The sequence below is a fragment of the Drosophila virilis genome, unplaced genomic scaffold, assembly GCF_030788295.1.
Source record: "Drosophila virilis strain 15010-1051.87 unplaced genomic scaffold, Dvir_AGI_RSII-ME tig00002356, whole genome shotgun sequence".
NCBI lineage: Eukaryota > Metazoa > Arthropoda > Insecta > Diptera > Drosophilidae > Drosophila > Drosophila virilis.
This window is the reverse complement of record NW_027212917.1, coordinates 1-72,089: the sequence shown is the minus strand read 5'-3', so window position 1 is coordinate 72,089 and position 72,089 is coordinate 1. Positions and strand designations below refer to the sequence as shown.

Here is a 72,089-nt window from a genome sequence, read left to right as displayed (position 1 = left end):
GGTATATTAAAATTGGGTCGGATGTTATGAGTACTTTTAGCTTTTCAAACGCTAGTTCGTAGTCTCTGTCTTTTATATTGATTTTTGCTCCCTTTTTTAATTTAAGTGTTAATGGTTTTACTATATTAGCGAAATTTGGTATAAATTTCCTATAGAAACCACATAATCCTAGAAATGATTTAATTTCTTTTGGGGTTTTTGGAATTGGGAATTTGACAATTGCTTGTATCTTGTTGGGATTTGGTTTTATACCCTCAGTTGTGATGATGTGACCGAGAAATTCAGTTTCTTTTCTCATAAACTCGCATTTATCCAACTGTAGTTTTAAGTTAGCTTCTCTAAGCTTCTTAAATACCTTTTGTAGCGACAAAATGTGTTCCTCCAATGAAGTGGAAAAAATAATAATGTCGTCTAAGTAGACCAGACAATCTTTAAAAATTAAATCTTCTAAGAGATTGTTCATACAACGTTGGAACGTTGCAGGTGCATTCTTAAGACCAAATGGCATGCGAGTGTACTCGTAATGGCCATGTTTAGTCGAAAATGCGGTCTTGGGTATTGAACCAGGATCCATTTGGATTTGGTGGAAGCCTTTGGCTAGATCAATGGTTGTGAAATATTGACATTTTCCAAGTTTGTCTAATATTTCATCCATGATCGGGATAGGGTATTTATCATTAATAGTTAGTTCATTGAGATTGCGGTAATCTATGACTAACCGGAATTTTTGCTTTCCAGATGCATCGTTTTTCTTTGGAACGATTATTACTGGTGAGCAGTAAGGGGATTTGGATTTACGTATGATATTTTGTTTTATCATATCGCTTATTTGTTTATTTACTTCCTCATCGTATATTTGAGGATATTTGTATGGACGCTTGTAAATTGGGTCCTCATGTTTTGTTAGAATTTTGTGTTTAATTGTACTAGTGAAAGTCAAATTGTCACCTTCCTGGTACTGGATATCACGAAATTCATGTAAAACTTTCTTTATTTTTTCTTTTTCTTCTGAGTTTAGGTGCTCTAGCCTAAACTCATTGTTTTCTATTAATTCATTATTAATAGCGAAGTTAAATGGTCTGTCCTCTGTTGAGGGTGGATCAAGGCACTCTTGTGCGGTCATGTCCTCTTCGACCTCTTCGTCATTATATCTAAAACAAAAGTTAAATTCTCCTAAGGTTACGGATCCTTGTGCATAGTCTATTTTTGCTTGACATGCCTCAAGGTATTCTCTCCCAATCAGAACATCATAATGCTCTGAGAAGTCGTGAATATAGAATTTTTGTTTGCTCGGACAAATTTTGCTTGCTCCTAATCGTATACTTTGTTTTAATTCAATAACACCATTTATGGTGTGAACCTTTAATGTTTCGTTGTAAACTGGAAAATTTAAGCGGTTTGTTTTCATTAGATTTATGGTTGAACCTGTGTCGATGACACATTTTAGAACTTCGTCATTCATAATCAATTTTATGAATGGATTTCTTCTGTTTGTTCCGAGGCTTGCTGATGAAAATTTTCGGATGTATCCATTTTCATCTGCCCACTGTTACTATCTCTTTGACGTTTAGTCGGAGGGTTTGGTGCATTCAAGCGTGAATGGGACTGATTTTGGTAGTTTAAGGGATTTTGGTATCTACCTTGACTTAATTTCTGTTGGAACTCGTGGTGAGCTTTCTGATTGTCTTCGGACTTATTGTGCTGTTTATTTTGTGCGTGATAACTCTGATTCGTGTTGGAATAACCACTTGAAATGGTGGTTGGGTTAGCATTTTGCTGATAATTTCCCATGTTCCTACGATTGTTATTTGGATTTCGCTGAACATTATTATTTTTAGTTTTTTCAGTAACGCTATTTTCATATAATCCCTCTCTTTGAGCTACTTGCTTTAGTTTTTGTGTCGACGTAATGTCGTGTCTGGCTAACATCATGAAAAGCCTATCTGGTAATTTTTTTGTAATAACATCTTTGATTGTGTTATTCATAGCATTTGTATAAAGGGTTGTATTGCTAGGTATATTTTCTAGTGCTAACTTATTTAATATAACAAAAGATTTATTCTCGAGCTCCTCGATGAACTTACGGACGTTTCCTTGGTAATTCGTGTTGTATAAGCGTCGAAGGAGTTCTTCAAATGGTGTCTGCACTTTGTATTCTTCAATCAATGCGTTTCTCAGCTCCTGCCAAGTGTTGGCTGCTGTCCTTTGTGATATTCTCTGAGCATCTCCTGTGACTTGCAATTCGATGGCTCCGTATAAGATGCTATGTTGTCTAACATCTCGGGTTGGATACAGGTGTAGGATGTAATCTATCCTTTTAATGAAGGCGTTTAGTTGATCCGTTGATCCGTCAAAGCTTGGCACCTGTCTAAGTTGTGAAAGGGCCTGGTTGAGGTGTTGTTCTGATAATTCCATTGTCATCTTGGTGTAATACACTTTTTTTTTGAATAGTTTTGAGTTTGTAGGTTTGAACTTTATTGTTCTTTGATTTTGCACTTTTATTTTAGGTTAAAGTTTGTGATGGATTATTGGTTAAATGTTTTTTTTTTTTTTGTGTGTGTGTGTCTTAAAAAGACTCAGTAATAACGTATTGCAGGGATCAAACGATATGCAAATCCAGTCGTTATTAACTGTAGTAGCTTTATTGCCCAAAGGGTCAATATTATTAAGCTACTAGTGACCCGAAGGTTCTTGTGCGGATACGTATTCGAGAAAATTTTTATTACACTCCGACAACACTTTCGGTCGCGATTGTGCGTTAGATCTGGGAATTAATTATCCTTTAGCGATCTTAACTTTTTCCCGACGTATCCTACCGGCTGCGCCAATTAAGTTTTACACGTTAGGTTACTATAAAAAAATATATTTCAATTTATTATTTTCACTTAACGGCTACTTTTGTTGAGTACATTCAGATTTGCTTCCCGAATATGAACTGATTTATCTAACTGTTGCGGTCGCTTAGCAAACTTCGCTTTGAGAGAGTTTGAGTCAAAATTGAGTGAAGTTTGAGCTGCGTCAGCAATTATGCGTGGGATAGTACTCTGATGGGAACATTGACAGTGGCGTGATATTTAGGGTGAATTGTTTATGTCTACCAAAGGGGGACAGTTTGATCCTGACCAATGTCGATGTTATCACCAGGCTCTTTGTTTACAATATTAGAAATGTTTATAATTGTGCTTATGCTTATGTGCTAAGTTATGTTAAAGGGTGGGTGCGACTATGGATATGTCACTATATATATATAATGTTCCCTCAGGATATCTTCTATTGCCCTTTGGAATATGCTGCTTGCATTGCGCAGGCCGAATGGTAGGCGACAGAACTCGTACTTGCCGCTGCTTACTGAAAATGAAGTCTTTTCGCGGTCATGCTCCGCAAGGTAAATTTGATGGTACCCCGACTTTAGGTCGAAGGTAGTGAAGTATTTCGCCTTTCCTAGATTTGCTAAGATCATGGGGATGCTCGGCATGGGGTAGCGGTCCGGCATGGTTTTTTCGTTCAGTTTCCTGAAGTCGATTACCAACCTTTTTTTTGGGTTACCGTATGAGTCAGTGCCTTTTTTATCAACCACCCATGTTGGGCTGTTGTAAGGCGATCTGGAGGGCCTGATTATGCCATCGTCCAGTAATTGTTTGACTTCTTTGTTTATGAAGTCAGAAACACCCATGAGACTCGGGTATCTTGAATACACAGGCTCGCTGTCTACTGTTCGGATTGTAGCGATAACAGCAGTATTAAAAGGGAGAGCTTCGTCTGCATTTGAGAAGGCTCTTTTGTTTCTGAGTATCATGTCCCTGAACTCTTTCTTTACGGAAGGGGGGACTACGATGTCGTTGACATCGGTGAAGTTCACATCAGCACATTGATAGTACTGGAGTTTTTCGGATGTATTCTGGTATTCCAGAGTGTTTTTTGCCAAGTTCAATTTGACTCCGGCTTGTGTTAGCAAGTCGAAGCCTATGATGGCGTCGAAAGAACTTAGGGTATCGAGGAGAAAAAACGGGGAGGTATGTTGGAAAATATTCATCAAGCATTTGCGCTTGATTTCGGTAGACCCGTGGATCGAGTTTACCGAGAATGACTTGGCGACCGGCGTTATGGTCTTTAGCTCTGTTAAGGGCTTCACATAATTTTTTGCCGCGCCAGTGTCAATCAACATCTTCAGAGTTCTCCCAGCCAACCGTCGTTCAATGTACGGAAGCCGGGAGTGTTCCCTAAAAAATTGATCGAGTCGTCACCAGGTGCGTACTCGTTCTCACTCTCTAGTTCTTCAACTGCCTCTTTGGCCGCCTTCTCGAATTCAGATACGGCTTCTTTGGAATCTGATTGTACGACATTGTCGTCTTTGACCTGTTGAACGGTCTGACGAATTCTTGCGTTTTGGTGCGTTGGACTCATTAGCCTGACGCTTGCTGTAGTCGGTTTTTTTGTCTAAATCTGGAGGAAGAGTCAATTTCCATGGGCTGTGGAGCCTCAGTTTGATTATCTTTAGGGGCCGGGGGTTGGGAAGCGCCCTTTTGGCGTTTCAAAAAATGGGGATTTCTCTCCTGATTTTGCTCATCTTTGTTAAATCTGGTTTGTTTGCCTTGGGCACGGTTTTTGTTACTTTCAGCAATTTGCGCTCGGTCTTGCAAGGCTTTAGCGTAAGAGTTCGCGAACATGCTTCTCTCAGTGCTAGCTTCTGCCTCTCTGGCAAGGCCCAGAGCGGATGGTAGATCTTTTGGCTGTGCAGGGAACACAACCGCTCTCAACGGCTTCCTAAGACCGGAGATAAAGGCGTGCAGGGCGTCGTCTCTGACCTCCCGATTGAGCAAATCCGCGCCTTCTTGGTCGTGAGACATTACAATTTTGTTAGTTACGAGCGTGAGTTTTCGACGTCATCGTAGTATTGCATCAGGGACATTTCGCCCTGCGTAACTAACTCCAAACATTGTCTCAGCAAGCGCAAGGATGTTTTGTCCGAGTATGTGCAATCTAGCCTAGCTAGTATTGCATCGAAATTTAGGACAGTGTTGTGAGACACTAGTAAGGCTCCAGCTGGGCCTTTGATTTTGTTCCTAATGATCGCTACCGCTTGGTAGTTTGCAGTGCTCTTTGGATAGTTCTTGAATAGTTCGTACGCGTAGATGGATGCTTGCCTCCACGCTACATACTCATCCTGTACGCCGGAGAAATCCGGCACAGATTTAATAATGTCCAAGGGAATATCGCATTTGGCGTTAGGATCGACGGATATTTTCTCATATGTGACGATTTGCGGCGCCTCCACCTGCAAACTCTGTACTTGTGAAGCTAAAGCGGTTATTTGTGCTTGAAACTGATTTTGTTGTTGCGCTAAAGCTTGCCTGATGGCACCCTCAATGAGATTCTGAACTTGAGCCGGCTCAATTTTTTCAGTTACAACGGTATCTGCAGGAGTAGGATCTACTGAGCAATTGATTTCCCCCTCCCAGCTATCGTCACTATTATATTCGACTTTTATCTCCCTATAATTCCAACTCATTGGCTTATGGTTGGCACTTTTTAAACTTAGGCCGATCGAGAAAGATCGGCAGGTAACGCTGTTGGCAATAGTGGAAACTGGTGAATCTTGGGGTATGCAATATTTATTATAAAAAATTGTTAGGGGTATGCAGCAAAAAATATAATGCTGCCGAAAGTATACAATAATTATTCGTTTTAAAAAAAAAAAAAAAAAAAAAAAAAAAAAAAATCACACGTATCGGTACGTGGCGTTCGTGAATAATTTCTTCAAACTGAAATCACTTATGAACTTACATGGTATGAGTTCCTATTTATTGGTTGGGCGCCAGTTATAAATTGATGTATGTTCTGCCCTTGATCCAAATATAGTTATCCTTGATCCAGTAATATTACTGAAGATTATGTTTTGAAGTTGGCTTCTATTGCTGGCCTTGGGCTCAGACAATAACGAAAGATATGTTTTATCGGCAATGCCGGAGCTGTATATTTATTTCAGCGACTTATGTGTTGTGCGCCTCATATAAAACTGAAACTAGGGGACAAGCAAATTATACAAATACCCTAAGCCTCAATGCATCACGCCATCAAAGCATGGTCGGCAAGCCGACTCAGCATTCCATGCAGTGTCAGCTAACCGCTGCTGGCCGTTCTTAGCGCAGAGCGCTGAACTCAGTTCTGGCGCATCAGCATTGTTAATACGAAGCTACTTAGTTGCTAGGGCAATATATTTATGCTTAGTTGTTAACTTGTATATTCACACGCATACAAACATAATTTCTTGCATGGCCCTCATAGAGCCGAAGCTGAGAGCAAATTCTATTTTTAGCTTTTTCGTTCTCTCGGCCGTGAGAGCGCAATGCTATTGATTTCGTTTTCGTTCTCAATTTTCAAAAAATCAAGTAAAGTCTTAATTAAAACAATATGTTAGATTATACTCGAAGAAGCAATGATGTTATAAGATTAGAATCCGTTTGTTTGTACAAACAAAAGAAATTATAAATGAACACACAAATTTCAACAATGTATTCCAGATAATTACAATAACCATATTTGTAATCATTTTAATAAGTTTAACACTGTATTTACAATATAAGTTCAAAAGCATACCTAAGAAATTTATTATAAAATATAAAAAACTTAAAGTAGAAGAAACACGTACAATAATAGAAGATACAAAAATTGTAAAAGAAGAAAATATTACACTATACCCAATATTACTGTCCCCCTTTGGTAGACATAAGCAATTCACCCTAAATATCACGCTAAATATCACTGTCAATGTTCCCATTAGAGCATTATCCGACGCATAATTGCTAACGCAGATCAAACTTCACCCAATTTTGACTCAAGCTCTCTCAAAGCGTAGTTTGCTAAACGACCGCAAGAGTTAGATAAATTAGTACATATTCGGCGGGCAAATCTGAATGTACTTAAGAGAAGTAGCCGTTAGTGAAAAAAAAATTGAAATATGTTTTTTTAAAGTAACTAAACGTGTAAAACTTAATTATATATATATACAATACTTAAGGCAATATATGCATAAACTGATTGTCTATTCTCCTTTAGTCTGTAAGCATAAAGCGGACTCGGAGTCAGTCGCGATCGTACAGTCGAATAAAGAAGATATATCGAAATAATTGTGTGTTTTATTTTGCATTTACATTTGTCTTATACATATGTTATGTTTTATCTTCAATAATAATTTAATGTTTTTTTCATATATTCCAACCGACAATTCCATATTTTCATATATATATGTATATATTATTTGGATATGTCTTTTATGCATGTATAAGCGAGACAAGGAGTGATTAAACTTGTCGAACTCTTACATGAACTAGAGTAAAACAGGAATGCTAGAGTTAAGCGAACTTAAGACAACCGGGAGATTGTTGCGTAGATGGCCTCGACTATGTGCTGTCTATATGTACCTCTGTACGTACATGTATTTATCCTACTACAACTCGGCCATGCTAACGATTAAGAACCCCTGATCTTAGTTGCTTTTTTTTATTCACATTTTGTGGTTCTTATAGCTAAAATAATATTACAATGTTTCTTAGTTTATTTCTTATTTCCTATACATGGTCTTATGTTTTGAGCACTCCATACACCCTTGTTACTCCATACACTCCATACACCCTTGTTAACCTCGACATCCCTCAACAGAAACCCGTCAATTCGGAATATATTTTCTATTACATATAGTCCTTTATTTTTAGGAATTAGTTATCTGGCAGCTCCTACAGTACTATCTAAGGTTTTTACCATGTCCTTTCTGATAAACTGTTGCCTTTCTCTTCTTTTTATTATAATATGATTCACTGTAATATTGCGGTTATAATTGGTTTTCCTTGACTGATTTTCTAATTTCCTTTAAATTTTCTTTCGTCCTAGGTGCTTCATTGACTTCTTCCTGTTTTTCCCTTAGTTCATCTATAACTTCGCCCTTTTGCTCCACTCCAAAAAGAATTTTACTTGGTATCTTTTTGATAATACGTTGTAAAGTATTGTTCAAAGAATGTTCTACTTGTTCGATAACCGAATCCCAATAGATCCCAACTTGTCAGTTTCCTTGTGGAGAGCCTGTGGCTATTTTCATGAGTTTTATGTTGGAATCTGACAAAAATTATTTGAACTCCCTGGGCGTAAAACAACTGGCGCTGTCTGAAACTATGCATTTTGGCCTACTGTATGATTGTGAACCCTTCGACTATCACCAATATATGTTTGTTTGCTCTTCCTATAGCTACTGGCCCATAATGATCTACATGTATTGACTCAAACGGTTTATCTGCTTTGGGTATACTATGTAACAATCCTTCCGCTTTGCAGTTTTTTGGTGAAAGCGCAACACATTTAAGACATTTTTCAATGTAGCTAGTGCATTTCTCCTTGGCATTCGTAAAAGTGTAAGTTTTCCCGTTTCTTATTTCACACATCTTGTGTTCATTTCTCTAAAAGATTTCGGTAACATTTGTAGTTTTAAATATTTTAGCTGGCAAATGATTAGATTGTCCTCCAAACTATTTGCTTCTACTATAAAGACATTTATGCATCTACTTAGGCATCTACATGCTGCATTTTGTCCCCAGCTCTGTGGACTAATTCGTAACCAAGGTTTTGTAACTCCATCGCCCACCTAACAATTCTAGGCGTTAAAGAGTTGCAATCTGTGACTATTTTAAAACGTTTCCCTTGCAAGTAAATTCGAAATCTTGGGAGTGTATAAATGATTGCCAACGTTTCGTGTTCAATACTGTGGTACCTTAACTCAACTGCAGTCGTTCGTTTAAAAAATAAAATATCGGATGCGACTTGCCATCCTCTTTCTTTTGCATTAGCACGGCTCCAAAGCCAAGACAACTAGCATCGCAACGTAATGCAATCAAGTCTTTATAATCAAAAATTGCTAAATTGTATAAGTTGTTCTTTAAGAGTGACGAAGCATTCCAATTCTTTTTCATTAAATGCGAATTGTTTCTTTTTCTTCAAAAGGTTATACAATGGCTTAGCTATTGTTGAAAAATCTTTAATGAAACGCCTAAAATATGAGCACAAACCTAAAAAACTTTGTGCCGTCTGCATTTTATCTGGTCCTGGGAAATTTTTGATTGCTTCTATTCCCTTGTCGTCTGCCCTAATGCCTTCACTTGTTATGAGAAATCTCAAATATTTTATCTTCGATTGGAAAAATTCGCATATGTCTAAACGTAACTCGAGCTTATTTTGAACCAATCTTTCGAAGAATTCCCTCAGTGTGTCTAAGTGTTCCTCAATAAATCTGCTTGTAACCTTTATCCATGTATACAATAACCTTGTTCTCTCTGATCAAATCTGCAAAAAATTTGTTAAAGAACCGTTGAAATACAGCAGAAGCATTTTTTTATACCCATCGGCATTCTTAAAAACTCATATTGACGTGGACGTACATTTTACAGAATCTTTGTAAACAAACACGATGAAGTATCCGTTTTTTAGATCCAACTTCGAGAATACTACTTTATTGACCAGCTTGTCTAACAGATCATCAATCAAAGGCAACGGATAGTTGCCTTTTATTAACACTTGGTTCAATTTCCGGAACTCAATACATAATCGCAAATCACGTTTTCTTTTTAACCAATACTATCGTTAAGGTATACTCTGAATCGCTTATATATGATTCCGGCTTCTAGGTATTCGTCTAACATTTTTTGGAGCTTGTCTTTTTCCGTGTATGCGGGCCGTGTTGGTGACAACTAAAAAGCTTATAGTTTTCTAACGATATTTTCATTTCGCTTTTAACGATTGGATCATTTGGCTTCTTTGTGTTCACATACGTTTTCTCAAATATTTCTATCAATCGACATTTCAGTTCATAGCTTAAATCTTGCCCACAGCTGTAATCTGGAAACTGATCATCCACTACATTTATGCAAAACATAAATGTGTGAAAATTCTCTTTCGTAACTTCATTTAAAATCTGGTCGTTCTTAGTTTTTCTTCTTAAGTTGACATTAAAATATTTGCGTTTGTCGGTCACATTATTCGATGACTTATTTGTACTAACTGTTTCGTTGTGCATTTGCTTCATAATTTTATGATCGCTTAACAGTCACTCACTAACAGCTGCATCCCTTACTAATTACTCGCTAACAGTTCGATCTCTTAATAGTTGTTCAACAGTCTTCTGGTCTTCTAACAGTTGCTCACTTACAGTTTCGCCTCTTAACTGTTGCTCACTAACAGTCTGGTCTCTTAACAGTTGCTGGTGTTTGCATTGTATTTTATTATCCATTTTTTCGGTTTCCTTCGCCTCAACCAGGTTTAGGGTGTCTAGATTTATGGTCAGACCACATGCACTCATGAAATCTCTGCCCAATACTATAGTGACATATATACCACACTCACAATATATACTTTAAGTAGACATACACTCATGTATGCTAATACAGCATATATAACATATGTTCATAGCACCTAATGCCAACCCCTTAAACATAAGCCCTAGCAACTAAGCGCCCCACATATGTAACATGAGACACCCCAATTTGTAAACAATAAGCTCCAGAGCCCCAATATTATAAATTCCTGGTGACAATAACCCTTATGGCGTGGGACCGGTCAAGAAATCGAAAGCCATTAGACATAAACATCCGCAACAATCGTTATTCCCACCAAAAGCCCAATTTGCCAACGCAGGTTAAATTCAGGCTCTTAGAATATTCTAGAAACTCATTAAAAGAATGAGAGTATTGTTGAAAGAGAGCGAGCTCATGAACTTGATCCCTCAGCCGAGGTTTGCTAAGCGTTGACAAAATTATAGCTGTTGAGTTTTACTGAGGACGTTAGACCATCAAGTTGCATCGTGCATAAATCTTAATAAGCCACGCTGGTCTAAATCATGGACATGTCGTCGGCGTCTAAGCCTGGGGCACTGCCACGTGCACTCGGTGGGAACGTGTTTAGACGAGAAATCAATTCCGCCTTGCTTCCTGTTGTCGGTGCTCCTAAGGCAGGAATGTTAGAGTTGAGCGAACTTAAGACAACCGGGAGATTGTTGCGAAGATGGCCTTGACTATGTGTCTGTCTGTATGTATGTCTGTACATATATGTACTTATCCTACTACACATAGAATATATGCAATATATGCAATACTTAAGGGGCAGTATTAAGACACATACAATAATTTTAAATTTTTGGATGAACAAAAATACATAAAATTGTTTCCAGTATTAAAACTTCAATTATTGGAAGATAAGGACCGGTGCAAAAGGGCATTTGCATAATTCGTAAGCCATTCGGTCAAGTCCACTCGTAGACACAATGTGTCCCATACATATTTTGCATTTTGATGTGGCCTCCTCGTGGTGTCCTCCGGACAGACCGGACGGTCCTATGGGGTAACTTTCCCCTTGGACCGTCACTCTGATGGTACAAATTTACAAACAGTGCCTAGGATAGCTAATAATTAAATGAATACTCCTACGCTTATTCGCCTAGGAGACCCTCAGGAACGGAACGTAGATGCTAATGTGCAAAACATGTTTCTGTAAATCCGCCCACCACCTCGCAATGGGAAATCACGTAGAAGGCAGAAGTACGATAGGGTTCAGCGTAACTGAGATAAACATAAAGGTCGTTGTATAAAATTATATATGCCCCAAATGGGACATATGCTTGGGGGGGTATGGTAACGTCGCGGGACCAACAAATGCATAAAGAGCCATAAGATTCGCCCGTACTCTTCCAAGTGCGGTATTCAACACCCTAACCACGTATGGTGCTTCTAAAAGCTTTGTCGAGGGATGAACGTAGGATGAACGTGGGAGGTGGCACCTACTTCAAAAGGGGAGATTGGAGATTGGTCAGAGGAATTAGTCCCTGCTAGAGGCGTAAAACAGGGTGACCCTCTGTCCCCCGTACTGTTCAATTTGATCATGGATCGGCTGCTCAGATCTCTTCCCGGCGACATCGATGTCAATGTGGAAAATGCTAAAACAAATGCAGCAGCCTTCGCAAATGATTTGATGTTATTTGCTTCCACTCCAAAAGGCCTTCAAACACTATTGGATACCACGGTTGACTTTCTGTCTTTAAGCAAATGCTTTACAATCAGTATTAAGGGGCAACCGAAACAAAAGTGTAACGTGCTCAAACCACGTCCAAGTCTGAAATGCACGAAAGAGTATAAATATCTTCGCATTCATTTCACTGCAGATGGGAGGGCTCGTTACAATCCTTCGGAGGATATTCTTCCAAAGTTGGAGAGATAACAGATATTACACAGATATTATTCACCCTCAGAACTGTCCTGATACCACAAATAAATCACAAGCTATCACAACTAAATGGTACGGTCGGTCGTCAGGAATTGCTTAGATCTTTCGTTGGTCGTATCAGTTGCGTTCTTCCATGCCCCTCACACTTGTGGGGTTCTCGGGATTCCTTTAGTACGCTGGACAGCTCCTATGCTGCGCTCAAAGATATTAGCGATTATCAACTGGCCCACCTCGAGCAATCAGAGGTGCCCAGTAGCTTTCTCAGTGTCGAGCTCCGTAAGGCCCTGGATAGAGCTAAGGCTGGGGTTAACGTACTGCTGTCACGTTCAAAGATCGATTCGTACTGGGCGGATAGATTGCATGCATTTGTTGTGTATGTCAACGCGTCTAATGAGAGGTAAGGCTTATTTGATAAGGATTAAATGCAGGATGTGATTCTCCTGAGTCATTAAATCACATCCTGCACCGTTGCCGTAGTCGAGTGTCAAGACGCAATGGTGTAGTTTCCTATCTCAAAGGGGGACTTGAAGAAAAGAGGCTACACCGTCCATGCCGAACCAAGCCTACACGCCGAAAATCTAGTCTACAAACCCGATTTAATTGCATTCCGACATGATCGCACAATAATGCTCGACGCGCAGGTTGTGACAGATGGACTCGATTTAGACAGAGCTCATCAGAGCAAAGTTGAGATCCACAACAGACAGATCTTACTGACGACATTGCGAAGGGACTATCGCCTGCATGGGAATATCGAAGTCATCTCCGCTACAATAAACTGGCGGGATATTTAAAGCTATCAATCCGTAACACGTATCCTGAATACTGCTATCAGCAATGTCATCAGCTCCAGAGTAGTTTCCGGTGGAGTATTCTGCTATAAGACATTTTTGTTTTATGCCGGATATCGTCGTGGCGTGCATTAAAATCTATTAACAAAGAAATCCGGACCGGTCCGGACGCATGCTGTCCTCCTAACCTAACAGAAATATCCTGCTAGGTGGGGCGTAGGTGCTGGGAGGAACAGACATTTGCGACAGCCCGGTAAAAATAAAAATACCCAAATGCCTTGTCATCTAATTACTGACGCAGATGAATGGATTAACGAGATTCCTACTGTCCCTATCTGCTATATAGCGAAACCACAGCGAAGGGAACGGGATTGGAATAATTAGCGGGGAAAGAAGACCCTTTTGAGCTTGACTCTAATCTGGCAGTATAAGGAGACATAAGAGGTGTAGAATAAGTGGGAGATATTAGACTTCGGCTTGGTATCGACAATGAAATACCACTACTCTTATTGTTTCCTTACTTACTTGATTAAATGGAATGTGTATCATTTCCTAGCCATTATACGGATATAATTATTGTCTTATGGTATTGGGGCTTGATGCACGATTCTTGATCAATGTATCACGAGTTTGTTATATAATCGCAAGCAAATTCTTTAATGAGAGAATGCATTTATGTATTATTGATTCAACGATTTGGTATAACTCCAATTACTCAGGTATGATCCAATTCAAGGACATTGCCAGGAAAGGAGTTTGACTGGGCGGTACATCTCTCAAATAATAACGGAGGTGTCTTAAGGCCAGCTCAGTGCGGACAGAAATCACACATAGAGCAAAAGGGCAAATGCTGATTTGATGTCGGTGTTCAGTACAGAGTTTTTAACAAGAGGTGTCAGAAAAGTTACCAAAGGGATAACTGGTTTGTGGCGGCCAAGCGTTCATAGCGACTTCCTTTTTTGATCCTTCGACGTCGGCTCTTCCTATCATTGTGAAGCAAAATTCACCAAGCGTTGGATTGTTCACCCATGCAAGGAAACCTGAGCTGGGTTTAGACCGTCGTGAGACAGGTTAGTTTTACCCTTCTAATGACAAAACGTTGTTTCGACAGCATTCCTGTGTAGTACCGCAGGTACGGACCAAGGGCGCAATACTTGTTCGAGCGAACAGTGGTATGACGCTACGTCCGTTGGGTTATGCCTGATTATGCCGTGCTGGACTGCAATGATAAGCAAGGTGTAAATTGCATTGTATTGCTTCTAAACCATTAAAAAATTTTAATTTATTTTATTACAACGGTTGCGATGCCAATGTTATTTATAATATAGTAAATTGGGAGGATATTCGATTACTTGATGCCGCGCGTTATATTTTAAAACATTATTTAATATAATGACAAAGCCTAGAATCAATTGTAACCGACTTTTGTAACAGGCCAGGTACTGGAAGTAGTTGCGCAGCTGCCATACTGCGATCCACTTAAGCTTTCCAAAACATAAACACAAACATAATTCGTATAATTGGGGTATACATTCGCTTAAAATATATTATCAATTTATACTTGTTATATATTTATTAATGTTTGTATGTCTACTGTATGAAAATTGTTAATCTACGTTGCTCTCAAATATTTTATATTTTACATTGAACAATATATATATAATTAAGTTTTACACGTTAGGTTACTATCAAAAAATATATTTTAATTTATTATTTTCACTTAACGGCTACTTTTGTTATGTACATTCAGATTTGCTTCCCGAATATGAACTAATTTATCTAACTGTTGCGGTCGCTTAGCAAACTTCGCTTTGAGAGAGTTTGAGTCAAAATTGAGTGAAGTTTGAGCTGCGTCAGCAATTATGCGTGGGATAGTGCTCTGATGGGAACATTGACAGTGGCGTGATATTTAGGGTGAATTGTTTATGTCTACCAAAGGGGGACAGTTTGATCTTGACCAATGTCGATGTTATCACCAGGCTCTTTGTTTACAATATTAGAAATGTTTATAATTGTGCTTATGCTTATGTGCTAAGTTATGTTAAAGGGTGGGTGCTACTATGGATATGTCACTATATATATACAATACTTAAAGCAATATTGATATATATATATATATATGAATATATGGAATTGACGGATGTTATATATGAAAAATATATATACAGAAGACCTATATTAAAACTTCAATTATTATTGGAGAAAGCATATTACATACAACAATAATTATATATACAATACTTAAATCAATATTGATATATATATATATATAGGAAATTTGGAATTGAAGGATGGAATATATAACATATATAGATACACATACCTGAATTAAAACTTTAATTATTATTGAGGAAAGCATTGAACAATATATTGAATATATATAAATAATTAAGTTTTACACGTTAAGTTACTATAAAAAAATATATTTCAATTTATTATTTTCACTTAACGGCTACTTTAGTTGAGTACAATTGGTGTATCTCCTATTATTGTAGGTGTTTCTTCTACTTTGGGTTTTTTATATTTTATAATTAATTTCTTAGGTATGCTTTTGAACTTATATGTCAAATACAGTGTTAAACTTATTAATATGATTACAAATATGGTTATTGCAATTATCTGGAATACATTGTTAAATTTTGTATGTTCATTTATAATTTGTTTCGTTTGTACAAACGAAAGTGGTTCTAATTTTATAACATCATTGCTTACGTAAATGCTTTGAGTATAATCTAACATATTGTTTGAAATTGAAATTTCATTAATTTGCAGGGAACAATTAAAGTTTTTTATTATATTGTTTCCTTTTATTGTTATTTCGTTATTTATACAATTATGATTTAATATAGTTTTTGGTAAATTCCAAGTTAAAACTATATTTGGTTCTACGTAGTTGATTTGAAAATTTTGCTGGTGTTATTTGGCTTAAAAATCCTGTCAAACATTCATTATTAATTAATTTTTTTGTTTCTTTGCTATAAACTTTTTTGTCTTGGGTAAAATATTTTTCATGAGCTATTTCTGTCAAAATGTTATTATTATCATCCGGGTATGGAATTATTTCGAATACCGGGCTTTTTATTATTTCTCGAGGAATATGGGATATTATCAGTATTTCGTTTGTATCTGATTTAAGCCAAGTGGAAGTTTTTGTATTCAACAATTTCTCAGAATTAACATGCAACAAATAGTCATGTTTTCGTAATTTTGGTTTAAAAATGCCTAATCTTGTGAGCTGCATTCCCATCTCAATGTCTCCTATATATTCTGTAAAGTGTTGTAAGTTAAATATAAGGATATCTAATTTATTTCCATTTTGTTTCTCTTGATCTAGTTCGTTCATGATTTCTATTCCTTTGTTTATAGCTTCTATTATGTAATTTAATTCGTTAACCTGAACGCTGTTTTCTGCTAAGTTGTTTATATTTTGTTCAATTTCTGTTTTGTCTTCTCGACAAAATTAATGTTCCAAATAAGTATTTATATACTGTTCCTACTATGTTAACTAAACCTCCTTTGCTGCGTTTGGCTATTTTATAGCCGTTTATTTATCTGTTTAATTTTTCTACTAGGTATTCGATTTGTATAAGGTTATTGAATTCTTTACTTTGTTCAATTAAATTGTTAAAAGTTTCTTCGGGTTTTTTTATATTAACCTTTAAACAGTGGAATTCGTAATCTGTCGGAATGTCTATGGTTCCTGTTTTAAATATGAGATAGCCGTTATGGGCTTTAATAGGATTAATTTCAATACTTTGTGCATTTATATGGTTTACAGTTATTGATAGTAATATTATAATAATTAGTTTAAGCTGGTGCTTGTATGTTTTGATCGCTGTCTGTTGTTGACCAGTAATTTCCGGAAATCAATACATAAATGCAAATCATGTTTTCTTTTTAACCAATACTATCGGTGAGGTATACTCTGAATCGCTTGGATATATGATTCCGGCTTCTAGGTATTCGTGTAACATTTTTTGGAGCTTGGCTTTTTCCGTGTATGCGGGCCGTGTTGGTGACAACTATAAGGCTTATAGTTTTCTAACGATATTTTCATTTCGCATTTAACGATTGGATCATTTGGCTTCTTTGTGTTCACATACGTTTTCTCAAATATTTCTATCAATCGACATTTCAGTTCATAGCTTAAATCTTGCCCACAGCTGTAATCTGGAAACTGATCATCCACTACATTTATGCAAAACATAAATGTGTGAAAATTCTCTTTCGTAACTTCATTTAAAATCTGGTCGTTCTTAGTTTTTCTTCTTAAATTGACATTAAAATAAAAATTGCGTTTGTCGGTCACATTATTCGATGACTTATTTGTACTAACTGTTTCGTTGTGCATTTGCTTCATAATTTTATGATCGCTTAACAGTCACTCACTAACAGCTGCATCCCTTACTAATTACTCGCTAACAGTTCGATCTCTTAACAGTTGTTCAACAGTCTTCTGGTCTTCTAACAGTTGCTCACTTACAGTTTCGCCTCTTAACAGTTGCTCACTAACAGTCTGGTTTCTTAACAGTTGCTGGTTATTCCATTGTACTTTATTATTCATTTTTTCGGTTTCCTTCGCATCAACCAGGCTTAGGAAATCGAAATGTCTAATGCATAAACATCCGCCACAATCGTTATTCCCACCAAATGCCCAATTTGCCAACGCAGGTTAAATTCAGGCTCTTAGAATATTCTAGAAACTCATTAAAAGAATGAGAGTATTGTTGAAAGAGAGCGAGCTCATGAACTTGAGCCCTCAGCCGAGGTTTGCTAAGCGTTGACAAAATTATAGCTGTTGAGTTTTACTGAGGGCGTTAGACCGTCAAGTTGCATCGTGCATAAATCTTAATAAGCCACGCTGGTCTAAATCATGGACATGTCGTCGGCGTCTAAGCCTGGGGCACTGCCACGTGCACTCGGTGGGAACGTGTTTAGACGAGAAATCAATTCCGCCTTGCTTCCTGTTGTCGGTGCTCCTAAGGCAGATAGCCAATTTTTTAAGGAGTGATTAGACTTGTCGAGCTTTTCATACATGAACTAGAGTAAAACAGGAATGTTAGAGTTGAGCGAACTTAAGACAACCGGGAGATTGTTTAAATTTTTGGATGAACAAAAATACATAAAATTGTTACCAGTATTAAAACTTCAATTATTGGAGGATAAGGACCGGTGCAGAAGGGCATTTGCATAATTCGTAAGCCATTCGGTCAAGTCCACTCGTAGACACAATGTGTCCCATAAATATTTTGCATTTTGATGTGGCCTCCTCGTGGTGTCCTCCGGGTGCTAGTCCAGTGGATGCTTGGGCTAGTAGCTAAAACGAGCGGCGATTGGGTCCTATGGGGTTACCTTCCCCTTGGACCGTCACTCTGATGGTACAAATTTACAAACAGTGCCTCGGATAGCTAATAATTAAATGAATACTCCTACGCTTATTCGCCTAGGAGACCCTCAGGAACGGAACGTAGATGCTAATGTGCAAAACATGTTTCTGTGCATTGAATGTGGGCGATCTTTTAGTTCGAAGATTGCCCTAGGTGTTCACATGCGACATTGACACAAAGACAGGCAAGATGAGCTTCGTCTGCGTGTTTGTGTAAAAGCTAGATGGAGTGAGGAAGAGGTGTTTATGATGGGGAGGAAGGAAATCGAGCTCACAACAAATGGTGAAAGGTTCATTAATAAAAAGCTAGCGGAAATATTCACAAGCCGCAGTGTCGATTCTATTCTATCGGGCAAGGAAGCAACTCTTCAGTGTTTATCCTCCTGGGACGGCCACTCCGTTCCGGCGAGATAAATCCGCCCACCACCATGCAATGGGAAATCACGTAGAAGGCAGCAGTACGATAGGGTTCAGCGTAACTGAGATAAACATAAAGGTCGTTGTATAAAATTGTATATGCCCCAAATGAGACATATGCTTGGGGGGGTATGGTAACGTCACGGGACCTACAAGTGCATAAAGAGCCATTAGCTTCGCCCGTACTCTTCCAAGTGCGGTATTCAACACCCTAACCACGTATGGTGCTTCTAAAAGCTTTGTCGAGGGATGAACGTAGGATGAACGTGGGAGGTGGCACCTACTTCAAAAGGGGAGATTGGTCAGAGGAATTCGTCCCTGCTAGAGGCGTAAAACAGGGTGACCCTCTGTCCCCCGTACTGTTCAATTTGATCATGGATCGGCTGCTCAGATCTCTTCCCAGCGACATCGATGTCAATGTGGGAAATGCAAAAACAAATGCAGCAGCCTTCGCAAATGATTTGATGTTATTTGCTTCCACTCCAAAAGGCCTTCAAACACTATTGGATACCACGGTTGACTTTCTGTCTTTAAGCAAATGCTTTACAATCAGTATTAAGGGGCAACCGAAACAAAAGTGTAACGTGCTCAAACCACGTCCAAGTCTGAAATGCACGAAAGAGTATAAATATCTTCGCATTCATTTCACTGCAGATGGGAGGGCTCGTTACAATCCTTCGGAGGATATTCTTCCAAAGTTGGAGAGATAACAGATATTACACAGATATTATTCACCCTCAGAACTGTCCTGATACCACAAATAAATCACAAGCTATCACAACTAAATGGTAAGGTCGGTCGTCAGGAAGTGCTTAGATCTTTCGTTGGTCGTATCAGTTGCATTCTTCCATGCCCCTCACACTTGTGGGGGTCTCGGGATTCCTTTAGTACGCTGGACAGCTCCTATGCTGCGCTCAAAGATATTAGCGATTATCAACTGGCCCCACCTCGAGCAATCAGAGGTGCCCAGTAGCTTTCTCAGTGTCGAGCTCCGTAAGGCCCTGGATAGAGCTAAGGCTGGGGTACTGTTGCCACGTTCAAAGATCGATTCATACTGGGCGGATAGATTGCATGCATTTGTTGTGTATGTCAACGCGTCTAATGAGAGATAAAGCTTTGATAAGGATTAAATGCAGGATATGATTCTCCTGAGTCATTAAATCACACCCTGCACCGTTGCTGTAGTCGAGTGTCAAGACGCAATGGTGTAGTTTCCTATCTCAAAGGGGGACTTGAAGAAAAGAGGCTACACCGTCCATGCCGAACCAAGCCTACACGGCGAAAATCGAGTCTACAAACTCGATTTAATTGCATTCCGACATGATCGCACAATAATGCTCGACGCGCAGGTTGTGACAGATGGACTCGGTTTAGACAGAGCTCATCAGAGCAAAGTTGAGATCCACAACAGACAGGTCTTACTGACGACATTGCGAAGGGACTATCGCCTGCATGGGAATATCGAAGTCATCTCCGCTACAATAAACTGGCGGGATATTTAAAGCTATCAATCCGTAACACGTATCCTGAATACTGCTATCAGCAATGTCATCAGCTCCAGAGTAGTTTCCGGTGGAGTATTCTGCTATAAAACATTTTTGTTTTATGCCGGATATCATCGTGGCGTGCATTAAAATCTATTAACAAAGAGATCCGGACCGGTCCGGACGCATGCTGTCCTCTTAACCTAACAGAAATATCCTGCTAGGTGGGTCGTAGGTGCTGGGAGGAACAGACATTTGCGACAGCCAGGTAAAAAAAAAATACCCAAATGCCATATCATCTAATTACTGAGGCAGATGAATGGATTAACGAGATTCCTACTGTCCCTATCTGCTATATAGCGAAACCATAGCGAAGGGAACGGGATTGGAATAATTAGCGGGGAAAGAAGACCCTTTTGAGCTTGATTCTAATCTAGCAGTATAAGGAGACATAAGAGGTGTAGAATAAGAATAAAATAGAATAACACAAACATAATTCGTATAATTGGGGTATACATTCGCTTAAAATATATTATCAATTTATACATGTTATATATTTATTATTGTTTGTATGTCTACTGTACGAAAATTGTTCATCTACGTTATATATATACATGCAATACTTAAGGCAATATTAATATATATATATATGAATATATGGAATTGACGGATGTAATATATGAAAAATATATATACAGAATACCTATGTTAAAACTTCAATTATTATTGGAGAAAACGTATTACATACAACAATATTTATATATACAATACTTAAATCAATATTGATATATATATATAGGAATTTGGAATTGAAGGATGGAATATATAACATATATAGATACACATACCTGAATTAAAACTTTAATTATTATTGAGGAAAGCATTGAACAATATATTGAATATATATATATATAATTAAGTTTTACACGTTAAGTTACTATAAAAAAAAATATTTCAATTTATTATTTTCACTTAACGGCTACTTTAGTTGAGTACAATTGGTGTATCTCCTATTATTGTAGGTGTTTCTTCTACTTTGGGTTTTTTATATTTTATAATTAATTTCTTAGGTACGCCTTTGAACTTATATGTCAAATACAGTGTTAAACTTTTTTAATATGATTACAAATATGGTTGTTGTAATTATCTGGAATACATTGTTATATTTTGTATGTTCATTTATAATTTGTTTCGTTTGTACAAACGAAAGTGGTTCTAATTTTATAACATCATTGCTTACGTAAATGCTTTGAGTAGAATCTTACATATTGTTTGAAATTTCATTAATTTGCAGTGAACAATTAAAGATTTTTATTATATTGTTTCCTTTTATTGTTATTTGGTTACTTATACAATTATGATTTAATATAGTTTTTGGTAAATTCCAAGTTAAAATTATATTTGGTTCTACGTAGTTGATTTGAAAATTATGCAAAATTTTAGTATAACTACATTCTGATGTTATTTGGTTTAAAATTCCTGTCAAACATTCATTATTAATTAATATTTTTGTTTCTTTGCTATAAACTTTTTTGTCTTGGGTAATATATTTTTTATGAGCTATTTCTGTCAAAATGTTATTATAATCATCCGGGTATGGAATTATTTCGAATACCGGGCTTTTTATTATTTCTCGAGGAATATGGGATATTATCAGTATTTCGTTTGTATCTGATTTAAACCAAGTGGAAGTTTTTATGTTTAACAATTTCTCAGAATTAACATGCAACAAATAGTCATGTTTTAGTAATTTTGGGTTAAAAATGCCTAATCTTGTGAGCTGCATTCCCATCTCAATGTCTTCTATATATTCTGTAAAGTGTTGTAAGTTAAATATAAGGATATCTAATTTATTTCCTTTTTGTTTCTCTTGATCTAGTTCGTTCATGATTTCTATTCCTTTGTTTATAGCTTCTATTATGTAATTTAATTCGTTAACCTGAACGCTGTTTTCTGCTAAGTTGCTTATTTTTTGTTCAATTTCTGTTTTGTCTTCTCGATCTAATGTTCCAAATAAGTTTTTATATACTGTTCCTACTATGTTAACCAAACCTCCTTTGCTGCGTTTGGTTATTTTTAAGCTGTTTATTTATCTGTTTAATTTTTCTACTAGGTATTCGATTTGTATAAGGTTATTGAATTCTTAACTTTGTTCAATTAAATTGTTAAAAGTTTCTTCGGGTTTTGTTATATTAACCGTTAAACAGTGGAATTCGTAATCTGTCGAATGTCTATGGTTCCTGTTTTAAATATGAGATAGCCGTTATGGGCTTTGATAGGATTAATTTCAATACTTTGTGCATTTATATATATATATATATATATATATATATATATATATATATAAAGTTATTGATAGTAATATTATAATAATTAGTATAAGCTGGTGCTTGTATGTTTTGATCGCTGTCTGTTGTTGACCTGTAATTGTTATATTTGCTTTGATAAGTCTTGTTTTTTTTTTTGAATTTGGTTTTGTAATGTGTTATTTTCCTGCCTCTGTTAGTTTCCTCAAAAGGTTTGTCGTCGATTTGTCTTAGTTCTCCTGTTTTCTGTATTTGTCTAACATTTTTTGGAGCTTGTCTTTTTCCGTGTATGCGGGCCGTGTTGGTGACAACTAAAAGGTTTATAGTTTTCCAACGATATTTTCATTTCGCATTTAACGATTGGATCATTTGGCTTCTTTGTGTTCACATACGTTTTCTCAAATATTTCTATCAATCGACATTTCAGTTCATAGCTTAAATCATGCCCACAGCTGTAATCTGGAAACTGATCATCCACTACATTTATGCAAAACATAAATGTGTGCAAATTCTCTTTTGTAACTTCATTTAAAATCTGCTCGTTCTTAGTTTTTCTTCTTAAGTTGACATTAAAATATTTGCGTTTGTCGGTCACATTATTCGATGACTTATTTGTACTAACTGTTTCGTTGTGCATTTGCTTCATAATTTTATGATCGCTTAACAGTCACTCACTAACAGCTGCATCCCTTACTAATTACTCGCTAACAGTTCGATCTCTTAACAGTTGTTCAACAGTCTTCTGGTCTTCTAACAGTTGCTCACTTACAGTTTCGCCTCTTAACAGTTGCTCACTAACTGTCTGGTTTCTTAACAGTTGCTGGTTATTCCATTGTACTTTATTATCCATTTTTTCGGTTTCCTTCGCATCAACCAGGCTTAGGAAATCGAAATGTCTAATGCATAAACATCCGCGACAATCGTTATTCCCACCAAATGCCCAATTTGCCAACGCAGGTTAAATTCAGGCTCTTAGAATATTCTAGAAACTCATTAAAAGAATGAGAGTATTGTTGAAAGAGAGCGAGCTCATGAACTTGAGCCCTCAGCCGAGGTTTGCTAAGCGTTGACAAAATTATAGCTGTTGAGTTTTACTGAGGGCGTTAGACCGTTGCATCGTGCATAAATCTTAATAAGCCACGCTGGTCTAAATCATGGACATGTCGTCGTCGTCTAAGCCTGGGGCACTGCCACGTGCACTCGGTGGGAACGTGTTTAGACGAGAAATCAATTCCGCCTTGCTTCCTGTTGTCGGTGCTCCTAAGGCAGATAGCCAATTTTTTAAGGAGTGATTAGACTTGTCGAGCTTTTCATACATGAACTAGAGTAAAACAGGAATGTTAGAGTTGAGCGAACTTAAGACAACCGGGAGATTGTTTAAATTTTTGGATGAACAAAAATACATAAAATTGTTACCAGTATTAAGACTTCAATTATTGGAGGATAAGGACCGGTGCAGAAGGGCATTTGCATAATTCGTAAGCCATTCGGTCAAGTCCACTCGTAGACACAATGTGTCCCATAAATATTTTGCATTTTGATGTGGCCTCCTCGTGGTGTCCTCCGGGTGCTAGTCCAGTGGATGCTTGGGCTAGTAGCTAAAACGAGCGGCGATTGGGTCCTATGGGGTTACCTTCCCCTTGGACCGTCACTCTGATGGTACAAATTTACAAACAGTGCCTCGGATAGCTAATAATTAAATGAATACTCCTACGCTTATTCGCCTAGGAGACCCTCAGGAACGGAACGTAGATGCTAATGTGCAAAACATGTTTCTGTGCATTGAATGTGGGCGATCTTTTAGTTCGAAGATTGCCCTAGGTGTTCACATGCGACATTGACACAAAGACAGGCAAGATGAGCTTCGTCTGCGTGTTTGTGTAAAAGCTAGATGGAGTGAGGAAGAGGTGTTTATGATGGGGAGGAAGGAAATCGAGCTCACAACAAATGGTGAAAGGTTCATTAATAAAAAGCTAGCGGAAATATTCACAAGCCGCAGTGTCGATTCTATTCTATCGGGCAAGGAAGCAACTCTTCAGTGTTTATCCTCCTGGGACGGCCACTCCGTTCTGGCGAGATAAATCCGCCCACCACCATGCAATGGGAAATCACGTAGAAGGCAGCAGTACGATAGGGTTCAGCGTAACTGAGATAAACATAAAGGTCGTTGTATAAAATTGTATATGCCCCAAATGAGACATATGCTTGGGGGGGTATGGTAACGTCACGGGACCTACAAGTGCATAAAGAGCCATTAGCTTCGCCCGTACTCTTCCAAGTGCGGTATTCAACACCCTAACCACGTATGGTGCTTCTAAAAGCTTTGTCGAGGGATGAACGTAGGATGAACGTGGGAGGTGGCACCTACTTCAAAAGGGGAGATTGGTCAGAGGAATTCGTCCCTGCTAGAGGCGTAAAACAGGGTGACCCTCTGTTCCCCGTACTGTTCAATTTGATCATGGATCGGCTGCTCAGATCTCTTCCCGGCGACATCGATGTCAATGTGGGAAATGCTAAAACAAATGCAGCAGCCTTCGCAAATGATTTGATGTTATTTGCTTCCACTCCAAAAGGCCTTCAAACACTATTGGATACCACGGTTGACTTTCTGTCTTTAAGCAAATGCTTTACAATCAGTATTAAGGGCCAACCGAAACAAAAGTGTAACGTGCTCAAACCACGTCCAAGTCTGAAATGCACGAAAGAGTATAAATATCTTCGCATTCATTTCACTGCAGATGGGAGGGCTCGTTACAATCCTTCGGAGGATATTCTTCCAAAGTTGGAGAGATAACAGATATTACACAGATATTATTCACCCTCAGAACTGTCCTGATACCACAAATAAATCACAAGCTATCACAACTAAATGGTACGGTCGGTCGTCAGGAAGTGCTTAGATCTTTCGTTGGTCGTATCAGTTGCGTTCTTCCATGCCCCTCACACTTGTGGGGGTCTCGGATTTCCTTTAGTACGCTGGACAGCTCCTATGCTGCGCTCAAAGATATTAGCGATTATCAACTGGCCCACCTCGAGCAATCAGAGGTGCCCATTAGCTTTCTCAGTGTCGAGCTCCGTAAGGCCCTGGATAGAGCTAAGGCTGGGGTTAACGTACTGTTGCCACGTTCAAAGATCGATTCGTACTGGGCGGATAGATTGCGTGCATTTGTTGTGTATGTCAACGCGTCTAATGAGAGATAAGGCTTTGATAAGGATTAAATGCAGGATGTGATTCTCCTGAGTCATTAAATCACATCCTGCACCGTTGCTGTAGTCGAGTGTCAAGACGCAATGGTGTAGTTTCCTATCTCAAAGGGGGACTTGAAGAAAAGAGGCTACACCGTCCATGCCGAACCAAGCCTACACGGCGAAAATCGAGTCTACAAACCCGATTTAATTGCATTCCGACATGATCGCACAATAATGCTCGACGCGCAGGTTGTGACAGATGGACTCGATTTAGACAGAGCTCATCAGAGCAAAGTTGAGATCCACAACAGACAGATCTTACTGACGACATTGCGAAGGGACTATCGCCTGCATGGGAATATCGAAGTCATCTCCGCTACAATAAACTGGCGGGATATTTAAAGCTATCAATCCGTAACACGTATCCTGAATACTGCTATCAGCAATGTCATCAGCTCCAGAGTAGTTTCCGGTGGAGTATTCTGCTATAAGACATTTTTGTTTTATGCCGGATATCATCGTGGCGTGCATTAAAATCTATTAACAAAGAAATCCGGACCGGTCCGGACGCATGCTGTCCTCTTAACCTAACAGAAATATCCTGCTAGGTGGGTCGTAGGTGCTGGGAGGAACAGACATTTGCGACAGCCAGGTAAAAAAAAAATACCCAAATGCCATATCATCTAATTACTGACGCAGATGAATGGATTAACGAGATTCCTACTGTCCCTATCTGCTATATAGCGAAACCAAAGCGAAGGGAACGGAATTGGAATAATTAGCGGGGAAAGAAGACCCTTTTGAGCTTGACTCTAATCTAGCAGTATAAGGAGACATAAGAGGTGTAGAATAAGAATAAAATAGAATAACACAAACATAATTCGTATAATTGGGGTATACATTCGCTTAAAATATATTATCAATTTATACTTGTTATATATTTATTATTGTTTGTATGTCTACTGTACGAAAATTGTTCATCTACGTTGCTCTCAAATATTTTATATTTTACATTGAAAAATATATATATACATGCAATACTTAAAGCAATATTAATATATATATATGAATATATGGAATTGACGGATGTAATTTATGAAAAACATATATGCAGAATACCTATGTTAAAACTTCAATTATTATTGGAGAAAACGTAGTACATACAACAATATTTATATATACAATACTTAAATTAATATTAATATATATATATAGGAAATTTGGAATTGAAGGATGGAATATATAACATATATAGATACACATACCTGAATTAAAACTTTAATTATTATTGAGGAAAGCATTGAACAATATATTGAATATATATATATAATTAAGTTTTACACGTTAAGTTACTATAAAAAAAAATATTTCAATTTATTATTTTCACTTAACGGCTACTTTAGTTGAGTACAATTGGTGTATCTCCTATTATTGTAGGTGTTTCTTCTACTTTGGGTTTTTTATATTTTATAATTAATTTCTTAGGTACGCCTTTGAACTTATATGTCAAATACAGTGTTAAACTTTTTTAATATGATTACAAATATGGTTGTTGTAATTATCTGGAATACATTGTTAAATTTTGTATGTTCATTTATATTTGTACAAACGAAAGTGGTTCTAATTTTATAACATCATTGCTTACGTAAATGCTTTTGAGTAGAATCTAACATATTGTTTGAAATTGAAATTTCATTAATTTACAGTGAAAAATTAAAGATTTTTATTATATTGTTTCCTTTTATTGTTATTTCGTTATTTATACAATTATGATTTAATATAGTTTTTGGTAAATTCCAAGTTAAAATTATATTTGGTTCTACGTAGTTGATTTGAAAATTTTGCAAAATTTTAGTATAACTACATTCTGATGTTATTTGGTTTAAAATTCCTGTCAAACATTCATTATTAATTAATTTTTTTGTTTCCTTGCTATAAACTTTTTTGTCTTGGGTAATATATTTTTTATGAGCTATTTCTGTCAAAATGTTATTATAATCATCCGGGTATGGAATTATTTCGAATACCGGGCTTTTTATTATTTCTCGAGGAATATGGGATATTATCAGTATTTCGTTTGTATCTGATTTAAACCAAGTGGAAGTTTTTATGTTTAACAATTTCTCAGAATTAACATGCAACAAATAGTCATGTTTTAGTAATTTTGGGTTAAAAATGCGTAATCTTGTGAGCTGCATTCCCATCTCAATGTCTTCTATATATTCTGTAAAGTGTTGTAAGTTAAATATAAGGATATCTAATTTATTTCCTTTTTGTTTCTCTTGATCTAGTTCGTTCATGATTTCTATTCCTTTGTTTATAGCTTCTATTATGTAATTTAATTCGTTAACCTGAACGCTGTTTTCTGCTAAGTTGCTTATTTTTTGTTCATTTTCTGTTTTGTCTTCTCGATCTAATGTTCCCAATAAGTTTTCATATACTGTTCCTACTATGTTAACTAAACCTCCTTTGCTGCGTTTGGTTATTTTTAAGCTGTTTATTTATCTGTTGAATTTTTCTACTAGGTATTCGATTTGTATAAGGTTATTGAATTCTTAACTTTGTTCAATTAAATTGTTAAAAGTTTCTTCGGCTTTTGTTATATTAACCGTTAAACAGTGCAATTCGTAATCTGTCGAATGTCTATGGTTCCTGTTTTAAATATGAGATAGCCGTTATGGGCTTTGATAGGATTAATTTCAATACTTTGTGCATTTATATATATATAAATTATCAATTGATGTATGTTCTGTGATGTAACACAATGTTATCTTGGGTAAGTTGCGTTGATCCCGCGCTGCCCTTGATCCAAATATGTTCTCCTTGATCCAGTAATATTACTGAAGATTATGTTTTGAAGTTGGCTTCTATTGCTGGCCTTGGGCTCAGACAATAACGAAAGATATGTTTTATCGGCAATGCCGGAGCAGTATATTTATTTCAGCGACTTATGTGTTGCGCGTCTCATATAAAACTAAAAACTAGGGGACAAATTATACAAATACCCTAAGCCTTAATGCATCACGCCATCAAAGCATGGTCGGCAAGCCGACTCAGCATTTCATGCAGTGTCAGCTTACCGCTGCTGGCCGTTCCTAGCGCAGAGCGCTAGGGCAATATATTTATGCTTAGTTGTTAACTACCCCCCCCCCCCCCCCCCCCCCCCCCCCCCCCCCTCAGGATGATGACCGTCCTCGGGCATGTCGTATCTGTCAATCGCCTTCTGCATCTGCATGGAGGCTCGTCTTTTCCTTAGCACCAGAAAAAGGAAGAATGAGCCAATTAGTCCGACATTCAGGACCGCACCAATCGCGAACCAGAATTTAGGCGAGCCAGCCGCAACTACCTCCTCCTTGAAATCTCGAATTGATAGCAAGTTGTTAATGTTCATACGATGCAGAAGTGGTTTACAGGTTTACAAATTCTGTGCCATTGATAGTTGCAGACCGTTCGAAAGTTATCAGGAAGGTTCCTGAGACGGTTACCTCTGCGTCATCATCTGTTCGGACGCGCGCTGTCGCTTCGTTGATAACCACGACGCCGTCATCCACAGGCATTATCGCTTTCAGGTGGCTAGGTTGAGTGTGGCAGTTGGCGATGTTTCCCGCGTGAAGGGAGCTAGCACAGGTTTCGCGCCGTGCTCGTTCGCAGAAGGTGTTATGCGTAGTTACGGTGCATCCAGTAACAGCAAAGGTATCCTTTTCGCATTCCGCCAACGTGTCTTCGTCGAGTCGCAGAATGGTTTGTTGGTGTGAAACGGGGTAGACGGAGACCTTTTGGCACCTAAACTCAACTTTAGGGTAGGCTATTAATATGTGGATAATATTCTCGGACTGAAGGACCATGATCTTAGAAGCTTCTATTAAGCTAACTATTGGGGTATCTTGTTCGATAAGTGATTTAAGATCGGTATGATCAAGGATTGTAGGATTTACTATGCTTGCTTTTGCCAACGTTATGGTGAGTACTAAATTTTGAATTTCTGTGTTCAGTATTCTATTTCTTGCCAACAGGGTCTCGAATAAATGAGGAGTGTCAACCAAATCGCCTTTGCGGGAACTGATAATTTTATTGATAGTGTCCGTTAGTCTGTTTATTTGTTTTTGAGTTTCGGAGTTTATTAGTATCTGTTTGGAGTTAGCCTCCACCAACTGCGTCTCTGTAACGCGGATCCTTAAGAAATCTGAAGCATCAGGGGTGCCAGCAACAACCTTCAAGGCAGTGCCTAAGAAATCGAGGCTTCGTGCAAATCTGTGATGCACTTGAAGAACGGACAACAATGTTCTAAGGTGATCTGTATCTACGTCTAGTAGTTTGCGCATATGCGACTGTGGAAAGGAATCGGACAGTCTTTCCGTCTCGTCTATCATACTAACAAATTCGGAAATGTTACTTGAGTGCCTCAAGTAGCTACGTTGATCGAACACCAGTACTTCCCCGTCTAAGACCGGAATGTAGTTGGCATGCGAGAAGTCGGTGATCCGAGCATTTACCGCTGCTAGTGCCACAAGCAAAGTGAGTGGAAACCTGAAATGGACGAACAATATAAGACGGTGTTTAAACTCTGAGTTGGCTTACTAGCTAATTGTGGAGAAAAACTTATTTCAGGTTGTCCTTATGGACCACCCTCCCCTTAATGAGGACAGACGTTCCCAGGTCTGCTTCGACCTTTTGACTGAGCATAAGGGAGTTAACTTGTTCCCTAGCCTCTTGTTGTTCTTCTGGAACACCTTTTCTCCTACCTCGAAAACGCGGTTTTGCCTGGATACATTGCACCTTTTGATATTGTCTTGCTGTGCCTTAATTAGCCTGTTTTTGACGTTCCCGCGACGATCAGAAGCTGCTGCATGAACGACCTCAATTGGTTTCTCGAGGGTTACTGAGTGCAAACTTTTGTTGTACTCTATCGTAGCCTTTAAGATTAATTCTGTAGTGTCGCTGATTTTCTTGTCTAACTTGAGGCATCCTGCAATTTCGGTCAGGGTGCTATGAAAGCGCTCCACCTGTCCGTTTGAGGTGCTGTGAAGCGGAGCCGCATTCACAATGCAAATGCCGTAGGCGTTTCGGAGCATCGAAGTGATGGTCTCGGAATTGAAGGCCGCCTCGTTATCGCAATAAATAGTCTTGGTTGCGGGAAAAAGGTTAACAATTTGCAGTAGAGGGCTTGTGACATCGATTATCGTTCTGGATAATATCGGTTGGACGACTGCAATTTTGAGAATTTGTCTATGCAGGTCAAGAACTGTTTCTTGTCTGTCGAGAAAATGTCAATATGCAACATTTCGCCAGTATAACTTGGTATAGGCGAGTTCTTGTTTCTTCGGGTGCCTATCGTACTTGGCTTTAGTGCAGACCCTGCAGTTTGCAAACACTTCCTTGGCCAGACTGGCCATATTGGGAAAATAATATTCCCGAAGTACTTGTTTAATGTTTTGCTGAGCTGCTCTGTGCGCTCGATTGTGCTCGGCAGTGATGATTTCTAACTGCTCGTTTTTGTCCGTTATATCTTGCACAAGATTTTTGCAATGCCAGAATTGGGTTGCAGGGAAATACAAAATCAGGTCGTGTTGGAAACTTGCCAACGTGGGAAGATCGCAAAGTATTGCATTAACGACTCCAGAATTCACAACTTCTTTGAGGGTTTTAAGAATTGTGCTCTTGTCAGTGTAACTGATCAAGTGGCGTGTTTTGCTGCGAAACAGCAGCAAGTTTCGCTTTAGCGGAAAACGCGATTCCTCTAGGACAATCTGGTTCCTAAAGCAATTCAAAGGTTTGTCTGTTGTCTCGACCGTGTAGGTCAGGGAAAGTTCGCTGTGAACGGTTGCAGCGTCCGAACGGGGCCCATCTTGCAGAGCATTAATGTTTTGCCTTGAAAGGGCATCCGCCACCAGATTCTCTTTGCCCGGTTTATAAAACATTTTGGCATTGTGCTGGTCAATGTAAGATTTCCATCTTTTAATCTTGGAATTCGTGTTCTTGTCCGACACAGCGAACGTGAGCGGCTGGTGGTCCGTGAAAATGTTAATTTCCCTAGAACCGTACAGAAAGTTCTGCAATCTGCCTAAAGCCCACACAATGGCCAGCAATTCTCTTTCGTTAGTGGCATAGTTTTGTTCGGCCTGTTTTAAGGCGCGAGAAATCATTGTTATTGGCCTATTGCCTTGGGAAAGAACCGCGCCAATTCCACTGGCCGAAGCATCAGTGGTTAAATCGAACGGTTTCTGGAAGTCTGGATACATTAACATGACGTCTTCTGATGCCAAAATACTCCGCAGACGGTGAAATGCATCGCGTTGAACTTCATTAAATTCAACAGGGATTTTCTTTGATACGTGCCTACTAACTGAACCATTTTCTTCTTTAAGTATGGGACGCGCTATAGCGGCAAAGTCCTTAATAAAGACCCTATATTTATATTTATTTATTAATGGTCAACAAAACGAGTGTCTTCCTCATTATTCAAAAGGTTGTACAATATAAGTATATTCTAAAAGCCTAGTTAAAGGATACAATTTTCTAAATAGCATCACCGACCGATGGAGGTGTTTTATTTGCCAGTCCGGCCAGCTGTGCCCCTTTTCACAGCTAATTTTGTCAGTGACGCTATTAGAGCCTACATCTAAGCAGAAGGTTGTAAGTAGGAAAAAAGTGATCTCAAGTGAAATTAAAAATAATCTTAATTTGCTAAATTAATAAAGAAAATACAATAAATAGGAAAAAAGAAAGTAAGAAAATTGTTAATAAAGTAAAGCAATGTAAGTTAGATAAAGAGTGTTAAGTGGATAGGACAAAGAGAAAAGTATTGGGAAATCACCGACACGGTGGGGGAAAATTTTTCAGCCTGTCCGGCTAGCTATGCCCCTGCTCATAGCTGGGAATGGTCAGCGACTTCCCGAAGGTATCCTGAAAGCAACGATTTTATTAGGGGTAGAGACAGTTCGGTAGAGAAAACGTGATGCAAACTATTATAATTTTTACATAGCACGCGAAAAGAATTGTGCATAGCGTAATCAGTTGTGCACGTAGATAGTAATAAGGGGCGATAATTTCTGGTTGGTCTAGCCGGAACAGAGAATTGAAGACGCCCTAGCAGAAAAGGAGAATCAATGTCGCCAATAATCAACTTATGTAGAAGGACAACACCGAGAATTGTCCTACGGTTGATTAACGACGGAAGGTTGAGAAGAAGCAGTCTGCTGGAGTAGGACGGCAACCGAAGATTAGGGTCCCAATTTAAACCTCGTAAGGCAAAAAGCAGAAATTGCTTCTGAACAGATTCAATACGATCCTGGCTGTTGATATACTGTGGAGACCAGATGCAAGAGCAGTATTCAAGGATAGGGCGAACAAGAGAGATGTACAGAAGTTTTGTTATAAAAGGATCGTTAAACTCTTTAGACCATCGTTTAATGAATCCAAGTACACCTTTTGCCTCATTAACAATGGTATCTATATGAAGATTGAAACAGAGTTTAGAATCAAAAATAACGCCTAGATCCTTAACTGTTAGTATACGTTGCAAAGGGATATTGTCGATTGTATAACTAACAAGATAAGGTGTAGTACGATTAAAAGTCATAAACATACACTTTGAACAATTTAGATGCAATTGATTGGCCGAACACCAAAGTTGCATAGCGTTCAAATCGTCTTGTAGACGAGAATGATGTAGGGGGTTAGTGTATGATAGAAAAAGTTTGACATCGTCCGCATACATGAGTACACGGGCATGTGATATAACAGAAGGAAGATCATTTATAAAAAGTGTAAAGAGTAAAGGTCCAAGATGACTACCTTGAGGAACACCAGAAGTAACGTGAACCCTTTTAGAGGTAGTCAACCTCAGTATTACTCTTTGGGTCCTACCTTTTAAATAAGAATTAATCCAAAGTAAAAGGGACAGAGGGAAACCTATTCGGTCAAGTTTAAAAAGTAAAATGTCATGGTGCACAGAGTCAAACGCCTTGCTGAAGTCAGTGTAAATGACATCAGTTTGCATTTTCGAAAGGAAAGCATCATTTACCAAGGAAGTAAACTCAAGCAGATTGGTCGTAGTTGACCGATTCTTTACGAATCCATGTTGAACAGGGGAAACAACTGATTTGCAGAAATGCTGCAAATTCGAAGTGATTATTTTTTCAAATAATTTAGGAATAGCAGACAGTTTTGCAATGCCCCTGTAATTTTGTATATCAGACTTCCCACCTTTCTTGTGAAGAGGAATGATATAAGATTCTTTCCAAAGAGATGGAAAGACAGAAGTTTCAAGGGATAGATTAAAAAGCTTTAGCAATGGATAGAAAAGAGAAGAACTGCACTCCTTGAGTAGACAACTAGGAATATTGTCCGGCCCAGGAGAGTAAGAAGATTTTAGAGAGTTTATAGCTAATAGGAGAGAGGAGTGTGAAATAATGGGGGGAGGTATAGAACTAGCGGAGGAAATAGTATAAGGGAAGAATTAGTATTAGGACAGACTGAAGAGTAAGTTGATTGGAAAAAATTAGCAAAGAGGTTAGCAGAATCAGTGTCATTGCTAGCTTTATCCATCCCAAGAAAAAAAGAAGATGGCAAAGTTGAAGACTTACGCTTCAAGTTTACAAAATTATAAAACTGTCTCGGATTTCGGGCGAATTGCCTTTTACAACGAATTAGATAATTCTCATAGCATTGAGAATTAAGAAGAAAAAAGTTCGACTTGGCTATGGAATATTTAGCCAAGTCTGTACACGAACCAGACTTTTTAAACTTTTTAAAATATTTGGATTTTACATTTTTTAGATGTGATAATCTGGGAGTAAACCAGGGTGGTTTTGAAAAAGTAGTCGAAGGAATTGACTTAGGAATACACACATCTAAGAGGGAGTTTAGGGTGATATAAAAAGAATTAATGGCTGTATTCATATCAACTGAGTCATATAAGAAAGACCAATCGGTTGAATAAATAAGCTGATTCAGCAAGGAATAATTTCCTTTGCGAAAGCAATAGCGGGGCTTATTGGCTGATGAGCACGAAATGGAAGGATTACAATTTAGCATTGCAATCTCTAAAGTTGGATGATAGACATCCTCAGGAAGAGATAAAGGAGGTGACCTAGACACATTAGAAATAAGGTAGTCGTTAACAAATACAAGGTCAAGTGTTCTATTCATATGATTAGAAATTGAATTGATTTGAAACAACGAAAGATCAAGCATGCAGTCTAAAAAATCGTGCTGTGCTGAGGGCACTAGATAATTTTCAGCAGTGAATAATGACCAAGAGATGTTCGGCAAATTAAAATCACCCAACACCAATAATAGGTCATTATCCCGCACGTGTGAAGAAACTTCTTTAATACAAGTAATATGATTCATATAAACTTGAATATCAGAAGAAGGTGGGACATAAGAGCATGTTACATAGATATTCCGTGTAGGAAAAGACACCTTAACTGAGACAATCTCAGCGTCAGTAGGCGTACTAAAACAGAATAGTTCAGACTGGAGAGTGGCTTTAACGGCAATTAACACCCCACCACCTCGAGTGGGCCGATCATTTCTAAACAAAATAAAGTTATTCGGTAATATCTCAAAATCAGATATGGTTGAGTTTAACCATGTTTCTGAAAATGCTATTATGTCCGAATCGAAGGAAGTGCTGGCAATAAAAAGATTTTTTAGCTTTGAAGTGAGACCTCTGACATTCTGATAATGAATAAAGATTTGGTCAGAAGATGAAGCTAGTTTTTTGGGGCAGAAATGGTACCCTGTATTGAAGGGACTGGAAGGGTGACAGGCTGGTTACGCTTTTTAGGCTTGAACTCATGAACAATCATGTGTGTTTGGGATCACAAATGATTGGGAACATATCATGTGGAACATTTATTTTGAATGATGATATTTCACGAGGGGTGGAGAAATTAAATTTAGTTATTGACACGCTAGCAGAAGATTTGCTAGCAATATAGGCTGCCAATGACTCAGAAGTGGTGTCCGACGAAAGTCGAGACACAAAAACTTGCCTACGAGGGGCAACTACCGTTAAAGTGGGCGCTGATGGGGCTGTAGGTAATACAGGAGTTGGAGGAGCTAACGAGGCACAATGATTGCTTTTAACAATCTGCGCAAGATTGCGCGCAGGTCTACCTTTGCGGCCAGGAGCTGACGGGGCTGAGGCAATTTGATTAATTGGGACGGAATCAGGTACGGGCTCTACTGGGTCTAGTACAGGGCTTGAAGCCGGGGTAATTGGACAGTCGCTTGGAGAAGGCGATAAAGACAACATTGGAGATACCTCCAAGTTGCTAGGAAAAGACAAGAAAGTCGTAGGAGTCTGAACAGACGTAGAGGGCAATTGCAAAAGTTGAGGCTCCAACCGGCGATTGGTTGGAGACTCAAATTTATATTTGCCTAGCAAATCGAAACTCGAGTCAAAATTACTCGAGAGCTGCTTAGCCACATTATTTAATTTTAAGAATTGACTTCTCACAGAATTATACATTCTGGAGAAATCAATTTGCTTGTCGATGCATTCTGGGCACGACCAACGCAAGCCACCGCAGCCCTTCTTGGCAATAGCAGCGATCTTGTCGCAATCACGCCCAGTGAGACCTGCACATTTAGCATGCATCATATTCTCACACAGCCAGCAATTAACAAATTGCGGCAGTGCAGAATCGTCAGCCTGCTTGAACGTGCACGGTTTCTTACAGCACGACATAATTATTAAATGCACAAGCAACTTGCGAGAGCGCAGAGCAAAACGAAACGAAAACGGTGCACAAGTAAACACTCAAAAAACAATTATTCGTACACAAACAAATTGTTTGGTGCGAAAAGCAATAGAAAGAAATTTGTGAGAGCGCGATGCACAAGCAGAAAGTATGCAGCGAACACACGCACAAACAAGTGTATGCACAGGGGAGCACAAAGGCAAAAGACTTAAAACAGCCAATAACAACAAACACGGAACTGACGCCGCGTTTTATAAAATGTAATAATTAACAGACACGCTGCACAACAGATGACACTTTGCACAGTTTATAAAAGCTTTTTAAATAAAGCACCGAAAAATGCAAAATTTTGAAATATAAAGCAAGATAAAAGCGCAAAAATATATAAAAATCTTGGAGCACAAGTAAAACACGTCAATCACTCTCAACTGAGAACTCTCTCTACACGCATGTTTGCGTCGATTAGACATTTTAACACAATGTTAATGTGTTGAAGGTGCTCCGTTTCGTTTTTAGAAAAAATTATGACGTCGTCTACATAGACAAAGCAAATCTTTCCTATATGTTCCCTCAGGATATCGTCTATTGCCCTTTGGAATATGCTGCTTGCATTGCGCAGGCCGAATGGTAGGCGACAGAACTCGTACTTGCTGCTGCTTACTGAAAATGAAGTCTTTTCGCGGTCATGCTCCGCAAGGTAAATTTGATGGTACCCCGACTTTAGGTCGAGGGTAGTGAAGTATTTCGCCTTTCCTAGATTTGCTAAGATCATGGGGATGCTCGGCATGGGGTAGCGGTCCGGTATGGTTTTTTCGTTCAGTTTCCTGAAGTCGATTACCAACCTTTTTTTTGGGTTACCGTATGAGTCAGTGCCTTTTTTATCAACCACCCATGTTGGGCTGTTGTAAGGCGATCTGGAGGGCCTGATTATGCCATCGTCCAGTAATTGTTTGACTTCTTTGTTTATGAAGTCAGAAACACCCATGAGACTCGGGTATCTTGAATACACAGGCTCGTTGTCTACTGTTCGGATTGTAGCGATAACAGCAGTATTAAAAGGGAGAGCTTCGTCTGCATTTGAGAAGGCTCTTTTGTTTCTGAGTATCATGTCCCTGAACTCTTTCTTTACGGAAGGGGGGACTACGATGTCGTTGACATCGGTGAAGTTCACATCAGCACATTGATAGTACTGGAGTTTTTCGGATGTACTCTGGTATTCCAGAGTGTTTTTTGCCAAGTTCAATTTGACTCCGGCTTGTGTTAGCAAGTCGAAGCCTATGATGGCGTCGAAAGAACTTAGGGTATCGAGGAGAAAAAACGGGGAGGTATGTTGGAAAATATTCATCAAGCATTTGCGCTTGATTTCGTTAGACCCGTGGATCGAGTTTACCGAGAATGACTTGGCGACCGGCGTTATGGTCTTTAGCTCTGTTAAGGGCTTCACATAATTTTTTGCCGCGCCAGTGTCAATCAACATCTTCAGAGTTCTCCCAGCCAACCGTCGTTCAATGTACGGAAGCCGGGAGTGTTCCCTTAAAAATTGATCGAGTCGTCACCAGGGGCGTACTCGTTCTCACTCTCAGGTTCTTCAACTGCCTCTTTGGCCGCCTTCTCGAATTCAGTTACGGGTTCTTTGGAAACTGATTGTACGACATTGTTAACGCGTTGTCGTCTTTGACCTGTTGAACGGTCTGACGAATTCTTGCGTTTTGGTGCGTTGGACTCATTAGCCTGACGCTTGCTGTAGTCGGTTTTTTGTCTAAATCTGGAGGAAGAGTCAACTTCCATGGGCTGTGGAGCCTCAGTTTGATTATCTTTAGGGGCCTGGGGCTTGGGACCGCCCTTTTGGCGTTTCAAAAAATGGGGATTTCTCTCCTGATTTTGCTCATCTTTGTTAAATCTGGTTTGTTTGCCTTGGGCACGGTTTTTGTTACTTTCAGCAATTTGCGCTCGGTCTTGCAAGGCTTTAGCGTAAGAGTTCGCGAACATGCTTCTCTCAATGCTAGCTTCTGCCTCTCTGGCAAGGGCCAGAGCGGATGGTAGATCTTTTGGCTGTGCAGGGAACACAACCGCTCTCAACGGCTTCCTAAGACCGGAGATAAAGGCGTGCAAGGCGTCGTCTCTGACCTCCCGATTGAGCAAATCCGCGCCTTCTTGGTCGTGAGACATTACAATTTTGTTAGTTACGAGCGTGAGTTTCGGGACATTTCGCCCTGCGTAACTAACTCCAAACATTGTCTCAGCAAGCGCAAGGATGTTTTGTCCGAGTATGTGCAATCTAGCCTAGCTAGTATTGCATCGAAATTTAGGACAGTGTTGTGAGACACTAGTAAGGCTCCAGCTGGGCCTTTGATTTTGTTCCTAATGATCGCTACCGCTTGGTAGTGTGCAGTGCTCTCTGGATAGTTCTTGAATAGTTCGTACGCGTAGATGGCTGCTTGCCTCCACGCTACATACTCATCCTGTACACCGGAGAAATCCGGCACAGATTTAATAATGTCCAAGGGAATATCGCATTTGGCGTTAGGATCGACGGATATTTTCTCGTATGTGACGATTTGCGGCGCCTCCACCTGCAAACTCTGTACTTGTGAAGCTAAAGCGGTTATTTGTGCTTGAAACTGATTTTGTTGTTGCGTTAAAGCTTGCCTGATGGCACCCTCAATGAGATTCTGAACTTGAGCCGGCTCAATTTTTTCAGTTACAACGGTATCTGCAGGAGTAGGATCTACTGAGCAATTGATTTCCCCCTCCCAGCTATCGTCACTATTATATTCGACTTTTATCTCCCTATAATTCAAACTCATTGGCTTATGGTTGGCACTTTTCAAACTTAGGCCGATCGAGAAAGATCGGCAGGTAACGCTGTTGGCAATAGTGGAAACTGGTGAATCTTGGGGTATGCAATATTTATTATAAAAAATTGTTAGGGTATGCAATAATTATTCGTTTAAGGTATGCAATGCTTTATTGACAAGGAACGCTGGTAAAAGTATGCAACAGTTTTTAGTGAAAGTATGCAATGATTTAAAGGAATGAATGGCTGGCAGAAGAGAGCAGCAATATTTACTTTACTTTACAAGTTTTTTTAAAAAAAAAAAAAAAAAAATCACACGTATCGGTACGTGGCGTTCGTGAATAATTTCTTCAAACTGAAATCACTTATGAACTTACATGGTATGAGTTCCTATTTATTGGTTGGGCGCCAATTATCAATTGATGTATGTTCTGCGATGTAACACAATGTTATCTTGGGTAAGTTGCGTTGATCCCGCGCTGCCCTTGATCCAAATATGTTCTCCTTGATCCAGTAATATTACTGAAGATTATGTTTTGAAGTTGGCTTCTATTGCTGGCCTTGGGCTCAGACAATAACGAAAGATATGTTTTATCGGCAATGCCGGAGCAGTATATTTATTTCAGCGACTTATGTGTTGCGCGCCTCATATAAAACTAAAAACTAGGGGACAAGCAAATTATACAAATACCCTAAGCCTCAATGCATCACGCCATCAAAGCATGGTCGGCAAGCCGACTCACCATTCCATGCAGTGTCAGCTTACCGCTGCTGGCCGTTCTTAGCGCAGAGCGCTGAACTCAGTTCTGGCGCGTCAGCATTGTTAATACGAAGCTACTTAGTTGCTAGGGCAATATATTTATGCTTAGTTGTTAATTTATATATATATACAGTTATTGATAGTAATATTATAATAATTAGTTTAAGCTGGTGCTTGTATGTTTTGATCGCTGTCTGTTGTTGACCTGTAATTGTTATATTTGCTTTGATAAGTCTTGTTTTTCTTTTTGAATTTGGTTTTGTAATGTGTTATTTTCCTGCCTCTGTTAGTTTCCTTAAAAGGTTTGTCGTCGATTTGTCTTAGTTCTCCTGTTTTCTTTTGATGTAACTAATGGTGAATGTTTGTATCTAGTGTCAATTGCATAATTTGTTCGTTTTTTGTTCAGGTTATTTATTAGTTTTTCTTTATTAGCTTGAGTGTCATACTCTGGTGTACCTGCGTATATGAATATGTCCGCTGGTTTTCTGCTAGTCGTTTCGTGCTTTGTTTTATGATTGTACGTGTAGAGTATAGTTTCAAATTTTGTTAGTTTATTTTCGACGTCTGAGTCGCTGTTAAAGATTCTTAATTTTTCGTTAACTGTCTAATGAAATCGTTCTACGTCGGATATACCATTTTTACTAGTGGTTACATTAATATTTACTGCTTCTGATTTTAACCATAATTGTAAAGCTGTGCACATAAAAGCTGAGTCTTTGTCTGCTTTTATTTCGATGTGTTTACCCATTTGGTTGAACACTTGTAATATAGCTCGTTTGATTTCTAAACAGTCTCTACTTTTATTTCTATTAATGATGCAAATTTTGAATAGATATCAATGCAAGATAAAAATTGTTTATCTCCTACTATGTAAAAATCGATTTCCGGAGTTTTTTCGAAAGTTAATTTTGTATCTCTGTGTTCTGTTTTTGCGATGTTGCAAATCTCACATTCATTTATTAGATTTTGAATTAAATTTTGATAATCTGGGAAATAGTGGGTTTCTTTGAACCAATTGATAGTTTCTTCAATTCCTGGATGTAATAATTCTTTGTGTTTTTTTAATATTAGTTCTTTGAATTCTGCGTATGTTTGAAGGTCTATTAATTTTGTACTAGTTTTCATTGCCTTTGTTGAATTATTCGGACTTATTATTTCTAAGTAGGCTTCTTGAAAAATTGGAAAATCTGCTTCGTTGTGGGAGTATAGCACACTTTTCTTTGTGCATAAGTATTCTTTTATTAATTCTTAGGCATGCACGTTAGTCATGTCTTTGTACCTCATTTTTATGTTTGTTTTGTGAAAGTAATTCGTAACTTTTGTTTCGTTCTCGGTTCCTTTTTCGAATTCGAATTCTAAGAGATCTTTCTGTGATTTGTAAATGGTTACTGTTGTCTTCTTGAGCACTATGTATTGTTGCTCTTGTGCTAATTGTATCTTCGCCTAAGAAGTTTTCGTTTAATTGAATTCTGGACAGAGCATCTACCACATAATTTTCTTTTCCTGGGACGTATTTAATTTGAAATTGTCGACCAAACAGATAGGACCTAAAGTATTTAGTGGCCCAAACGATAGCTAATAATTCTTTTTTAATCGTTGAATAATTTAACTCATGCTCGTTGAGAGTTCTACTTGCATAGCATATAGGCTTATGCTATTGCGAAAGGACGGCCCCTATTGCCATATTACTCGCGTCTGTAGTTAATGAAAATGGTTTTTCGAAGTTAGGGTATATTAAAATTAGGTCGGATGTTATGAGTACTTTTACTTTTGAAACGATAGTTCGTAGTCTCTGTCATTTATATTGATTTTTGCTCCCTTTTTTAATTTAAGTGTTAATGGTTTTACTATATTAGCGAAATTTGGTATAAATTTCCCATAGAAACCACATAATCCTAGAAATGATTTAATTTCTTTTGGGGTTTTTGGAATTGGGAATTTGACAATTGCTTGTATCTTGTTGGGATTTGGTTTTATACCCTCAGTTGTGATGATGTGACCGAGAAATTCAGTTTCTTTTCTCATAAGCTCGCATTTATCCAACTGTAGTTTTAAGTTAGCTTCTCTAAGCTTCTTAATTACCTTTTGTAGCGACAAAATGTGTTCCTCCAATGAAGTGGAAAAAATAATAATGTCGTCTAAGTAGACCAGACAATCCTTAAAAATTAAATCTTCTAAGAGATTGTTCATACAACGTTGGAACGTTGCAGGTGCATTCTTAAGACCAAATGGCATGCGAGTGTACTCGTAATGGCCATGTTTAGTCGAAAATGCGGTCTTGGGTATTGAACCAGGATCCATTTGGATTTGGTGGAAGCCTTTGGCTAGATCAATGGTTGTGCAATATTCACATTTTCCAAGCTTGTCTAATATTTCATCCATGATCGGGATAGGGTATTTATCATTAATAGTTAATTCATTGAGATTGCGGTAATCTATGACTAACCGGAACTTTTGCTTTCCAGATGCATCGTTTTTCTTTGGAACGATTATTACTGGTGAGCAGTAAGGGGATTTGGATTTACGTATGATATTTTGTTTTATCATATCGCTTATTTGTTTATTTACTTCCTCATCGTATATTTGAGGATATTTGTATAGACGCTTGTAAATTGGGTCCTCATGTTTTGTTAGAATTTTGTGTATAATTGTACTAGTGAAAGTCAAATTGTCACCTGGACATCACGAAATTCATGTAAAACTTTTTTAATTATTTCTTTTTCTTCTGAGTTTAGGTGCTCTAGCCTAAACTCATTGTTTTCTATTAATTCATTATTAATAGCGAAGTTAAATGGTCTGTCCTCTGTTGAGGGTGGATCAAGGCACTCTTGTACGGTCATGTCCTCTTTGACCTCTTCGTCATCATATCTAAAACAAAAGTTATATTCTCCTAAGGTTACGGATCCTTGTGCATAGTCTACTTTTGCTTGACATGCTTCAAGGTATTATCTCCCAATCAGAACATCATAATGCTCTGAGAGGTCGTGAATATAGAATTTTTATTTGGTCGGACAAATGTTGCTTGCTCCTAATCGTACACTTTGTTTTAATTCAATAACACCATTTATGGTGTGAACCTGAACCTGAAATTTAAGCCGTTTTTTTTTCATTAGATTTATGGTTGAACCTGTGTCAATGACACATTTTAGAACTTCGTCATTCATAATCAATTTTATGAATGGATTTCTTCTGTTTGTTCCGAGGCTTGCTGATTAAAATTTTCGGATGTATCCATTTTCATCTGCCCACTGTTACTATCTCTTTGACGTTTTTGTCGGAGGGTTTGGCGCATTCAAGCGTGAATGGGACTGATTTTGATAGTTTAAAGGATTTTGGTATCTACCTTGACTTAATTTCTGTTAGAACTCGTGGTGAGCTTTCTGATTGTCTTCGGACTTATTGTGCTGTTTATTTTGTGCGTGATAACTCTGATTCGTGTTGGAATAACCACTTGAAATGGTGGTTGGGTCAGCATTTTGCTGATAATTGCCCATGTTCCTACGATTGTTATTTTGATATCCCTGAACATTATTATTTTTAGATTATTCAGTAACGCTATTTTCATATAATCCCTCTCTTTGAGCTACTTGCTTTAGTTTTTGTGTCGACGTAATGTCGTATCTTGCTAACATCATGAAAAGCCTATCTGGGTTTTATTTTGTAATAACATCTTTGATTGTGTTTTTCATAGCATTTGTATAGTGTCGTATATTTTCTAATGCTAACTTATTTAATATAACAAAAGATTTATTTTATTGTATATTTATCTTATTGTATAAGCGTCGAAGGAGTTCTTCAAATGGTGTCTGCACTTTGTATTCTTCAATCAATGCGTTTCTCAGCTCCTGCCAAGTGTTGGCTGCTGTCCTTTGTGAAATTCTCTGAGCATCTCCTGTGACTTGCAATTCGATGGCTCCGTATAAGATGCTGTGTTGTCTAACATCTCGGGTTGGATAAAGGTGTAGGATGTAATCGATCCTTTTAATGAAGGCGTTTAGATGATCCGTTGATCCGTCAAAGCTTGGCACCTGTCTAAGGGCCTGGTTGAGGTGTTGTTCTGATAATTCCATGGTCATCTTAGCGTAATACACTTCTTTTTCGTTAGATGATTTTCTTTGTTTTTAAATAGTTTTGAGTTTGTAGGTTTGAAATTTATTGTTCTTTGATTTTGCACTTTTATTTTAGATTATAGTTTGTGATGGATTATTGTTTAAATATTTTTTTTTTTTTTGTGTGTGTGTCTTGAAAAGACCCAGTAATAACGTATTGCAGGGATCAAACGATATGCAAAGCCAGTCGTTATTTACTGTAGTAGCTTTATTGCCCAAAGGGTCAATGTTATTAGGCTACTAGTTACCCGAAGGTTCTTGTGCGGATACGTATTTGAGAAAATGTTTATTACACTCCGACAACACTTTCGGTTGCGATTGTGCGTTAGATCTGGGAATTAATTATCCTTTAGCGATCTTTACTTTTTCCTGACGTATCCTACCGGCTGCGCCAATTAAGTTTTACACGTTAAGTTACTAAAAATAAATATAATTCAATTTATTATTTTCACTTAACGGCTACTTTAGTTAAGTACATTCAGATTTGCTTCCGGAATGTGAACTGATTTATCTAACTGTTGCGGTCGTTTAGCAAACTTCGCTTTGAGAGAGTTTGAGTCAAATTGAGTGAAGTTTGAGCTGCGTCAGCAATTATGCGTGGGATAGTGCTCTGATGAGAACATTGACAGTGGCGTGATATTTAGGTTGAATTGTTTATGTCTACCAAAGGGGGACAGTTTGACCTTGACCAATGTCGATGTTATCACCAGGCTCTTTGTTTACAATATTAGATATGTTTATACTTGTGTTATGCTTATGTGCTAAGTTATGTTAAAGGGTGGGTGCGACTATGGATATGTCACTATATATATATATATATATATATATATATATATTATTATTTCTGTTTTATTATATTTGGTAAATACAATCTCCCACTCTCTCTATTGCCTAAAATGAAAATGATGCATATATAATTTAACATACTCTATTATATGTCTTTTATATTCATCTTTAACTGCTAACAGGCCAGTCAACCTGTATGCCAGCTATTCTTAACAGGCTGTTTAACTGCTATAAAACCGAAGTCCGTTTTGGGTCGAAGTCCTATTAATTCTTTCATTATTCTACCATTATTCTCATCTTTCACCATGCCCAAGTCTGTTTTAATAACTCTCTTTAGGGCATATTTATGAGCAGGATCATCAAAATATTCAGATGTGTCAAATTTCAATTCGAAATCATCTTTAATAGCTGCATAAAAGTTCTCAGTTTAAATTGTATATATTTAGGAGTCTGTATCCGTACAATTTAATGCTAGATCTGATTTAAACTTTGCTACCATATAATCATAATGAAAATCATACATCAATTTCGAAAGATCCTATACTATAAAACCTAAATATACGTGCTTATTACAATAGTTATAAAATCTTATCATTTGGATTGCAAAACGTTGTTTCCCATGCAGTTACCTATTTAATGTTTTTACGCTCTTAAACGTTTTTCATGGTTTTCCATTATTTAATAGCTTAAAAAATCTTTTTTGAAATTATTTTTCGCCTGCGGTCTATGATATGTATTAATATCAATATATTTTCTTAGCCAAGGAGACTGCCTAAGCCGCAATATACGGTAAATTTTAGTTATTCGCAATCCATTATAAATACATTGTTGAAAATTTCTTTAATGTATGGGATATTTATATTCCGGTCTGTACACTTTACAGTCGGTTTTTGATTGCTTAGACAAAACGTCAAGTCGTTATGCATATCATGAAGGGATGTTGGGTATTCTTAATCTACTTCAAGAATATATCCATATTCATACGTTTCTGAAATTGAAAATAAATGAAACTATCGTATTTCATCCTCACTTAACCACTGAAAATCACCATATGGAAGATATTGTGACATCGCCCTCTCAAGATTATTATTTGATTATTTGGATTATTTGATTCCAAATACATTAAATAGTGAGAGTATTTTGTGCTATCATAATCATTCATATACTTATGATTAGCAATTGAATCTCTCTGACAACATTGTACCAACCCCCGGTGTGTAATAATGGGCTGGGTCCAAAGAATAAATATTCTTGCAAATAAAACGAAAATTTTCGAGAACATCAGCAAGCAAAAGTACATCTGTCTTTAAATACAGCTCCATATAATCTTTGAGGGTCACACAATTAAAAACTCTCCACACTTTCTGAGCGTGTACTTACACGCTCATCAACCAAACATTCTCTATTTGCAAGACTGTTGAAAAATTGTTCCCTTGGTGGAAAAGCAGTTTCCTGCAAGCATTCAAATTCAAAACTCCCTTCCTATTTACTAGATTAAAGTTTGTTTCGTCCGGGAAAACGGTTTAACAGTTTTGAATTTTCTAAACTTGCAGCCATAAATCGAATTGAGTCTAAGCGAGAAAGAAATGCTATCTTCGGCACGCCGAAGATCTAATACCCTTGCAGACCCAACCTTTTCAAAATGCGTATAGTGCTTTGCCCGTATCTAAGAAGCACAGGGAAAATAGTTATTGTCGAGTCTTGATAAACAAAATGTTTTTTCATACAGCAACTTAATTTTCGACCGATCGTTCCTATGGCAGCTATATGATATAGTGCTCCGATCCTAATAGGATTTTGCATATATATGGGGAGCATAGTAAAACTAACAAATGCCGAGTTTGGTCAAGATATCTTGAAAAATAATATGTTTTTTCATACAAAAACTTAATTTTCGACCGATCGTTCCTAAGGCAGCTATATGATATAGTGGTCCGATCTAAATATGATTTCATATATATATGAGGAGCATAGTAAACCTAATAAGTGCCGAGTTTGGTTAAGATAGCTTGAAAAACAAAATGTTTTTTCATACACACATTATTTTTCGACCGATCGTTCCTATGGCAGCTATATGATATAGTGGTCCGATCTTAACAGGATTTTGCATATATATGGGGAGCATAGTAAAACTAATAAATGACGAGTTTGGTCAAGATATCTTGAAAAACAAAATGTTTTTCATACAAAAACTTCATTTTCCACCGATCGTTCCTATGGCAGCTGTGTGATATAGTGGTCCGATCTTAATAGGATTTTGTATATATATGAGGAGTAGAGTAAAACTAATAAATGCCGGATTTGGTCAAGATATCTTGAAAAACAAAATGTTTTTTCATACAAAAACTTAATTTTCGACCGATCGTTCCTTTGGCAGCTTAATGATATAGTGGTCCGATCCGGCTGGTTTTCACATATGTGCTGCGTGCAACAGAAAGAGGGACTTTTGCAAAATTTCATTAAGGTAGATTTAAAACTGAGAGACTAGTTCGCATAGAATCAGACAGACGGACATGGCTCTATCGACTCGGCTGTTGATGCTGATCAAAAATTTATATACTTTATGGGGTCGGAGATGTCTCCTTCTATGCGTTTCACATTTCACGACAAAATTATAATACCCTCTGCAAGGGTTTAAAAACGTATTATGCTCTGTGTATTGCTATGTGTATTGAAAGGGAAATATAAATCTCTTTATTGAGAGGTAGAACTTTAATTTCACCTTCAACTTTTGACAACTTTCTCACAAACAAACGAGCATCATAGTGTGAAAATGTTGTAAATCATGTTGCAAGCATTATGAGCTGCCCCTCTAAATTTACCTGTTAAGTGGCACAGATCCAGTACTCTATCTAAGTTTAAAATCTTAGTACAAATGTGGCAATTTATAGCTCTTTTAACTGTATACTCATCTTCTAAGTTCATGTCGATTGGCTTAACAGTAGATAAATATTTGCTATGAATCTCTCTTGCATCAGCAATGAGAGATGTTACAAAATGTAATCCTACATTTTCTCCACCATATAAAACGAATCTATCCAAGCTCGAATCATATGCAGATGTTATGAAATATGCGTATGCAACAGGAATGTGTCTTAATGATTATAATATTCTCGTTCACATTCCTGTTGATTGGTTTTAAAACGCACTCGAAATCTGCATAAATTATAAAAGGTATATCTAAACTATTTGCATAATTCTTAAATAGTACACTCGCCTTATCCGCTGTTGGAAACTTCGCCACAACTTGTGCACACTGCTCGCCATGCATCCTGTCGTTATTCGAATAGTTTAAGCATATAACAGAAATGTAATTTCCTCGTATGCGAACTCAACTGATTGTGTGTAGGCCTGGAGGAGAAAACAAGATTGATATTAAAAGAGAAATGTATATTTTTTTTTGTATTCTTTACTTACCTTGATAGATTCTTAATCCAGGTATAATGGGATAAATCTTGCTTTTCCAGTAGTATAGAGTGGTCTAATAATTTTAATAATTTCTTCATCATAGCCATAGACTTTTATAATTAAGTTAGTATTTTGTTGCTCAAACAATTTAATGTTTTTAAGCTTTAATGGAAATTTTAGTGAGAACATCTCATCAATTACAATAATTAGACTCTTTATATCCTCGATTTTACATTAGGCACACCTATCAGCATTATATTACAAGTTTTTTAGGGCTGCTAATAAAGCCCACTTAAAGCATAACTCGATATAGCCATGTCCACCTGTCTGTTTCTATGCGAACTACTCTCTGTCTTTAAGCTATCTTAATTGCAGAAGTCCCTCGTCCTGTTGCACGCATCTCATAGGTGAAAACCAGCTGGATCGGACGACTATATTGGTCGATGCTAATCTAGAATATATATACTTTATGAAAAATCTCAAGCCGCCATTTCCCAATTTATACCAGCGAAAGACTGACGGAAATCCGTTGACATTAACTTTGATTGACTTCAACCGTTCTCTTTAAGACTCTTAATTTTAAATTCTCGCACCTTTTTATAATATAATTATCCCAATTGTTTTAAGAAGCTTTGATGTTATATTGAAATAGTAACCAAAAGGTACCCTTAGAAAAGAATAATTTGGTAAGTTTTGGTTTAATCATTTTATATGTATTTTTCAACAGGTTAGGTCATCATTAAAACATATATTTCATAGAGAAAAATCCTACAGTATTGTTCGGGGATCTGATTTTCCTTGTTTCGATTGCAATGTAGTATTCTTGCGAGAGCTATTTTGATCAGCACGAAATAAACAGTCCATACGGTCAGCCTCGAAAAATGAATAAACAACACGGACATTGTTAGTAAAGCCACCGCCGTCTTTCCATGCACTGACGATAACTATCGGATCACCATCACTAATTAAGTCACTTTTCTTTGCGCTTGTTAATGCAAAACGTACTCGTGCATCAACATCATTTGCATAATTTTCAGCGCAGTCTGCCGAATAAAGTAAAGGTAAAACACCACGATGCAAATTAACCCAGCGAGCTGCCCTCTCACATCTAGTGACTGCTAGAATTGGACATCGAGGTCTAAACTTGCTAAGTAGGGCCGCAGATCGTCCTGATGTAGTAAGCGCAATGATTAGTGTAGCTTTGGTGCGCCTTGCTGTTTCAACAGCAGTTATAGCTATTGAATGAGAAGCATCTAGCTCCCCCTGCGTTTCATGAACCAAGTCCTCAAAAAGATCGCGGTACCATACCACCTTTTCTGCTTCACGACACAGGATATCACAAATACCTACAGTTTCAATTGGATATAAGCCAATCGCCACCTCAGATGACAACATAATGCAATCAACTCCGTCAATCACTGCATTTGCAAGATCAAAACATTCTGCACGTGTCGGAAAGGGATTAAAACGCATCGACTCCAGAACATTCGATGCAATTATTACTGGCTTGCCTGCCTTATTACATTGTCCCAATACCGACTTTTGAGTTATGAAAAGTTTTTCAATTGGAATTTGTGTTCCCAAGTCGGCACGGCTCAGAAGTAATCCATCCGATGCGCTCATTATTTCTGGTACTCGACTCAGTGCAATCTTGCTGTCCACCTTAGCTATGATCTTAATATGCTTGCCCTTATCACCAAGCACAGAACGTAGCTCTCTAATATTTCTTGCACTCCGCACTCCCGAAGCGAAAACAATGTCTATATTTGCCCTCACACTAAACTGCAAGTCGTCCATGTCCTTCTCAGAAACAGCGGGCAGGTCGATCTCCACTTCAGGTAGTATAACATTGCAATTGTTGCCTAGAACACCACCTTGAACTACCTCGCAGACGAGCCCATCCACTCCAACCTCGAGAATGGTAAGAAATATTTTTCCATCATCTACAAAAACCCGATCTTCTGGCTTTGCAACATTAATTATGTTTGGGTAGTCCACGTAGATGGCTTCCTTACTTCCTTTGTCGTAAAGATCTCGATTAATGGATAAACGTATATTTTCCCCATTACGTAATAAAATTTCAGTTCCACCATCCAATAAACCAGTGCGAATCTGCGGTCCACGGGTGTCTACAGCAAAGGCTACAGAAACGGTTTGACCTAACTCGTTCTTTATACGTTGCAGGCCTTTATTAACTAGCTCAATAGTTTGAGTATGAGATTCATGAGACTCATGGGAAAAGTTCAATCGAAAAATATTTACGCCTTTTAATAGCATGTTGTAAATAGTTTCAGAGTTACGTGAAGCCCTTGAGATAGTCGCAATAACAGATACAAGACGACGGTGTGAAGACTGTTTCTTGATATTCAGATCACATATATGGCTTAACTGTGTGGAACCCTTCTTTATATTGTCTTTGGCTGACAATGACATACTGAAAAAGAAGAAATGAAAATTATACTAAAATTTAGTTTTCACTATAATATTTTTGTAGCTTTAAATTTGTATTTTTTTAATGAAATATATTTCGATGAACGTATTGTTTTCAAAAACTATATTCTAGAAATAAAATGTATATTCTTTTCAGATTACTAAGATTATAAGTTCCCAGCCGAGGAATATTTAAATCAAGAGTAAAATCTTGAACTCTATTTAAAATGCTTCTAAACATTTCCTTTTGCAATTTTATGATGCTTGGAGTTTGATAATAATAACTTAAAAAATCTATCTATATTTTCTATGGAAACTGTATGATATGAATGGTGGTCCAATGTTGACAAAATTTTGTATATGTGGGAAATCACAGTATTACTTATAAGTGCAAAGTTTGGTCGAATTATCTTTAGATAAAATGAAAAGGTTAGGATATATTAGACATTTACCATTCGCAGATAGGTGAAAATAAATAAGATATATAACGCATCGTAGGAACTAATTTTCAACCAATTATGCTAATGGGAGGTACATATGTGAAATAGCGACCCGATGTTAATAAGATTTTGCATATATAAAAGATTTTGCTTAAATATGTGGATCATAATGGATTTGTTGGGGTATGCTTGAAAAAATGTAGGTCAGTAAGTATATGCAAAACGAATGAATTAGTCTCTCATCTACATCTAATATAAGCTGTCCTTTATTGTCGCGTTCGTGATCGCTGACATTTTTATTCCGAACACAGTATATGAACACACGCAATATTCCAAGGTAACATTCTTTCGGCAAAGAAATTGAATCATGAACAGTCAAGAGTGTTCAACAAGACATTGATGGTGATAATAAAAAAGCAATTAGCTGCACGGAAAGATTAAATAAACAAGCCATGTAAGCTTGAATAAAAGTGAAAATTATTATATGATGTTGAAAAACTTAGTAACGGAAATTATGATTTTAATGAGGAGCATAATAGTACAACGATAAGGCAATATCTGAATTATTCCTGTCGATGAGCGGATCACAAATAAGTGGAGTGGAGGTCAATGGTCAGAAATAATACGTTACGATCTTAAATAGATTCATCAGCCTACAGGTCCTATTAGTATGGTTACACTTAACATTAAACCAGAAAGAAAGGCTATCTTCGGCACGCCGAAGATCTAATACCCTTGCAGACCCAACCTTTTCATAATGCTTATTGTGCTTTGCCCGTACCTAAAAAGCACAGGGAAAATAGTTAATGCCGAGTTTGGGCAAGATATCTTGATAAACAAAAAAGGTTTTTAATCAAAAACCTAGTTTTTCCCGCTATATGATATAGTGATATAGTGGTCCCATCTTAATAGGATTTCGCACATATATAAGGAGCATTGTAAAACTAATAAATGCCGAGTTTGGTCAAGATATCTTGAAAAACAAAATGTTTTTTTCATACAAAAACTTAATTTTCAACCAATTTTTCCTTTGGCAGCTATATGATCTAGTGGTCCGATCTTAATGGGATTATGCATCTATATGAGACGCATAGTAAAACTAATAAATGCCGAGTTTGGTCAAGATATCTTAAAAACAAAATGTTTTTTCATACAACAACTTAATTTTCGACCGATCGTTCCTATGGCAGCTATATGATAAAGTGGTCCGATCTTAATAGGATTTTTCCTATATATGAGGATTATAGTAAAACTAATAAATGCCGAGTTTAGTCAAGATATCTTGAAAAACAAAATGTTTTTTCCTGCGTCAACTATACGATATAGTGGTCCGATCTTAATAGGATTTTGCATATATATGAGGAGTATAGTAAACCTAATAAATGTCGAGTTTGGGCAAGATATCTTACAAACAAAATGTTTTTTCATACAACTTAATTTTCGACCGATCGTTCCTATGGCAGCTATATGATATAGTTGTCCGATCTTAATAGGATTTTGCATATATATGAGAAGCATAGTAAAACTAAAAAGTGTCGAGTTTGGTCAAGCCTATGGCAGCCATTTCCACCTGTCTGTTTCTATGCGAACAACTCTCTGTCTTAGAGCTATCTTAATTGCAGAAGTCCCTCGTCCTGTTGCACGCATCCCATAGGTGAAAACCAGCTGAATCGGACCACTATATTGGTCGATGCTATTCTAGAATATGTATACTTTGTGAAAAATGTCAAGCCGCCATTTCCCAATTTATACCAGCGAAACCCGTCACCTCATGAATATCTAATTTTTAATTTTAAAACATAGTCATCTGTTCATTATCTATGTTATGAGTTATTTGAATCGACTGACGGAAATCCGTTGACATTAACTTTGATTGACTACAACCGATCTCTTTAAGACTCTTAATTTTAAATTCTATATTGCATTTATTCGTTCGTGCGAAATCGCACCTTTTTATAATATAATTATCCCAATTGTTTTAAGAAGCTTTGATGTTATATTGAAATAGTAACCAAAAGGTACCCTTAGAAAAGAATAATTTGGTAAGTTTTGGTTTAATCATTTTATATGTATTTTTCAACAGGTTAGGTCATCATTAAAACATATATTTCATAGAGAAAAATCCTACAGTATTGTTCGGGGATCTGATTTTCCTTGTTTCGATTGCAATGTAGTATTCTTGCGAGAGCTATTTTGATCAGCACGAAATAAACAGTCCATACGGTCAGCCTCGAAAAATGAATAAACAACACGGACATTGTTAGTAAAGCCACCGCCGTCTTTCCATGCACTGACGATAACTATCGGATCACCATCACTAATTAAGTCACTTTTCTTTGCGCTTGTTAATGCAAAACCTACTCGTGCATCAACATCATTTGCATAATTTTCAGCGCAGTCTGCCGAATAAAGTAAAGGTAAAACACCACGATGCAAATTAACCCAGCGAGCTGCCCTCTCACATCTAGTGACTGCTAGAATTAGACATCGAGGTCTAAACTTGCTAAGTAGGGCCGCAGACCGTCCTGATGTAGTAAGCGCAATGATTAGTGTAGCTTTGGTGCGCCTTGCTCTTTCAACAGTAGTTATAGCTATTGAATGAGAAGCATCTAGCTCCCCCTGCGTTTCATGAACCAAATCCTCAAAAAGATCGCGGTACCATACCATCTTTTCTGCTTCACGACACAGGATATAACAAATACTTACAGTTTCAATTGGATATAAGCCAATCGCCACCTCAGATGACAACATAATGCAATCAACTCCGTCAATGACTGCATTTGCAAGATCAAAACATTCTGCACGTGTCGGAAAGGGATTAAAACGCATCGACTCCAGAACATTCGATGCAATTATTACTGGCTTGCCTACCTTATGACATTGTCCCAATACCGACTTTTGAGTTATGAAAAGTTTTTCAATTAGAATTTGTGTTCCCAAGTCGGCACGGCTCAGAAGTAATCCATCCGATGCGTTCATTATTTCTGGCATTAGGCTCAGTGCAATCTTGCTGTCCACCTTAGCTATGATCTTAATATGCTTGCCCTTATCACCAAGCACAGAACGTAGCTCTCTAATATTTCTTGCACTCCGCACTCCCGAAGCGAAAACAAGCGAAAACAAGCGAAAACAAACAAACCGCAGCTATATGATAAAGTGGTCCGATCTTAATAGGATTTTTCCTATATATGAGGATTATAGTAAAACTAATAAATGCCGAGTTTAGTCAAGATATCTTGAAAAACAAAATGTTTTTTCATACAACAACTTCCTGCGTTAACTATACGATATAGTGGTCCGATCTTAATAGGATTTTGCATATATATGAGGAGTATAGTAAAACTAATAAATGTCGAGTTTGGGCAAGATATCTTACAAACAAAATGTTTTTTTATACAACTTAATTTTCGACCGATCGTTCCTATGGCAGCTATATGATCTAGTTGTCCGATCTTAATAGGATTTTGCATATATATGAGAAGCATAGTAAAACTTATAAATGTCGAGTTTGGTCAAGATATCTTAAAATCAAAATGTTTTTTCATACAACTTAATTTTCGACCGATCGTTCCTATGGCAGCTATATGACATAGTGTACCTATCTTAATAAGATTTTGCATAATTATGAAGAGCACAATAAAATTAACAAATGTCGAGTTTGGTCAATATATCTTGAAAAACAAAATATTTTTTTCATACAACCTAATGTTCGACCGATCGTTCCTATGGCAGCCATATGATATACTGGTCCGGTCTTAATATGATTTTGCATATATGTGAGGAGTATAGTTAAACTAATAAATGCCGAGTTTGGTCAAGATATCTTAGAAACCAAATGTTTTTTCATACAACTAAATTTTCGACCGATAGTTCCTATGTCAGCGATATGATATAGTGATCCGAACTTCATAAGATTTTGCATATATATGAGGAGTAGAGTAAAACTAACAAGTGTCAAGGTTGTTCAATATATCTTAAAAAACAAAATGTTTTTTCTTACAACAACTTAATTTTTGACCGTTCGTAGCTATGGCAGTTTTATGGTATAGTTGTCCGATCATAATAGGATTTTGCATATATATGATGAGCATAGTTAAACTAATAAATGTCGAGTTTGGTCAAGATATCTTACAAACGAAATGTTTTTTATACAACTTAATTTTTGACCGATCGTTCCTATGGCAGCTATATGATATAGTGGTCCGATCTTAATACGATTTTGAATATATATGAAGAGGTAAGTAAAACTAATAAATGTCGAGTTTGGTAAAGGTATCTTAAAAACAAAATGTTTTTTCATACAACAACTAAATTTTCGACCGATCGTTCCTATGGCAGCTATATGACATAGTGTACCCATCTTAATAGGATTTTGCATAATTATGCAGAGCAGAATAAAATTAACAAATGTCGAGTTTGGTCAATATATCTTAAAAAACAAAATATTTTTTTCATACAACCTAATGTTCGACCGATAGTTCCTATGGCAGCTATATGATCAAGTGGTCCGATCTTAATAGGATTTTTCCTATATATGAGGATTATAGTAAAACTAATAAATGTCGAGTTAAGTCAAGATATCTTGAAAAACAAAATTTTTTTTCATACAATAACTTCCTGCGTCAACTATACGATATAGTGGTCCGATCTTGATAGGATTTTGCATATATATGAGGTGTATAGTAAAACTAATAATTGTCGAGTTTGGGCAAGATATCTTACAAACGAAATGTTTTTTCATACAAATTAATTTTTGACCGATCGTTCCTATGGCAGCTATATGATATAGTGGTCCGATCTTAATACGATTTTGAATATATATGAAGAGTAAAGTAAAACTAATAAATGTCGAGTAAGGTAAAGGTATCTTAAAAACAAAATGTTTTTTCATACAACTTAATTTTTGACCGTTCGTAGCTATGGCAGTTTTATGGTATAGTGGTCCGATCATAATAGGATTTTGCATATATTTGAGGAGCATAGTTAAACTAATAAATGTCGTGTTTGGTCAAGATATCTTAACAAAAAAATGTTTTTTCATACAACTTAATTTTCGACCGATCGTGCCTATGGCAGTTATATGATAAAGTGGTCCGATCTTAATAGGATTTTTCCTATATATGAGGAGTATAGTAAAACTAATAAATGCCGAGTTTGGTCTAGATATCTTGAAAAACAAACTGTTTTTTCATACAACAACTTCATTTTCGACTGATCGTTCCTGTGTCAGCTATATGATATAGTGGTCCGATCTTAATAAGATTTTGCATATATATGAGGAGTATAGTAAAACTAATAAATGTCGAGTTTGGTTAAGATATTTTAAAAACAAAATGTTATTCATTTAACTTAATTTTCGACCGAACGTTCCTATGGCAGCTATATGATAAAGTGGTCCGATCTTAATAGTATTTTTCATATATATGAGGAGCATAGTAAATCTAATGCCGAGTTTGGTCAAGATATCTTGAAAAACAAAATGTTTTAATTTTCGACCGATCAGTCTCATGGCAGCTATATGATATAGTTGTCCGCTCTTTATAGGATTTTGCATACATATGAGGAAGAAAGTAAAACTAATAGATGCCGAGTTTGGTCAAGATATCTTGAAAAACAAAATGTTTTTTCATACAAAAACTTAATTTTCGACCGATCGTTCCTATTGCAGCTATATGATATAGTGATCCGATCTTAAAAGGATTTCGCATATATATGAGGAGGATAGTAAAACTAATATAAGCCGAGTTTGGTCAAGATATCGTGAAAAACAAAATGAAAAACAATATGAAAAAATACAAACACTTAATTTTCGACCTATCGTTCCTATTGGAGCTATATGATATAGTGGTCCGATCTTAATAGGATTTTGCACATATATGAGGAGTATAGTAAAACTTATAAATGCAGACTTTGGTTAAGATATCTTGAAAAACAAAATGTTTTTTTATACAAAAACTTAATTTTCGACCGATTGTTCCTAAGGCATCTATATGATTTTTCATATATATGAGGACTACAGTAGAACTAATAAATGCCAAGTTTGGTCAAGATATCTTGATAAACAAAATGATTTTTTTATCCAAAAACTTAATATTCGACCGATCATTCCTATTGCAGCTATACGATATAGTGATCCGATCTTAAAAGGATTTCGCATATATATGAGGAGGATAGTAAAACTAATATAAGCCGAGTTTGGTCAAGATATCTTGAAAAACAAAATGTTTTTTCATACAAACACTTAATTTTCGACCTATCCTTCCTATTGGGGCTATATGATATAGTGGTCCGATATAAATAGGATTTTGCACATATATGAGGAGTATAGTAAAACTTATAAATGCAGACTTTGGTTAAGATATCTTGAAAAATAAAATGTTTTTTATACAAAAACTTAATTTTCGACCGATCGTACCTATGGCAGTTCTATGATATAATGGTCTGATCTTAATAGGATTTTGCATATATATAAGGAGCATTGTTACACCAAAGACAATATAAACACTAAGATGAGTAACGCCCATACATTTGAATGCGACGCAAAATTTCTAGCCTGCCCTTTCATCTGGCCTTTGAGGCTTCGAACGGCATTCCTGCCGACTGGTTGTTCGATCTCCAAACACCAGACGAACGAATGCCGAAGTCGCGGCTTGCTGATGCTGACACGAGCTATGAAGTTAATCGCCAGCCTGCCTTCAGCAAAGCTGGTCGATGCTGCTTTGCGTAGCTTCGTTTTTGAAGTACATTGAGCAAAAAAGTTTTGAAGTTTTTTTATCCACGAAAAGCATGCTTTATTTAAATGATATACTACCCTAGGTATTACCAATAAGTTTACAGGAAAACTTTTATAATTTTTACACAAGGCGTTTCTTGCGCAATAACTATGTTAAGAAAATAACATACATAGATTGATTTCACTTTTCTTTTTGGACAGTGTATGCTCGAGAAAAGTTCTTGTCTCAGCCAATAGCGTGCGTGCACCTTTCGTTGTATGCGTGAATTATACATGCATACGATCTTAAAAGTATGTATGTATGTGTTGTTATTCACTGCTCTGGCCTTAGCTGCCATGAAATTAATTTTGTTAGTTTTCTTACGCAGATCATGACCTATCCCAAATTTATGTTGATATATGAATGCAGTTTGTGTACTAAGAAAATTGTTTCTTTGTTACTTTGCCAGAGCAGTGGATAACAACACATTCAAATATGCTGTTATGTATGTATGTTCTCACGCATACAAACATAATTGCATGCACGGCCCTCATAGAGCCGGAGCTGAGAGAAAATTCTATTCTTAGCTTTTTCGTTCTCTCGGCTGATAGAGCGTAATGCTACAGATTTCGTTTTCGTTCTCAATTTTCAAAATATCAAGCTGCATAGTAGCTTTTTGTTGTATGGCGTTACTCATCTTAATGTTTATATTGTCTTTGGTTAAACTAATAAATGTCGAGTTTGGTCAAGATATCTTAATATATATATGATAAAGTCGTGCGATCTTAATTGGATTTTGCATATATAATAAATTATATAATATATAAAACATTCGGAAAATAATAATAACATAAATTCCGAATGTGGTCAAGATATCTTGGAAAAAAAAAAGTTTATTCATACAACTTAATCTTCGACCGATAGTCCCAATGTCAGCTATAAAATATAGTGGTCCGATCTTCATAAGATTTTGCATATAAATGAGGAGTAGAGTAAAACTACTAAATGTCGAATTTGGTCAAGATATCTTAAAAACAAAATGTTTTTTCATACAACAACTTAATTTTCGACCGATCGTTCCTATGGCAGCTATAAGATATAGTGGTCCGATCGAACTGGTTTTCACATATATGCTGCGTGCAACAGAAAGAGGGACTTTCGCAAAAATCCATTTTGGTCAAAACATTTTGAAAAACAAAATAATTTTTCATACAAAAACTTAATTTTCGACCGATCGTTCCTATGGCAGCTGTATGAAATAGTGGTCCGATCTTAATAGGATTATGCATATATATGAGGAGCATAGTTAACCTAATAAATGTCGAGTTTGGTCAAGATATCTTAAAAAAAAAAATGTTTTTTCATACATTTTAATTTTCAACCGATCGATATATGCAAAATCCTATTAAGATCCGACCACTATATCATATAGCTGCCATAGGAAAGATCGGTCGAAAATTAAGTTTTTGTATGAAAAAACATTTTGTTTTTCAAGATATCTTGACCAAACTCGGCATTTATTAGTTTTACTTTACTCCTCATATATATGCATAATCCTATTAAGATCGGACCACTATTTCATACAGCTGCCATAGGAACGATCGGTCGAAAATTAAGTTTTTGTATGAAAAATTATTTTGTTTTTCAAAATATTTTGACCAAAATGGATTTTTGCGAAAGTCCCTCTTTCTGTTGCACGCAGCATATATGTGAAAACCAGTTCGATCGGACCACTATATCTTATAGCTGCCATAGGAACGATCGGTCGAAAACTAAGTTTTTCTATGAAAAAACATTTTGTTAACAAGATATCTTGACCAAACTCGACATTTAGTAGTTTAACTATGCTCCTCATATATATGCAAATTTCTATTAAGATCGGACCACTATACCATTAAACTGCCATAGCTACGATCGGTCGACAATTAGGTTGTTGTATGAAAAAACATTTTGTTTTTAAGATATCTTGACCAAATTCGACATTTATTAGTTTTACTCTACTTTTCATTTATATGCAAAATCTTATGAAGATCGGACCACTATATTTTATAGCTGACATTGGAACTGTCGGTCGAAAATTAGGTTGTATGAATAAACATTTTTTTTTTCCAAGATATCTTGAACACATTCGGAATTTATGTTATTATTATTTTCGGAATTTATTATATATTATATAATTTATTATATATATGCAAAATCCAATTAAGATCGGACGACTTTATCATATATATTAAGATATCTTGACCAAACTCGACATTTATTAGTTTAACCAAAGACAATATAAACACTCAGATGAGTAACGTCATACAACAAAAAGCTACTATGCAGCTTGATATTTTGAAAATTGAGAACGAAAACGAAATCTGTAGCATTACGCTCTCACAGCCGAGAGAACGAAAAAGCTAAGAATAGAATTCTCTCAGCTCCGGCTCTATGAGGTCCGTGCATGCAATTATGTTTGTATGTTTGTATGCGTTTGTATGCGTGTGAATATACATACATAGCAGCATATTTGAATGTGTTGTTATCCACTGCTCTGGCAAAGTAACAAAGAAACAATTTTCTTAGTACACAAAATGCATTCATATATCAACATAAATTTGGGATAGGTCATGATCTGCGTAAGAAAACTAACAAAATTAATTTCATGGCAGCTAAGGCCAAAGCAATGAATAACAACACATACATACATACTCTATAGTTCTTAGGCGTGTATAATTCACGCATACAACCAAAGGTGCACGCACGCTATTGGCTGAGACAAGAACTTTTCTCGAGCATACACTGACCAAAAAGAAAAGTGAAATCAATCTATGTATGCTATTTTCTTAACATACTTATTACGCAAGAAGCGCCTTGTGTAAAAATTATATAAAACTTTCCTGTTAAATTAATCATTAATATCTAGCACAAGAACAGTGCGTCGATCGTAAGTTCTAAACTTTTTCGCTCACTGTACTTCGAAAACGAAGCGATGCAAAGCAGCATCGACCAGCTTTGCTGAAGGCAGGCTGGCGACTAACTTCGTAGCTCGTGTCAGCTGCAGCAAGCCGCGACTTCGGCATTCGTTCGTCTGGTCTTTGGAGAACGAACAACCAGTCGGAAGGCATGCCGTACGAAGCCTCAAAGACCAGATGAAAGGCCAGGCAAGAAATTTTGCGTCGCATTCAAATGTATGGGCGTTACTCATCTTAGTGTTTATATTGTCTTTGGTTTTACTATGCTCCTAATATATATGAAAAATCCGATTAAGATCGGACAACTATATCATATAGCTGCCATAGGAATGATCGGTGGAGAATTAAGGTTTCGTATGAAAAACATTTTGTTTTCAAGATATCTTGATCATACTCGTCATTTATAAGTTTTACTTTACTCCTCATATATGTGCAAAATCCTATCAAGATCGGACCACTATACCATATAGCTGCCATAGGATCGATCGGTCGAAAATTATGTTTTTGTATGAAAAAACATTTTGTTTTTCAAGATATCTTGACCAAGCTCGGCGTTTATTAGTTTTACTTTTCTCCTCATACATATGCAAAATCCTATTAAGATTGGACTACTACATCATATAGCTGCCAAAGGAACGATCGGTCGAAAATTAGGTTTTTGAATGAAAAAACATTTGTTTTTCAAGATATCTTGACCAAACTCGGCATTTATTAATTTTGCTTTACTCCTCATATATATGCAAAATCCTATTAAGATCGGACCACTATATCATATAGCTGCCATAGGAACGAACGGTCGAAAATTAAGTTGTTGTATGAAAAAACAGTTTGTATATCAAGATATCTTGACCAAACTCGTCAATTATTAGATGTACTATGCTTCTCATATATATGCAAAATCCTATTAAGATCGGACCACTATATCATATAGCTGCCATAGGAAAAATCGGTCGAAAATTAAGTTTTTGTATGAAAAAACATTTTGTTTTTCAAGATATCTTGACCAAACACGGCATTTATTAGTTTTACTTTACTCCTCATATATATGCAAAATCCGATTAAGATCGGACAACTATATCATATAGCTGCCATAGGAACGATCGGTCGAAAATTAAGTTTTTGAATGAAAAAACATTTTGTTTTTCAAGATATCTTGACCAAACTCGGCATTTATTAGTTTTACTTTACTCCCCATATATATGGAAAATCCTATTAAGATCGGACCACTATACCATATAGCTGCCATAGGAACGATCGGTCGAAAATTAAGTTATTGAATGAAAAAACATTTGTTTTTCAAGATATCTTGACCAAACTCGGCATTTATTAGTTTTACTTTACTCCCCATATATATGCAAAGTCTTATTAAGATCGGACCGCTATATAATATAGCTGCCATAGGAACGAACGGTCGAAAATTAAGTTGTTGTATGAAAAAACATTTTGTTTTTCAAGATATCTTGACCAAACTCGGCATTTATTAGTTTTTCTTAACTCCTCATATATATGCAAAAGCCTATTAAGATCGGACCACTATATAATATAGCTGCCATAGGAACGAACGGTCAAAAATTAAGTTGTTGTATGAAAAAACATTTTGGTTATCAAGATATCTTGACCAAACTCGTCTATTATTAGATGTAGTATGCTTCTCATATTTATGCAAAATCCTATTAAGATCGGACAACTATTCCAAACAGCTGCCATGGGATCGATCGGTCGAAAATTAAGTTTTTGTATGAAAACACATTTTGTTTTTAAGATATCTTGACCAAGCTCGGCATTTATTAGTTTTACTTTACTCCTTATATATATGCAAAATCCTATTAGGATCGGACCACTTTATCATATAGCTGCCATAGGAACGATCGGTCGAAAACTAAGTTTCTGTATGAAAAAACATTTTGTTTTTCAAGATATCTTGACCAAACTCGGCATTTATAAGTCTTACTTTACTCCTCATATATGTGCAAAATCCTATTAAGATCAGACCACTAAATCATATAGCTGCCAAAGGATCGGTTGGTCGAAAATTAAGTTTTAGTATGAAAAACAAAAACAAAATCTCGGCATTTATAATTTTTCTTTACGCCTCATATATATGCGAAATCCCATTAAGATCGGACCACTATATCATATAGCTGCCATAGGAACGAACGGTCTAAAATTAAGTTGTTGTATGAAAAAACATTTTGTTTATCAAGTTATCTTGACCAAACTCGTCAATTATTAGATGTACTATGCTTCTCATATATATGCATAGTCCTATTAAGATCGGAAAACTATTCCATACAGCTGCCATATGATCGATCGGTCGAAAATTAAGTTTTTGTATGAAAACACATTTTGTTTTTAAGATATCTTGACCAAGCTCGGCATTTATTAGTTTTACTTTACTACTCATATATATGCAAAATCCTATTAAGATCGGACCACTATATCATATAGCTGCCATAGGGACGATCGGTCGTAAACTAAGTTATTGTACGAAAAAACATTTTGTTTATCAAGATTTCTTGACCAAACTCGGCATTTATTAGTTTTACTTTACTCCTTATATATATGTAAAATCCTATTAAGATCGGACCACTTTATCATATAGCTGCCATAGGAACGATCGGTCGAAAACTAAGTTTTTGTATGAAAAAACATTTTGTTTTTCAAGATATCTTGACAAAACTCGGCATTTATAAGTTTTACTTTACTCCTCATATATGTGCAAAATCCTATTAAGATCAGACCACTAAATCATATAGCTGCCAAAGGATCGGTTGGTCGAAAATTAAGTTTTTGTATGAAAAACAAAAACAGAATCTCGGCATTTATAATTTTTCTATACGCCTCATATATATGCGAAATCCCATTAAGATCGGACCACTATATCATATAGCTGCCATAGGAACGAACGGTCGAAAATTAAGTTGTTGTATGAAAAAACATTTTGTTTATCAAGATATCTTGACCAAACTTGTCAATTATTAGATGTACCATGCTTCTCATATATATGCATAATCCTATTAAGATCGGACCACTATATCATAAAGCTGCCATAGGAAAGATCGCTCAAAATTAAGTTTTTGTATGAAAAAACATTTTGTTTTTCAAGATATCTTGACCAAACTCGGCATTTATTAGTTTTACTTTACTCCTCATATATATGCAAAATCCTATTAGGATTGGACTACTACATCATATAGCTGCCGAAGGAACGATCGGTCGAAAATTAAGTTTTTAAATGAAAAACATTTTGTTTTTCAAAATATCTTGACCAAACTCGGCATTTATTAGTTTTACCTTACTCCCCATATATATGCAAAATCCTATTAAGATCGGACCACTATATAATATAGCTGCCATAGGATCGATCGGTCGAAAATTACGTTTTTGTATGAAAAAACATTTTGTTTTTCAAGATATCTTGACCAAGCTCGGCGTTTATTAGCTTTACTTTACTCCTCATACATATGCAAAATCCTATTAAGATTGGACTACTACATCATAAAGCTGCCAAAGGAACGATCGGTTGAAAATTAAGTTTTTGAACGAAAAAACATTTTGTTTTTCAAGATATCTTGACCAAACTCGGCATTTATTAGTTTTACCTTACTCCCCATATATATGCAAAATCCTATTAAGATCGGACCACTATATAATATAGCTGCCATAGGAACGAACGGTCGAAAATTAAGTTGTATGAAAAAACATTTTGTTTTTCAAGATATCTTGACCAAACTCGGCATTTATTAGTTTTACTTTACTCCCCACATATATGCAAAGTCTTATTAAGATCGGACCACTATATAATATAGCTGCCATAGGAACGAACGGTCGAAAATTAAGTTGTTGTATGAAAAAACATTTTGTTTCTCAAGATATCTTGACCAAACTCGGCATTTATTAGTTTTACTTAACTCCTCATATATATGCAAAAGCCTATTAAGATCGGACCACTATATAATATAGCTGCCATAGGAACGAACGGTCAAAAATTAAGTTGTTGTATGAAAAAACATTTTGGTTATCAAGATATCTTGACCAAACTCGTCAATTATTAGATGTAGTATGCTTCTCATATTTATGCAAAATCCTATTAAGATCGGACAACTATTCCATACAGCTGCCATATGATCGATCGGTCGAAAATTAAGTTTTTGTATGAAAACACATTTTGTTTTTAAGATATCTTGACCAAGCTCGGCATTTATTAGTTTTACTTTACTCCTCATATATGTGCAAAATCCTATTAAGATCAGACCACTATATCATATAGCTGCCATCGGTCGTAAATTAAGTTATTGTACGAAAAAACATTTTGTTTATCAAGATATCTTGACCAAACTCGGCATTTATTAGTTTTACTTTACTCCTTATATATATGCAAAATCCCATTAGGATCGGACCGCTTTATCATATAGCTGCCATAGGAACGATCGGTCGAAAACTAAGTTTTTGTATGAAAAAACATTTTGTTTTTCAAGATATCTTGACCAAACTCGGCATTTATAAGTCTTACTTTACTCCTCATATATGTGCAAAATCATATTAAGATCAGACCACTAAATCATATAGCTGCCAAAGGATCGGTTGGTCGAAAATTAAGTTTTTGTATGAAAAACAAAAACAAAATCTCGGCATTTATAATTTTTCTTTACGCCTCATATATATGCGAAATCCCATTAAGATCGGACCACTATATCATATAGCTGCCATAGGAACGAACGGTCGAAAATTAAGTTGTTGTATGAAAAAACATTTTGTTTATCAAGATATCTTGACCAAACTCGTCAATTATTAGATGTACTATGCTTCTCATATATATGCATAGACCTATTAAGATCGGACCACTATATCATATAGCTGCCATAGGAAAGATCGTTCGAAAATTAAGTTTTTGTATGAAAAAACATTTTGTTTTTCAAGATATCTTGACCAAACTCGGCATTTATTAGTTTTACTTTACTCTTCATATATATGCAAAATTCTATTAAGATCGGACCACTATATAATATAGCTGCCATAGAAACGAACGGTCGAAAATTAAATTGTTGTATGAAAAAACATTTTGTTTTTCAAGATATCTTGACCAAACTCGGCATTTATTAGTTTTACTTTACTCCTCATATATATGCAAAAGCCTATTAAGATCGGACCACTATATAATATAGCTGCCATAGGAACGAAAGGTCAAAAATTAAGTTGTATGAAAAAACATTTTGGTTATCAAGATATCTTAACCAAACTCGTCAATTATTAGATGTACTATGCTTCTCATATTTATGCAAAATCCTATTAAGATCGGACAACTATTCCATACAGCTGCCATATGATCGATCGGTCGAAAATTAAGTTTTTGTATGAAAACACATTTTGTTTTTAAGATATCTTGACCAAGCTCGGCATTTATTAGTTTTACTTTACTACTCATATATATGCAAAATCCTATTAAGATCGGACCACTATATCATATAGCTGCCAAAGGGACGATCAGTCGTAAACTAAGTTATTGTACGAAAAAACATTTTGTTTATCAAGATTTCTTGACCAAACTCGGCATTTATTAGTTTTACTTTACTCCTTATATATATGCAAAATCCTATTAAGATCGGACCACTTTATCATATAGCTGCCATAGGAACGATCGGTCGAAAACTAAGTTTTTGTATGAAAAAACATTTTGTTTTTCAAGATATCTTGACCAAACTCGGCATTTATAAGTTTTACTTTACTCCTCATATATGTGCAAAATCCTATTAAGATCAGACCACTAAATCATATAGCTGCCAAAGGATCGGTTGGTCGAAAATTAAGTTTTTGTATGAAAAACAAAAACAGAATCTCGGCATTTATAATTTTTCTATACGCCTCATATATATGCGAAATCCCATCGGACCACTATATCATATAGCTGCCATAGGAACGAACGGTCGAAAATTAAGTTGTTGTATGAAAAAACATTTTGTTTATCAAGATATCTTGACCAAACTCGTCAATTATTAGATGAACCATGCTTCTCATATATATGCATAATCCTATTAAGATCGGACCACTATATCATATAGCTGCCATAGGAAAGATCGCTCAAAATTAAGGTTTTGTATGAAAAAACATTTTATTTTTCAAGATATCTTGACCAAACTCGGCATTTATTAGTTTTACTTTACTCCTCATATATATGCAAAATCCTATTAGGATTGGACTACTACATCATATAGCTGCCAAAGGAACGATCGGTCGAAATTAAGTTTTTAAATGAAAAAACATTTTGTTTTTCAAGATAGCTTGACCAAACTCGGCAATTTAATATTTTACCTTACTCCCCATATATATGCAAAATCCTATTAAGATCGGACCACTATATAATATAGCTGCCATAGGAACGAACGGTCGAAAATTAAGTTGTATGAAAAAACATTTTGTTTTTCAAGATATCTTGACCAAACTCGGCATTTATTAGTTTTACTTTACTCCTCATATATATGCAAAATCCTATTAAGATCGGACCACTATATCATATAGCTGCCATAGGAACGAACGGTCGAAAATTAAGTTGTATGAAAAAACATTTTGGTTATCAAGATATCTTGACCAAACTCGTCAATTATTAGATGTACTATGCTTCTCATACATATGCAAAATCCTATTAAGATTGCACTACTACATCATAAAGCTGCCAAAGGAACGATCGGTCGAAAATTAAGTTTTTTAATGAAAAAACATTTTGTTTTTCAAGATATCTTGACCAAACTCGGCAATTTATTAGTTTTACCTTACTCCCCATATATATGCAAAATCCTATTAAGATCGGACCACTATATAATATAGCTGCCATAGGAACGAACGGTCGAAAATTAAGTTGTATGAAAAAACATTTTGTTTTTCAAGATATCTTGACCAAACTCGGCATTTATTAGTTTTACTTTACTCCTCATATATATGCAAAATCCTATTAAGATCGGACCACTATATCATATAGCTGCCATAGGAACGATCGGTCGAAAATTAAGTTTTTGAATGAAAAAACATTTTGTTTTTCAAGATATCTTGACCAAACTCGGCAATTTATTAGTTTTACCTTACTCCCCATATATATGCAAAATCCTATTAAGTTCGGACCACTATATAATATAGCTGCCATAGGAACGAACGGTCGAAAATTAAGTTGTATGAAAACACATTTTCTTTTTAAGATATCTTGACCAAGCTCGGCATTTATTAGTTTTACTTTACTCCTCATATATGTGCAAAATCCTATTAAGATCGGACCACTATATCATATAGCTGCCATAGGGACGATCGGTCGTAAATTAAGTTATTGTACGAAAAAACATTTTGTTTATCAAGATATTTTGACCAAACTCGTCATTTATTAGTTTTACTTTACTCCTTATATATATGCAAAATCCTATTAAGATCGGACCACTTTATCATATAGCTGCCATAGGAACGATCGGTCGAAAACTAAGTTTTTGTATGAAAAAACATTTTGTTTTTCAAGATATCTTGACCAAACTCGGCATTTATAAGTCTTACTTTACTCCTCATATATGTGCAAAATCATATTAAGATCAGACCACGAAATCATATAGCTGCCAAGGGATCGGTTGGTCGAAAATTAAGTTTTTGTATGAAAAACAAAAACAAAATCTCGGCATCTATAATTTTTCTTTACGCCTCATATATATGCGAAATCCCATTAAGATCGGACCACTTTATCATATAGCTGCCATAGGAACGAACGGTCGAAAATTAAGTTGTTGTATGAAAAAACATTTTGTTTATCAAGATATCTTGACCAAACTCGTCAATTATTAGATGTACTATGCTTCTCATATATATGCATAGTCCTATTAAGATCGGACCACTATATCATATAGCTGCCATAGGAAAGATCGCTCCAAAATTAAGTTTTTGTATGAAAAAACATTTTGTTTTTCAAGATATCTTGACCAAACTCGGCATTTATTAGTTTTACTTTACTCCTCATATATATGCAAAGTCCTATTAAGATCGGACCACTATATAATATAGCTGCCATAGGAACGAACGGTCGAAAATTAAGTTGTTGTATGAAAAAACATTTTGTTTTTCAAGATATCTTGACCAAACTCGGCATTTATTAGTTTTACTTTACTCCTCATATATATGCAAAAGCCTATTAAGATCGGACCACTATATAATATAGCTGCCATAGCAACGAACGGTCAAAAATTAAGTTGTTGTATGAAAAAACATTTTGGTTATCAAGATATCTTGACCAAACTCGTCAATTATTAGATGTACTATGCTTCTCATATTTATGCAAAATCCTATTAAGATCGGACAACTATTCCAAACAGCTGCCATATGATCGATCGGTCGAAAATTAAGTTTTTGTATGAAAACACATTTTGTTTTTAAGATATCTTAACCAAGCTCGGCATTTATTAGTCTTACTTTACTCCTCATATATATGCAAGATCCTATTAAGACGGACCACTATATCATATAGCTGCCATAGGGACGATCGGTCGTAAATTAAGTTATTGTACGAAAAAACATTTTGTTTATCAAGATTTTTTGATCAAACTCGGCATTTATTAGTTTTACTTTACTCCTTATATATATGCAAAATCCTATTAAGATCGGACCACTATATCATATAGCTGCCATAGGAAAGATCGTTCGAAAATTAAGTTTTTGTATGAAAAAACATTTTGTTTTTCAAGATATCTTGACCAAACTCGGCATTTATTAGTTTTACTTTACTCTTCATATATATGCAAAATTCTATTAAGATCGGACCACTATATAATATAGCTGCCATAGAAACGAACGGTCGAAAATTAAATTGTTGTATGAAAAAACATTTTGTTTTTCAAGATATCTTGACCAAACTCGGCATTTATTAGTTTTACTTTACTCCTCATATATATGCAAAAGCCTATTAAGATCGGACCACTATATAATATAGCTGCCATAGGAACGAAAGGTCAAAAATTAAGTTGTATGAAAAAACATTTTGGTTATCAAGATATCTTAACCAAACTCGTCAATTATTAGATGTACTATGCTTCTCATATTTATGCAAAATCCTATTAAGATCGGACAACTATTCCATACAGCTGCCATATGATCGATCGGTCGAAAATTAAGTTTTTGTATGAAAACACATTTTGTTTTTAAGATATCTTGACCAAGCTCGGCATTTATTAGTTTTACTTTACTACTCATATATATGCAAAATCCTATTAAGATCGGACCACTATATCATATAGCTGCCAAAGGGACGATCAGTCGTAAACTAAGTTATTGTACGAAAAAACATTTTGTTTATCAAGATTTCTTGACCAAACTCGGCATTTATTAGTTTTACTTTACTCCTTATATATATGCAAAATCCTATTAAGATCGGACCACTTTATCATATAGCTGCCATAGGAACGATCGGTCGAAAACTAAGTTTTTGTATGAAAAAACATTTTGTTTTTCAAGATATCTTGACCAAACTCGGCATTTATAAGTTTTACTTTACTCCTCATATATGTGCAAAATCCTATTAAGATCAGACCACTAAATCATATAGCTGCCAAAGGATCGGTTGGTCGAAAATTAAGTTTTTGTATGAAAAAACAAAAACAAAATCTCGGCATTTATAATTTTTCTATACGCCTCATATATATGCGAAATCCCATCGGACCACTATATCATATAGCTGCCATAGGAACGAACGGTCGAAAATTAAGTTGTTGTATGAAAAAACATTTTGTTTATCAAGATATCTTGACCAAACTCGTCAATTATTAGATGAACCATGCTTCTCATATATATGCATAATCCTATTAAGATCGGACCACTATATCATAATAGCTGCCATAGGAAAGATCGCTCAAAAATTAAGGTTTTGTATGAAAAAACATTTTATTTTTCAAGATATCTTGACCAAACTCGGCATTTATTAGTTTTTACTTTACTCCTCATATATATGCAAAATCCTATTAGGATTGGACTACTACATCATATAGCTGCCAAAGGAACGATCGGTCGAAATTAAGTTTTTAAATGAAAAAACATTTTGTTTTTCAAGATATCTTGACCAAACTCGGCAATTTATTAGTTTTACCTTACTCCCATATATATGCAAAATCCTATTAAGATCGGACCACTATATAATATAGCTGCCATAGGAACGAACGGTCGAAAATTAAGTTGTATGAAAAAACATTTTGTTTTTGAAGATATCTTGACCAAGCTCGGCATTTATTAGTTTTACTTTACTCCTCATATATATGCAAAATCCTATTAAGATCGGACCACTATATCATATAGCTGCCATAGGAAACGAACGGTCGAAATTAAGTTGTATGAAAAAACATTTTGTTTATCAAGATATCTTGACCAAACTCGTCAATTATTAGATGTACTATGCTTCTCATACATATGCAAAATCCTATTAAGATTGCACTACTACATCATAAAGCTGCCAAAGGAACGATCGGTCGAAAATTAAGGTTTTTGAATGAAAAAAACATTTTGTTTTTCAAGATATCTTGACCAAACTCGGCAATTTATTAGTTTTACCTTACTCCCATATATATGCAAAATCCTATTAAGATCGGACCACTATATAATATAGCTGCCATAGGAACGAACGGGTCGAAAATTAAGTTGTATGAAAAAACAGTTTGTTGTTGAAGATATCTTGACCAAACTCGGCATTTATTAGTTTTACTTTACTCCTCATATATATGCAAAATCCTATAAGATCGGACCACTATATCATATAGCTGCAATAGGAACGATCGGTCGAAAATTAAGTTTTGAATGAAAAACATTTTGGTTTTTCAAGATATCTTGACCAACTCGGCAATTATTAGTTTTACCTTACTCCCCATATATATGCAAAATCCTATTAAGATCGGACCACTATATATATAGCTGCCATAGGAACGACGGTCGAAAATTAAGTTGTATGAAAACACATTTTCTTTTTAAGATATCTTGACCAAGCGCGCATTTATTAGTTTTTACTTTACTCCTCATATATGTGCAAGATCCTATTAAGATCGGACCACTATATCATATAGCTGCCATAGGACGATCGGTCGTAAATAAGGTTATTGTACGAAAAAACATTTTGTTTATCAAGATTTTTGACCAAACTCGTCATTTA

The 72,089-nt window shown here is 36.3% G+C and overlaps 2 protein-coding genes across 2 annotated transcripts; both read right to left on the bottom strand.

The window, feature by feature from the left end:
• Nucleotides 1-49,091: 49,091 nt before the first annotated feature.
• On the bottom strand, nucleotides 49,092-50,920 carry LOC116650229 (pyruvate kinase). Its single transcript, XM_032433484.2, has one exon. The coding sequence runs from the start codon at nucleotides 50,831-50,833 to the stop codon at nucleotides 49,169-49,171; it is 1,665 nt and encodes a 554-aa protein (XP_032289375.1). The 5' UTR covers nucleotides 50,834-50,920; the 3' UTR covers nucleotides 49,092-49,168.
• A 2,397-nt stretch (nucleotides 50,921-53,317) lies between these two features.
• On the bottom strand, nucleotides 53,318-54,375 carry LOC6636914 (pyruvate kinase). The gene has a single exon (XM_002060334.4). It carries the CDS (start codon nucleotides 54,259-54,261, stop codon nucleotides 53,395-53,397), a length of 867 nt encoding a protein of 288 aa, XP_002060370.3. The 5' UTR covers nucleotides 54,262-54,375; the 3' UTR covers nucleotides 53,318-53,394.
• Between the last annotated feature and the right edge of the window lie 17,714 nt (nucleotides 54,376-72,089).

Coding starts and splice junctions, on each gene's coding strand:
- LOC116650229 (XM_032433484.2), bottom strand. CDS start 50,833: ATGTCATTGTCAGCCAAAGACAATATAAAGAAGGGTTCCACACAGTTA.
- LOC6636914 (XM_002060334.4), bottom strand. CDS start 54,261: ATGCCAGAAATAATGAACGCATCGGATGGATTACTTCTGAGCCGTGCC.